Source organism: Oncorhynchus mykiss, chromosome 23 (genome assembly GCF_057628025.1).
Source record: "Oncorhynchus mykiss isolate SJ-2025 chromosome 23, ASM5762802v1, whole genome shotgun sequence".
Taxonomy (NCBI): domain Eukaryota; kingdom Metazoa; phylum Chordata; class Actinopteri; order Salmoniformes; family Salmonidae; genus Oncorhynchus; species Oncorhynchus mykiss.
Genome location: NC_143044.1, coordinates 54,658,032 through 54,730,120, shown reverse-complemented (window position 1 = coordinate 54,730,120; position 72,089 = coordinate 54,658,032). Strand labels below are relative to the sequence as shown.

Sequence of the window (72,089 nt, the reverse complement as noted above, 5' to 3'; positions counted from 1 at the left end):
CATTGTATATTGTTATCTCCTGACAGTAATGAACGCTGCATTGTATATTGTTATCCTGACAGTAATGAACGCTGCATTGTATATTGTTATCTCCTGACAGTAATGAACACTACATTGTATAGTGTTATCTCCTGACAGTAGAGAGGCCCTGGTCTGTCATGTTACATCTCTGAGAGGCCCTGGTCTGTCATGTTACATCTCTGAGAGGCCCTGGTCTGTCATGTTCCTGCTCTAAGAGGCCCAGTCCGATCAGAAATAATTATTGCTGCTATCAACCAGATGTCAGATTATCATCTATGTCTGACTCCTGGAAATCTAAATAAACCAAACACACACAATGACTCGATACACACCACACACACAGATTCACGCACAACCCCCCCCCCCCCCACACACACACACACACACAATGACTCTATACACACACACTTGTGATTGCCCAACCTGACTTAATCTCCCTCTCAGATCTCCAAACAAAAACCCCTTGATAAGCCCCTGACACGATCTACACACACACACACAGATACACATACGATTTTCACACACAGACACACAATCTACACACTCACAATCTTCACAGACCTTTAATCTGGAGACATAAAGGCAAAGAGGCAACAAGGGTCTGAAGTTTATCAGATTAGATGTTCAGCATGAGCTATCAAAGACCAGACAGATCTCTCTTTAATACATCTGTGCACACACACTGACACAGGCCACACACACACACACACAACACAGACACGAGAGCCTTTTAAACAAGCCAAGCAGCACTTTGTCATGGTAACGCTTCAGGAGAACATGGGCTTCATAGGGTTCAGATCGATGTCTGGATTACATCACGCCTCCGTGATCAAGTACTTAAACACTAGATAAAACACACAACACACACGCTGGATAAAACACACAACGAACACACTGGATGAAAACACACAACATACACAACACACACACACTGGAAAAAAACCCACAACAACCTTTAATGGTGGTGAACCCCACTCTGAACAGGATAGGGGGAGTTGGAGTCTTTAATGGTGGTGAACCCCACTCTGAACAGGATTGGGGGAGTTGGAGTCTTTAATGGTGGTGAACCCCACTCTGAACAGGATTGGGGGAGTTGGAGTCTTTAATGGTGGTGAACCCCACTCTGAACAGGATAGGGGGAGTTGGAGTCTTTAATGGTGGTGAACCCCACTCTGAACAGGATTGGGGGAGTTGGAGTCTTTAATGGTGGTGAACCCCACTCTGAACAGGATTGGGGGAGTTGGAGTCTTTAATGGTGGTGAACCCCACTCTGAACAGGATAGGGGGAGTTGGAGTCTTTAATGGTGGTGAACCCCACTCTGAACAGGATTGGGGGAGTTGGAATCTTTAATGGTGGTGAACCCCACTCTGAACAGGATTGGGGGAGTTGGAATCTTTAATGGTGGTGAACCCCACTCTGAACAGGATAGGGGGAGTTGGAGTCTTTAATGGTGGTGAACCCCACTCTGAACAGGATTGGGGGAGTTGGAATCTTTAATGGTGGTGAACCCCACTCTGAACAGGATAGGGGGAGTTGGAGTCTTTAATGGTGGTGAACCGCACTCTGAACAGGATTGGGGGAGTTGGAGTCTTTAATGGTGGTGAACCCCACTCTGAACAGGATAAGGGGAGTTGGAGTCTTTAATGGTGGTGAACCCCACTCTGAACAGGATTGGGGGAGTTGGAGTCTTTAATGGTGGTGAACCCCACTCTGAACAGGATAGGGGGAGTTGGAGTCTTTAATGGTGGTGAACCGCACTCTGAACAGGATTGGGGGAGTTGGAGTCTTTAATGGTGGTGAACCCCACTCTGAACAGGATTGGGGGAGTTGGAGAGCTCATGCTATTGTAGTTTGGACTTTTGCTACAATTAGGGCCTTTTACACTAACAAACAGGATGTGAAGTAGTCGTTTACACTAACAAACAGGATGTGAAGTAGTCGTTTACACTAACAAACAGGATGTGAAGTAGGCCTTTACACTAACAAACAGGGTGTGAAGTAGGCCTTTACACTAACAAACAGGATGTGAAGTAGGTCTTTACACTAACAAACAGGATGTAAAGTAGGCGTTTACACTAACAAACAGGATGTGAAGTAGGTCTTTACACTAACAAACAGGATGTGAAGTAGGCCTTTACACTAACAAACAGGATGTGAAGTAGGCCTTTACACTAACAAACAGGATGTGAAGTAGGCCTTTACACTAACAAACAGGATGTGAAGTAGGCCATTACACTAACGAACAGGATGTGAAGTAGGCGTTTACACTAACAAACAGGATGTGAAGTAGGTCTTTACACTAACAAACAGGATGTGAAGTAGGTTCTGCCTTTCTTAGAAATCAGATTTGATTGGGTGGGTTTAGAGTCATTGGATGTGGATGTGGGGGGTATGGGGTGTTTAAAGTCATTGGATCTGGATGTGGGGGGTATGGGGGGTGGGTTTAAAGTCATTGGATGTGGATGTGGGGGGTATGGGGGGGTTTAAAGTCATTGGATGTGGATGTGGGGGGAATGGGGGGGTTTAAAGTCATTGGATGTGGATGTGGGGGGAATGGGTGTGTTTAAAGTCATTGGATGTGGATGTGGGGGGTATGGGAGGGACACTTTGGAAACAACTGTTTAAAAATGAATACTGAAGTGTTGTCTTCTGGGAATACAGTCCATATGTTGTTGTGTTTGTTTTTTCCTGAATAAAGTTATTTTAATTAAAGTGCAGCGTGTCCTTGTGCGTAAAATAACTACAGCTCACTTCACCAATGGACAGATGTCACCTAGCCTGGTGGGACAGCTGTCACCTAGCCTGGTGGAACAGATGTCACCTAGCCTGGTGGGACAGCTGTCACCTAGCCTGGTGGGACAGCTGTCACCTAGCCTGGTGGAACAGATGTCACCTAGCCTGGTGGGACAGATAGCCTGGTGGAACAGATGTCACCTAGCCTGGTGGAACAGATGTCACCTAGCCTGGTGGGACAGATGTCACCTAGCCTGGTGGGACAGATGTCACCCAGCCTGGTGGGACAGATGTCACCCAGCCTGGTGGGACAGATGTCACCTAGCCTGGTGGAACAGATGTCACCCAGCCTGGTGGGACAGATGTCACCTAGCCTGGTGGGACAGATGTCACCTAGCCTGGTGGAACAGATGTCACCCAGCCTGGTGGGACAGATGTCACCTAGCCTGGTGGAACAGATGTCACCCAGCCTGGTGGGACAGATAGCCTGGTGGAACAGATGTCACCTAGCCTGGTGGGACAGATAGCCTGGTGGAACAGATGTCACCTAGCCTGGTGGAACAGATGTCACCCAGCCTGGTGGGACAGATGTCGCCTAGCCTGGTGGAACAGATGTCACCTAGCCTGGTGGAACAGATGTCACCTAGCCTGGTGGGACAGATGTCACCTAGCCTGGTGGAACAGATGTCACCTAGCCTGGTGGAACAGATGTCACCTAGCCTGGTGGGACAGATAGCCTGGTGGAACAGATGTCACCTAGCCTGGTGGAACAGATGTCACCTAGCCTGGTGGAACAGATGTCACCTAGCCTGGTGGGACAGATGTCACCTAGCCTGGTGGGACAGATGTCACCTAGCCTGGTGGGACAGATGTCACCTAGCCTGGTGGGACAAATGTCACCTAGCCTGGTGGGACAGATGTCACCTAGCCTGGTGGAACAGATGTCACCTAGCCTGGTGGAACAGATGTCACCTAGCCTGGTGGGACAGATGTCACCTAGCCTGGTGGAACAGATGTCACCTAGCCTGGTGGGACAGATGTCACCTAGCCTGGTGGGACAGATGTCACCTAGCCTGGTGGGACAGATGTCACCTAGCCTGGTGGAACAGATGTCACCTAGCCTGGTGGGACAGATGTCACCTAGCCTGGTGGGACAAATATAACCTAGCCTGGTGGAACAGATGTCACCTAGCCTGGTGACAGACTCAATCTAATTCTCTTCAAAACAAACAACAGTTGCTATGGAGACAGAGGGATACTTGAAGAATCCATAATTGGGACAAGGAAGGAGCCTGAAGCCAATCTATCTCCTGGCCAAGGTACTCTAGTCTCCTGGCCAAGGTACTCTAGTCTCCTGGCCAAGGTACTCTAGTCTCCTGGCCAAGGTACTCTAGTCTCCTGGCCAAGGTACTCTAGTCTCCTGGCCAAGGTACCCTAATAGTTATGGGCCCTATTCAAAAGTAGTCAGTGCCAGGCTTTCTTCTGTGTGTGTGTGTGTGTGTGTGTCTCCATTTTTTCTTTCTCTTATGAATGAAGTCTCATTCATATCATTTGAAGAAGGAGGAATGGATTATAGCCTATCCCTCCCTGTCTCAAGGTTGCATATGACTCTATATAACAGATTGATCACGATGCCACAAAACAGAAATATATTCATATTGTCCAACAGTTGAATGTTTGGTAACATTGTAATACAACCAAATGATTGTCTTGTTTTATGTATCATGATGTGGTGTTTCATCTTTCCAGTTTATTCAGAGGAATAAAACAATGGCAGTGCACACACACACACACACACACACACACACACACACACACACACAAAACCTTAGCCATAAAGGGGAGACTCCTCCCACAACCCCCACCAACACAGACACTGCTGTCCTGGGAAAACCTTAGCCATGAAGGGGAGACTGCTCCCTGTACATCACCCCTCCCTCCCTTTTTGTTCTGACTTCATCCTGTGGTCACTTCTGGAGCACAAGTCCAAGAGGCTGGTCACGGAGGCATCACGGCCTGGAAAGACCCCCAGCCCCCAGGGGAGCCCCGACAGCATCGCCCCTGGGCATAAACACAACACATGAAGGATGGAGGATGTGTGTGTGTGTGTGGCATGAGTGTGCGTTTGTGGCGTGCGTGTGTGTGTGGCGTGCGTGTGTGTGTGGCGTGCGTGTGTGTGCGTGCGTGTGCGTTTGTGGCGTGCGTGTGTGTGTGGCGTGCGTGTGCGTGTGCGTTTGTGGCGTGCGTGTGTGTTCGTGCGTGTGCGTGCTCTGAGAGCCAGCTTTGAACTTCACCAGCCTGCAGTGGGACAGTGAACTGTGGGGTGGGACAGTGAACTGTGGAGTGGGACAGTGAACTGTGGGGTGGGACAGTGAACTGTGGGGTGGGACAGTGAACTGTGGGGTGGGACAGTGAACTGTGGGTCTGTGTAGAAGAGGTCCTATGTAGACAACTCAGACATCTTTTGAATCATTGAACATCCTTTTCTAAATGAGTTTAAACCCCGTTTCTGTCATCAACTAAGACCTCTTTATTTTTCTTCAAGGAGAATGATGATTGATGGGTTGAATAGTATTTGTCTCCCTCTGTTGTCCAAATGAGTTATAACAGAAAGAACAGACTAGTAAAGGACGAAGGGTCAGGGTTAAGGTTAGCACCACCAGGTAGCAGTAGGGTTAGGGTCAGGGTTAAGGTTAGCACCACCAGGTAGCAGTAGGGTTAGGGTCAGGGTTAAGGTTAGCACAACCAGGTAGCAGTAGGGTTAGGGTTAAGGTTAGCACCACCAGGCAACAGTAGAGTTAGGGTCAGGGTCAGGGTTAAGGTTAGCACCACCAGGTAGCAGTAGGGTTAGGGTCAGGGTCAAGGTTAGCACCACCAAGTAGCAGTAGGGTTAGGGTTAGGGTCAGGGTTAGGGTTAAGGTTAGCACCACCAGGTAGCAGTAGGGTTAGGGTCAGGGTTAAGGTTAGCACCACCAGGTAGCAGTAGGGTTAGGGTCAGGGTTAAGGTTAGCACCACCAGGAAGCAGTAGGGTTAGGGTCAGGGTTAAGGTTAGCACCACCAGGTAGCAGTAGGGTTAGGACTAAGGTTAGCACCACCAGGCAACAGTAGAGTTAGGGTCAGGGTCAGGGTCAGGGTTAAGGTTAGCACCATCAGGTAGCAGTAGGGTTAGGGTCAGGGTCAGGGTTAAGGTTAGCACCACCAAGTAGCAGTAGGGTTAGGGTTAGGGTCAGGGTTAGGGTTAAGGTTAGCACCACCAGGTAGCAGTAGGGTTAGGGTCAGGGTTAAGGTTAGCACCACCAGGTAGCAGTACGGTTAGGGTCAGGGTTAAGGTTAACCCTAATGCTACCTGGTGGTGCTAACCTTAACCCCAACCCTGAACTTAACCCTACTGCTACCTGGTGGTGCTAAGTTCAGGGTTGGGGTTAAGGTTAGTACCACCAGGCAACAGTAGGGTTAGGGTTAGGGTTAGCACCACCAGGTAGCAGTAGGGTTAGGGTTAGGGTTAAGGTTAGCACCACCAGGTAGCAGTAGGGTCAGAGTTAGGGTTAAGGTTAGCACCACCAGGTAGTAGTAGGGTTATGGTTAAGTTTAAGGTTAAGGGTTAGGGTAGAGCCAGTGTGTGGACATGAAGCTAGGGTTAGGGACAGGATTAGGGTAGAGCCAGTGTGTGGACATGAAGCTAGGGTTAGGGACAGGATTAGGGTAGAGCCAGTGTGTGGACATGAAGCTAGGGTTAGGGACAGGATTAGGGTAGAGCCAGTGTGTGGACATGAAGCTAGGGTTAGGGACAGGATTAGGGTAGAGCCAGTGTGTGGACATGAAGCTAGGGTTAGGGACAGGATTAGGGTAGAGCCGGTGTGTGGACATGAAGCTAGGGTTAGGGACAGGATTAGGGTAGAGCCGGTGTGTGGCCATGAAGCTAGGGTTATGGACAGGATTAGGGTAGAGCCGGTGTGTGGACATGAAGCTAGGGTTAGGGACAGGATTAGGGTAGAGCCGGTGTGTGGACATGAAGCTAGGGTTATGGACAGGATTAGGGTAGAGCCGGTGTGTGGACATGAAGCTAGGGTTAGGGACAGGGTTAGGGACAGGATTAGGGTAGAGCCGGTGTGTGGCCATGAAGCTAGGGTTAGGGACAGGATTAGAGTAGAGCCGGTGTGTGGACATGAAGCTAGGGTTAGGGACAGGATTAGGGTAGAGCCGGTGTGTGGCCATGAAGCTAGGGTTAGGGACAGGATTAGGGTAGAGCCGGTGTGTGGCCATGAAGCTAGGGTTAGGGACAGGATTAGGGTAGAGCCGGTGTGTGGACATGAAGCTAGGGTTAGGGACAGGATTAGGGTAGAGCCGGTGTGTGGCCATGAAGCTAGGGTTAGGGACAGGATTAGAGTAGAGCCGGTGTGTGGACATGAAGCTAGGGTTAGGGACAGGATTAGGGTAGAGCCGGTGTGTGGACATGAAGCTAGGGTTATGGACAGGATTAGGGTAGAGCCGGTGTGTGGACATGAAGCTAGGGTTAGGGACAGGATTAGGGTAGAGCCGGTGTGTGGACATGAAGCTAGGGTTAGGGACAGGATTAGGGTAGAGCCGGTGTGTGGACATGAAGCTAGGGTTGGGGACAGGATTAGGGTAGAGCCGGTGTGTGGACATGAAGCTAGGGTTAGGATCAGGGTTGAGACAACAAACGCACTGAAAAACAACATGGTGGATAATTAAGATGTTTACAATTTACAAAAATGTTGAAGGTTCCTGTCTGTGTAAGTGGGCGTTCCCGCTCACGCCTATGAGATGTCTCACTTTCTCTACCATCTCTGCTGTTACCACGGGACCGGTCCGTCAACATATTTCCTCTCTCCTGGAACACAAGCCCTATGGACGGAAGGCCTGCAGATTCATTAGATAGTCATCAAACACATGTACATTTGAGACAGAAATACCGTTGACACTACATTATATTGGAACCACAGTCTTCCATTCGCCACATGACTGCGTTAGCCTGCTTGAGCTTAAAGATCAAATCCACATTAGGGGAGAGAAAGTCACTGTTTGCCCTCCCGTTGTTATGGTTTTGGTTGATGAAATGGAGGAGAGGAGCGTCCAGCAGCGTAGTAAAAATAAATGACATCACATATTGTGCTGTTCTATTGCAGGTGTGATGATGTCGGATGTTTACAGTGTCTTCTTTGTCGTTGTAGTATCCCAAAACGGACGGGGCAGTTTCACCATGAAGGACTCCAGCTTTAAACCTGACAACAGCTATTCTACTGAGCCTAAACTAATGACAGCTTTGGGATGATATCGTGTGACGGTCTGAGGTTGGAACCCGGGTCTCCTGTTTACCATGAGACTGTGTTAGCCCTCTGAGCTTCAACCTAGACATTATCTTGGGCAGCCAACACAAGTCTTCAGGTCTCAGGTAAAGGTGTCTCATCACAGAAGCGTGATACGTCCAAACCACCTCTGTTATACTTCACTTTCTAATGAAATCAATACAGCCGGTTAGAGAGGTGATGATGTGTAACCTGACGACCTTGTCTTATCTCTGCCCTGAATTATCCTACAGGAGTCCTGGAATTACCAGGAATAACATGGACCAATTCTAGACTGTTGTGGGAGTTGATTTGATGAAGAAAATCCTTTGCTGTGCAAGGATAGTGATTTGGCCAGCAGGGGAAGCTGTAATGCCATATTTTAGCTGTAGTTCAGTGAGAAAATGACCAGATTCAGTTGTGGGTGACATACTTGATATATACATTTCTGATGTCTGGTGAATTCAACAACTCAAGTAAGCCTTGAAACTAAATGTTTGTAACATATATTAATATATTCTAAACAATGTCTAAAACATCGGAACTACATACTGCACCTTTGACCCCCATCAGAGCCTGTGTTCACAATGGGTCTCAAGGTACGGCTCCCGAGTGGCGCAGCGGTCCAAGGCACTGCATCTCGGTGCTAGAGGTGTCACTACAGACCCTGGTTCGATTCCAGGCTGTATCACAACAGGCCACGATTGGGAATTCTGTTAGGGAGGCACACAATTGGCCCAGTGCTGTTAGGGTTTGGCCGGTGTAGGCCGTCATTGTAAATAAGAATTTGTTCGTAACTGGCATGCCTAGTTAAATAAAGGTTCAATTTAAAAAAATCAGTAGCCTACTGATCTTGGATTTGTATTCATTTTTTGATCATAATGAATAAGATTACATGGACAGATCCTAGATCAGCACTCCTGCTCAGATGCTTTGTGAATATGGTCCCTGAGGGATCATTGGGTGCTAAGAGGCTTTCTCCAGACATGGACAGATCCTAGATCAGCACTCCTGCTCAGAGGCTTTCTCCAGACATGTACAGATCCTAGAACAGCACTCCTGCTCAGAGGCTTTCTCCAGACATGGACAGATCCTAGATCAGCACTCCTGCTCAGAGGCTTTCTCCAGACATGTACAGATCCTAGATCAGCACTCCTGCTCAGAGACTTTCTCCAGACATGTACAGATCCTAGATCAGCACTCCTGCTCAGAGGCTTTCTCCAGACATGGACAGATCCTAGATCAGCACTCCTGCTCAGAGGCTTTCTCCAGACATGGACAGATCCTAGATCAGCACTCCTGCTCAGAGGCTTTCTCCAGACATGGACAGATCCTAGATCAGCACTACTGCTCAGAGGATTTCTCCAGATGTGGACAGATCCTAGATCAGCACTCCTGCTCATCGACTCAAGCTGTCATTCCACAGTGGCAGGAACTGGACAGCACCCCCTGCTGGCGCTGAAGTAAAGGCTTTTTCCAAGGGGATTAACTGGTTAAGATCTGAATATGATTCAACGCCTGTAGTTTGTGTTCTGTATTCTAGTTTCATTGGGCTGAAATTCTGATTCAAGCTATTTTTTCTTTAGGTTTCTCTTTTCTTTTTTTTGTGTAAAAAATAAGGGATGTAGGTAGATGTAGTCATGATTACATCTGTGATATCTGGGCTGCTTTCCCTGGTTCTGTTGTTTCTGATATCACTTTTGAAATTCGTCCCCATTTGGTAAAAAATTTAATATTCAAACATAACTAATATAGGCCCACTTAATATGGGTCAAATAGCCGGACTTCCTGACCTATACAGTTAGCTAACAGCAGTCCTGACATACTCAAACATAAACATTTATTTCACTTCAGACAGAAAAAGGGAAATGCAACATTGACCGAAGTCTAAAAATAGGCCTAGACTACCGTAGGGTGAAGAACTAGGTCTAGACTACCGTAGGGTGAAGAACTAGGCCTAGACTACCGTAGGGTGAAGAACTAGGCCTAGACTACTGTAGGGTGAAGAACTAGGCCTAGACCACCGTAGGGTGAAGAACTAGGCCTAGACTACCGTAGGGTGAAGAACTAGGCCTAGACTACCGTAGGGTGAAGAACTAGGCCTAGACTACCGTAGGGTGAAGAACTAGGCCTAGACTACCGTAGGGTGAAGAACTAGGCCTAGACTACCGTAGGGTGAAGAACTAGGCCTAGACTACCGTAGGGTGAAGAACTAGGCCTAGACTACCGTAGGGTGAAGAACTAGGCCTAGACTACCGTAGGGTGAAGAACTAGGCCTAGACTACCGTAGGGTGAAGAACTAGGCCTAGACTACCGTAGGGTGAAGAACTAGGCCTAGACTACCGTAGGGTGAAGAACTAGGCCTAGACCACCGTAGGGTGAAGAACTAGGCCTAGACCACCGTAGGGTGAAGAACTAGGCCTAGACTATCCTAGGGTGTAGAACTAGGCCTAGACTACCGTAGGGTGTAGAACTAGGCCTAGACTACCGTAGGGTGAAGAACTAGGCCTAGACCACCGTAGGGTGAAGAACTAGGCCTAGACTATCCTAGGGTGTAGAACTAGGCCTAGACTATCCTAGGGTGAAGAACTAGGCCTAGACTATCGTAGGGTGAAGAACTAGGCCTGGACTACCGTAGGGTGAAGAACTAGGCCTAGACTATCCTAGGGTGAAGAACTAGGCCTAGACTATCGTAGGGTGAAGAACTAGGCCTGGACTACCGTAGGGTGAAGAACTAGGCCTAGACCACCGTAGGGTGTAGAACTAGGCCTAGACTATCCTAGGGTGAAGAACTAGGCCTAGACTATCGTAGGGTGAAGAACTAGGCCTGGACTACCGTAGGGTGAAGAACTAGGCCTAGACTAGCCTAGGGGTCTACCAGCATGTGGGGGGGGGGGGGGATTTGAGCAACAACAGTCTCACAAACAAGTCCCTTTTAAGTACACCCCCTGATTAATGATTAATGGGTTTCCTTTTAAACACACACTAGAGAAATCAATAGGTCGAGAGAATAGTCATTTTAATCAGTTGAACGGATGTAATCAATTGAGGACTGACAGTAAAAAGGGGACAGAATGTCCGGACATTGACTGATACTTGGAAACCGGCCGGCAGGGTCCCTTTTGTAGCTTTAGTCTCTGTTAAGTTTGTGAACCTTTCGGGAAGGGGGAGGCTCTTTTGAGTGGTCTAAGTTCGATTGGAGCGTTCATTGCACAGAAATGTAAGAAAACCGCTCTGAGTTGGTAAAAATGAGCTGAAAGGGATGGAGTAGCTAGGCTTCTGTCCACAAGGACCAAACATTTGGCCTGTAGTGGTAATGGTTAGAAGGAAACCGCTCTGAGTTGGTAAAAATGAGCTGAAAGGGATGGAGCTAGGCTACTGTCCACAAGGACCAAACATTTGGCCTGTAGTGGTAATGGTTAGAAGGATTTTGTCAACTTAAAATCAAATGTTTTAATTGTTTATGTTTTGGATAACCCCCACCCTAACTAACAATTTTCCTAACCTTAAATTAATTATCCTAACCTGCTATGTTAATTCTCCTAATCTGCTACGTTAATTCTCCTAACCTGCTATGTTAATTATCCTAACCTGCTATGTTAATTCTCCTAACCTGCTATGTTAATTATCCTAACCTGCTATGTTAATTATCCTAACCTGCTATGTTAATTATCCTAACCTGCTATGTTAATTATCCTAACCTGCTATGTTAATTATCCTAACCTGCTATGTTAATTATCCTAACCTGCTATGTTAATTCTCCTAACCTGCTATGTTAATTCTCCTAACCTGCTATGTTAATTATCCTAACCTGCTATGTTAATTCTCCTAACCTGCTATGTTAATTCTCCTAACCTGCTACGTTAATTCTCCTAACCTGCTATGTTAATTCTCCTAATCTGCTATGTTAATTATCCTAACCTGCTACGTTAATTCTCCTAACCTGCTATGTTAATTCTCCTAATCTGCTATGAAAAGTCAAATCTGATAAAAGCTGTTGGTGCTTTTAAGACAACTGGGAACTTGGAAAAATACGAGCTCAAATCATGACTTCTGTGATCTTCATGTCGGAATGTTGGCGCTCTAGAAAGAGGCCCGAGTTGGATGACTGTTCAAAATGATTTTTCCCAGTGGGAGCTAATTTTTCTTTTTTTTTAGTTCCCAGTTGTCCTGCACTGAAGTCAGAAGTCTGAGATTAATTAGTTCCTAGATGTTTTGAACACGGCATGTACCCCATCTAGTCAAAACCGCCTGTAGCCCATTCAACCAAATGTGTAGCATGCGAGGAGAACGTCGTCGCTTCCTCCCAGCTCTGTTATTGCTTTCAAGACACCTGGGAAATCAGATCAAAACACAATCAAATCATGATCTTCAGGTCGGAAAGTCAGAGCTCTATAAAAATGCCATCATCTTCTTTGGTGTCATGGCATCCTCACACTTAGTTTGTGTATGCCAACACCTACTGTGCGGTTGTGTATGGTCAATCACATTACAATTTGTGACATACCACCAACTAACACCTATATATCAATATTACACACCACCGTCTATATACCACTATTACATACCACCATCTATATACCACTATTACATACCACCGCCTATATACCACTATTACATACCACCATCTATATACCACTATTACATACCACCGCCTATATACCACTATTACATACCACCATCTATATACCACTATTACATACCACCATCTATATACCACCACCTATATATCAATATTACACACCACCATCTATATACCACTATTACATACCACCATCTATATACCACTATTACATACCACCATCTATATACCACTATTACACACCACCATCTATATACCACTATTACATACTACCATCTATATACCACTATTACATACCACCATCTATATACCACTATTACACACAACCATCTATATACCACCATCTATATACCACTATTACATACCACCATCTATATACCACCATCTATATACCACTATTACATACCACCATCTATATACCACCATCTATATACCACTATTACATACCACCATCTATATACCACTATTACATACTACCATCTATATACCACTATTACATACCACCATCTATATACCACTATTACATACCACCATCTATATACCACTACTACATACTACCATCTATATACCACTATTACACACCACCATCTATATACCACTATTACATACTACCATCTATATACCACTATTACACACCACCATCTATATACCACTATTACATACTACCATCTATATACCACTATTACATACCACCATCTATATACCACTATTACACACCACCAACTACCATCTATATACCACTATTACATACCACCATCTATATACCACTATTACATACTACCATCTATATACTACTATTACATACTACCATCTATATACCACTATTACATACCACCATCTATATACCACTATTACATACTACCATCTATATACCACTATTACATACTACCATCTATATACCACTATTACATACTACCATCTATATACCACTATTACACACCACCATCTATATACCACTATTACATACTACCATCTATATACCACTATTACATACTACCATCTATATACCACTATTACATACCACCATCTATATACCACTATTACACACCACCAACTACCATCTATATACCACTATTACACACCACCATCTATATACCACCATCTATATACCACTATTACATACCACCATCTATATACCACTATTACACACCACCAACTACCATCTATATACCACTATTACATACCACCATCTATATACCACTATTACATACCACTATCTATATACCACTATTACACACTACCATCTATATACCACTATTACATACCACCATCTATATACCACTATTACATACCACCATCTATATACCACTATTACACACCACCATCTATATACCACCATCTATGTACCACTATTACATACCACCATGTATATACCACCATCTATATACCACTATTACACACCACCATCTATATACCACCATCTATATACCACTATTACATACCACCATGTATATACCACCATCTATATACCACTATTACATACCACCACCTATATACCACTATTACATACCACCATCTATATACCACTATTACATACCACCATCTATATACCACTATTACACACCACCATCTATATACCACTATTACACACCACCATCTATATACCACTATTACACACCACCATCTATATACCACCATCTATATACCACTATTACATACCACCATCTATATACCACTATTACACACCACCATCTATATACCACTATTATATACCACCATCTATATACCAATATTACACACCACCAACTACCATCTATATACCACTATTACATACCACCATCTATATACCACTATTACATACCACTATCTATATACCACTATTACACACTACCATCTATATACCACTATTACATACCACCATCTATATACCACTATTACACACTACCATCTATCTATATACCACTATTACATACCACCATCTATATACCACTATTACATACCACCATATATATACCACTATTACATACCACCATCTATATACCACTATTACACACCACCATCTATATACCACTATTACATACTACCATCTATATACCACTATTACATACTACTAAGGGTTAGGGTTAGGGTTAGGGTTAGACACTATTACACACTACCATCTATCTATATACCACTATTACATACCACCATCTATATACCACTATTACACACTACCATCTATATACCACTATTACATACCACCATCTATATACCACTATTACATACCACCATCTATATACCACTATTACATACCACCATCTATATACCACTATTACACACTACCATCTATATACCACTATTACATACCACCATCTATATACCACTATTACACACTACCATCTATATACCACTATTACATACCACCATCTAAATACCACTATTACATACCACCAACTATATACCACTATTACATACCACCATCTATATACCACTATTACATACCACCATCTATATACCACTATTACATACCACCATCTATATACCACTATTACACACCACCATCTATATACCACTATTACACACCACTATTACATACCATCTATCTATATACCACTATTACATACCACCATCTATATACCACTATTACACACCACCATCTATATACCACTATTACACACCACCATCTATATACCACTATTACATACAACCATCTATATACCACTATTACATACCACCATCTATATACCACCATCTATATACCACTATTACATACCACCATCTATATACCACTATTACATACCACCATCTATCTATATACCACCATCTATATACCACTATTACACACTACCAATTAACATCTATATACCACTATTACACACCACCATCTATCTATATACCACTATTACACACCACCATCTATATACCACTATTACATACCACCATCTATATACCACTATTACATACCACCCACCTATATACCACTATTACATACCACCCACTATATACCACTATTACATACCACCATCTATATACCACTATTACATACCACCATCTATATACCACTATTACATACAACCCACTATATACCACTATTACACACCACCATCTATATACCACTATTACATACCACCATCTATATACCACTATTACATACCACCATCTATATACCACTATTACATACCACCCACTATATACCACTATTACATACCACCATCTATATACCACTATTACATACCACCATCTATATACCACTATTACATACCACCATCTATATACCACTATTACATACCACCATCTATATACCACTATTACATACCACCATCTATATACCACTATTACATACCACCATCTATATACCACTATTACATACCACCATCTATATACCACTATTACATACCGCCATCTATATACCACTATTACATACCACCATCTATATACCACTATTACATACCACCATCTATATACCACCATCTATATACCACTATTACATACCACCATCTATATACCACTATTACATACCACCATCTATATACCACTATTACATACCACCATCTATATACCACCATCTATATACCACGATTACATACCACCATCTATATACCACTATTACATACCACCCACTATATACCACTATTACATACCACCATCTATATACCACTATTACATACCACCATCTATATACCACTATTACATACCACCATCTATATACCACTATTACATACCACCATCTATATACCACTATTAATACCACCATCTATATACCACTATTACATACCACCATCTATATACCACCATCTATATACCACTATTACATACCACCATCTATATACCACTATTACATACCACTATCTATATACCACTATTATATACCGCCATCTATATACCACCATCTATATACCACTATTATATACCACCATCTATATACCACTATTACACACAACCATCTATATACCACTATTACATACCACCATCTATATACCACTATTACATACCACCATCTATATACCACTATTACATACCACCATCTATATACCACTATTACATACCACCATATATATACCACTATTACATACTACCATCTATATACCACCATCTATATACCACTATTTCATACCACCCACTAATACATACCACCATCTATATACCACTATTACATACCACCATCTATATACCACTATTACATACTACCATCTATATACCACTATTACATACCACCCACTATATACCACTATTACATACCACCCACTATTACATACCACCCACTATATACCACTATTACATACCACCATCTATATACCACTATTACATACCACCCACTATATACCACTATTACATACCACCCACTATTACATACCACCCACTATATACCACTATTACATACCACCATCTATATACCACTATTACGTACTACCATCTATATACCACTATTACATACCACCCACTATTACATACCACCCACTATATACCACTATTACACACTACCATCTATATACCACTACTACACACCACCATCTATATACCACTATCACGTACAACCAACTACCCTCTATATACCACTATTACATACCACCAACTAACACCTATATACCACAATTACATACCACCAACTAACACCTACAGTGGGCTCCAAAATGACTATCACCTCTGACTTACAATGCACAAACAATACGTAAAACAATATAAACAATATTATTATAGAGATAAACTTAAAATACCAACGTGTGAAAATACTATACTTTTGTAACGGTTTCCGTTGTTCTCTTCTGAGGAGGAAGGATCGGACCAATGAGCAGCGTGGTAAGTGTCCATAATATAATTTTAATGAAATATAACTGAACACAGAAAACAAAAGAATAAGAGATTAAATGGAAACCGACACAGTCCCGTATGGAGCAAACACAGACAGGGAAAATAATCACCCACAACAAACATGGGGAAAACAGGCTACCTAAGTATGATTCTCAATCAGAGACAACGATCGACAGCTGCCTCTGATTGAGAACCATACCAGGCCAAACACAGAAATACAACATAGAAAAAGGAACATAGACTACCCACCCCAACTCACGCCCTGACCAAACTAACACAAAGACATAATAAAAGGAACTAAGGTCAGAACGTAACAACTTTATTAGTGTTTCAATGGAACCCAACAAAATCCAAAATCAATGTCCTCCAAATCAAGGTTTCACAATTAATGGCACCCTTAAATATTATTGTAAATAACATCTACCAAAATTAAACCAGGAATTAAGTTCCACTTATTTAAGGTTATCTAAGTGTTAAGGGACCATTACATTACCATTGAGCCATTACATCACTTCCTGTTTCACTAGGGTATAAAAATGAGGTAACACGCATGCAATATCCCTTTGTCATCCAACACCGTGAAGAAACGAACAGAACTGGCTGTTCAAAAGGGGACAGATGGTCGTAGACCTTCATAAATCTGGAAATGGCTACAAGAAGATCCACAAACGATTAAATATACCACTGAGCACTGTCAGGGCAATTATTTAAAAAATCAAAAGACAGTTGAAAACCTCACGGGTAGAGGACGCAAATGCATTTTGTCCCCCAGGATAGAGAGGAGGATCGTCTCTCTCACACCGGACACTTCTGATCCCCAGCAATATGCACACACCCCCACAATTGCAGTAGTGAAAAATGTATACAATTCTCATACTTGAGTAAAAGTAAAGATACCCTAATAGAAAATGATTCAAGCAAAAGTGAATGTCACCCAGTAAAATACTACTTGAATAAAAGTCTAGAAGTATATGGTTTTAAATATACTTAAGTATCAAAAGTAAAAGTATAAATTGTTTCACATTCTGTCACGTTCTGACCTTAGTTCCTTTGTTTTGTCTTTTGTTTTAGTATGGTCAGGGCGTGAGTGGGTTGGGTGGGTTGTCTATGTTAGTTTTTCTATGATTTTCTATTTCTGTGTTTGGCCTGGTATGGTTCTCAATCAGAGGCAGCTGTCAATCGTTGTCCCTGATTGAGAACCATATTTAGGTAGCCTGTTTTCCATTGTGTTTCGTGGGTGGTTATTTTCAGTCGTTGTGTGTCTGCACCAGACAGAACTGTTTCGGTTGTCACTTTGTTTTGTATTTTTGAAGTGTTCAGTTACTTATTAAATAAGATGAACACTAACCACGCTGCGCTTTGGTCCTCTCCTTCTTCCACCCAAGACAACCCTTACACATTCCTTATATTAAGCAAACCAGACAGCATGATTTTCTTGTTTTTTTTATTTATTTATTTATGGCTAGCCAGGGGCACACTCCAACACTCAGACATAATTTAGAAATAAAGGATGTGTGTTTAGTCAGTCTGCCAGATCAGAGGCAGTAGGGATGACCAGGGATGTTCTCTGTTTAGTGAATCCTCCAGATCAGAGGCAGTAGGGATGACCAGGGATGTTCTCTGTTTAGTGAGTCCTCCAGATCAGAGGCTGTAGAATTGACCAGGGATGTTCTCTGTTTAGTGAATCCTCCAGATCAGAGGCAGTAGGGATGACCAGGGATGTTCTCTGTTTAGTGAGTCCTCCAGATCAGAGGCTGTAGGGATGACCAGGGATATTCTCTGTTTAGTGAGTCCTCCAGATCAGAGGCTGTAGGGACGACCAGGGATGTTCTCTGTTTAGTGAGTCCACCAGATCAGAGGCAGTAGGGATGACCAGGGATGTTCTCTGTTTAGTGACTCCTCCAGATCAGAGGCTGTAGGGACGACCAGGGATGTTCTGTTCAGTGAATCCTCCAGATCAGAGGCAGTAGGGATGACCAGGGATGTTCTCTGTTTAGTGAGTCCACCAGATCAGAGGCAGTAGGGATGACCAGGGATGTTCTCTGTTTAGTGAGTCCTCCAGATCAGAGGCTGTAGGGATGACCAGGGATATTCTCTGTTTAGTGAGTCCTCCAGATCAGAGGCTGTAGGGACGACCAGGGATGTTCTCTGTTTAGTGAGTCCACCAGATCAGAGGCAGTAGGGATGACCAGGGATGTTCTCTGTTTAGTGACTCCTCCAGATCAGAGGCTGTAGGGACGACCAGGGATGTTCTGTTCAGTGAATCCTCCAGATCAGAGGCAGTAGGGATGACCAGGGATGTTCTCTGTTTAGTGAGTCCACCAGATCAGAGGCAGTAGGGATGACCAGGGATGTTCTCTGTTTAGTGAGTCCTCCAGATCAGAGGCAGTAGGGATGACCAGGGATGTTCTCTGTTTAGTGAGTCCTCCAGATCAGAGGCTGTAGGGACGACCAGGGATGTTCTGTTCAGTGAATCCTTCAGATCAGAGGCAGTAGGGATGACCAGGGATGTTCTCTGTTTAGTGAGTCCTCCAGATCAGAGGCTGTAGGGACGACCAGGGATGTTCTGTTCAGTGAATCCTCCAGATCAGAGGCAGTAGGGATGACCAGGGATGTTCTCTGTTTAGTGAGTCCTCCAGATCAGAGGCAGTAGGGACGACCAGGGATATTCTCTGTTTAGTGAATCCTCCAGATCAGAGGCAGTAGGGATGACCAAGGATGGTCTCTGTTTAGTGAGTCCTCCAGATCAGAGGCAGTAGGGACGACCAGGGATGTTCTCTGTTTAGTGAGTCCTCCAGATCAGAGGCAGTAGGGATGACCAAGGATGGTCTCTGTTTAGTAAGTCCTCCAGATCAGAGGCAGTAGGGACGACCAGGGATGTTCTCTGTTTAGTGAGTCCTCCAGATCAGAGGCAGTAGGGACGACCAGGGATGTTCTCTGTTTAGTGAGTCCTCCAGATCAGAGGCAGTAGGGATGACCATGGAGGTTCTCTGTTTAGTGAATCCTCCAGATCAGAGGCAGTAGGGATGACCAGGGATATTCTCTGTTTAGTGAATCCTCCAGATCAGACGCAGTAGGGATGACCAGGGATGTTCTCTGTTTAGTGAATCCTCCAGATCAGAGGCAGTAGGGATGACCAGGGATGTTCTCTGTTTAGTGAGTCCTCCAGATCAGAGGCAATAGGGATGACCAGGGATGTTCTCTGTTTAGTGAGTCCTCCAGATCAGAGGCAATAGGGATGACCAGGGATGTTCTCTGTTTAGTGAGTCCTCCAGATCAGAGGCAATAGGGATGACCAGTGATGTTCTCTGTTTAGTGAGTCCTCCAGATCAGAGGCAGTAGGTATGCCCAGGGATGTTCTCTGTTTAGTGAGTCCTCCAGATCAGAGGCAGTAGGGATGACCAGGGATATTCTCTGTTTAGTGAATCCTCCAGATCAGAGGCAGTAGGGATGACCAGGGATGTTCTCTGTTTAGTGAGTCCTCCAGATCAGAGGCAGTAGGGACGACCAGGGATGTTCTCTGTTTAGTGAGTCCTCCAGATCAGAGGCAGTAGGGACGACCAGGGATGTTCTCTGTTTAGTCAGTCCTCCAGATCAGAGGCAGCAGAGATGACCAGGGATGTTCTCTTGATAAGTGCGTGCATTGGACCATTTTCCTGTCCTGCTAAGCATTCAAAAATGTAACAAGTAATTGTGGGTGTCAGGGAAAAAGTATGAAGTAAAAAGTACATAACTTTCTTTAGAAATGTAGTTAAGTAAAAGTCCAAGTTGTAAAAAATATATATAAATTTTAAAGTAAAGTACAGCTACCCTCAAAAACTACTTAAGTAGTACTTTAAAGTATTTCTACTTAAGTACTTTACACCACTGCACAATTGACACAGTTTTTACACCAATTCTACACATTCCTTTGTCCCATGTCCTCCGGCACACTTCTCACATGTCTGGAATCTCCCTCCGACACACTGCTGCAACATGACCATAAGCTTGGCATCTGAACCTCCCTCCGACACACTGCTGCAACATGACCATAAGCTTGGCATCTGAACCATAACGCTCCCATTGGACAACTGACATATCCTAACATGACTTCATCAGGTAAAGTCTCCTTCAAAACTCAAAAAGGACAGACACAGTCTTCTCAGTTACACCCCCCGCTCACCACCGGGTCTGCTTCTCACCAAACGCCAGCCGTCACAGACAGCCCAGGATTCACTCCATTCAAAGGCACCCTGCTCCAGAGAACAAAGACAGCCACAGGTCTTGTCCCTGGTGGCGTGAGGCCAAGTGCCTGCTCCCTCTGGACCGAAGAAACACAGACAGCCCAGGATTCACTCCATTCAAAGGCACCCTGCTCCAGAGAACAAAGACAGCCACAGGTCTTGTCCCTGGTGGCGTGAGGCCAAGTGCCTGCTCCCTCTGGACCGAAGAAACACAGACAGTTATTACAAGTCCAATTCCAGTTACCTTTACCAATCGCTTATTTCCATTGACTTTCAATATGTACCAATCGCTTATTTCCATTGACTTTCAATATGTACCAATCGCTTATTTCCATTGACTTTCAATATGTACCAATCACTTATTTCCATTGACTTTCAATATGTACCAATCACTTATTTCCATTGACTTTCAATATGTACCAATCGCTTATTTCCATTGACTTTCAATATGTACCAATCGCTTATTTCCATTGACTTTCAATATGTACCAATCGCTTATTTCCATTGACTTTCAATATGTACCAATCGCTTATTTCCATTGACTTTCAATATGTACCAATCGCTTATTTCCATTGACTTTCAATATGTACCAATCTCTTGGTAAAGGTATTCCATAACATGGGGCTTGTTAAAACAGCCTTTATCTACACGAGAGGATCCAGACAAGAACATCGTCACAATGGTCTGTAAAACGTGAACTACAAACTTAAACATGTTACCAATATGGAATAGAGTTGGGCGGTGTCCAGACGTATGGTGTCGCATTAACACATAGTTCTTCATAAGAAATCAGAAGAAATATCTAGCTGTGTTTTGTACTCAGATGTAAAATGCTTCTTATTGTTCATCTCTGGTTCGGCATCAGACGAATTTTGTGCTTCAGTTGAACTTCTCTACTTGGATGAAATTTCTTGAATGGGCATTCTATCAGCAGACAGCGCTCCGAAATATGAAATATGATGGCCATGCAAACCTAGCTTTTTCCTTACATGTTCCTTGTCACTCTATTGAAGCAACAAAAAAACACTTGACTGGGTTACCTATATATATATATATATATACATACAGTTGAAGTCGGAAGTTTACATACACTTAGGTTGGAGTCATTAAAACTCGTTTTTCAACCACTCAACAAATTTCTTGTTAAATCATGGAGTATAACACACAATGAAGTCTGGGTCTTATTTCCATTGTTAAATCATGGAGGATAAAACAACAATGAAGTCTGGGACTTATTTCCATTGTTAAATCATGGAGGATAACACACAATACAGTCTGGGACTTATTTCCATTGTTTCCGGCTAGTGACAGTGACTAAGTTCAGGGCAAGGTACTGGGTGGAGGCCAGTTAGTGATGGCTATTTAACAGTCTGATGGCCTTGAGATAGAAGCTGTTTTTCAGTCTCTCGGTCCAAGCTTTGACGCAACTGTACTGACCTCCCTTTCTGGGTGATAGTGGGGTTGAACAGAGCCTGTACTGACCTCGCTTTCTGGGTGATAGTGGGGTTGAACAGAGCCTGTACTGACCTCGCTTTCTGGGTGATAGTGGGGTTGAACAGAGCCTGTACTGACCTCGCTTTCTGGGTGATAGTGGGGTTGAACAGAGCCTGTACTGACCTCGCTTTCTGGGTGATAGTGGGGTTGAACAGAGCCTGTACTGACCTCGCTTTCTGGGTGATAGTGGGGTGAACAGGCCGTGGCTCGGTTGGCTGAGGTCCTTGATGATCTTCTTGGCCTTCCTGTGACACCGGGTGTTGTAGATGTCCTGAAGGGCAGGCAGTGTGCTCCCGGTGATGTGTCGGGCTAACCCGCACCACCCTCTGGAGAGCCCTGCGGCACACTGTACCAGGCGGTGACACAGCCTGACAGGATGCTCTCAATGGTGCAATCTGTAAAAATGTGCGAGGGTGTCAAATCTGGGACAAATGCGCCACACATATTTTTATCCCCTAAGTGTTGTTATATCTGACAGATACAAGACAGACACTTCATAACTTGTTTCCTTATTATTGATTTTAGGTACCTTTTTTTTGTAGCTGTTTATGAATGTGTTATTCAACGTGTTTCTGTGGGCTATAGCAGTGAATGTGTTATTCAACGTGTTTCTGTGGGCTATAGCAGTGAATGTGTTATTCAACATGTTTCTGTGGGCTATAGCAGTGAATGTGTTATTCAACATGTTTCTGTGGGCTATAGCAGTGAATGTGTTATTCAACATGTTTCTGTGGGCTATAGCAGTGAATGTGTTATTCAACATGTTTCTGTGGGCTATAGCAGTGAATGTGTTATTCAACATGTTTCTGTGGGCTATAGCAGTGAATGTGTGATTCAACGTGTTTCTGTGGGCTATAGCAGTGAATGTGTTATTCAACATGTTTCTGTGGGCTATAGCAGTGAATGTGTTATTCAACATGTTTCTGTGGGCTATAGCAGTGAATGTGTTATTCAACGTGTTTCTGTGGGCTATAGCAGTGAATGTGTTATTCAACGTGTTTCTGTGGGCTATAGCAGTGAATGTCACGTTCGTCGTATGGGAGGAGACCAAGGAGCAGCGTGATATGAATACATACTCTTCAATAAGACGAAGAACACTTAAACACACTATACAAAACGAACGTGAAGCTACACTATAAATGTGCATAAACAGGCAACTAGACAATAACCCACAAAATACCCAAAGAAGATGGCTGCCTAAATATGGTTCCCAATCAGAGACAACGATAAACACCTGCCTCTAATTGAAAACCAATCTAGGCAACCATAGACATATATAAACACCTAGATGATAAACAACCCCATAAACCTACAAAACCCCTAGACAGTACAAAAACACATACATCACCCATGTCTCACCCTGACCTAACCAAAATATATAAAGAAAACAAAGAATACTCAGGTCAGGGTGTGACAGTGAAGGCCAAAGTCAATGTTTCATCAAATATCTATACACTACAGGTCAAGAGTTTTAGAACACCTTCTCATTCAAGGGTTTTTCTTTATTTTTTACTATTTTCTACATTGTAGAATAATAGTAAAGACATCAACACTATGAAATAACACATATAGAATCATGTAGTAAATCAAATCAAATCAAATGTATTTATATAGCCCTTCGTACATCAGCTGATATCTCAAAGTGCTGTACAGAAACCCAGCCTAAAACCCCAAACAGCAAGCAATGCAGGTGTAGAAGCACGGTGGCTAGGAAAAGCTCCCTAGAAAGGCCAAAACCTAGGAAGAAACCTAGAGAGGAACCAGGCTATGTGGGGTGGCCAGTCCTCTTCTGGCTGTGCCGGGTGGAGATTATAAACCTAGAGAGGAACCAGGCTATGTGGGGTGGCCAGTCCTCTTCTGGCTGTGCCGGGTGGAGATTATAAACCTAGAGAGGAACCAGGCTATGTGGGGTGGCCAGTCTTCTTCTGGGTGTGCCGGGTGGAGATTATAAACCTAGAGAGGAACCAGGCTATGTGGGGTGACCAGTCCTCTTCTGGCTGTGCCGGGTGGAGATTATAAACCTAGAGAGGAACCAGGCTATGTGGGGTGGCCAGTCCTCTTCTGGCTGTGCCGGGTGGAGATTATAAACCTAGAGAGGAACCAGGCTATGTGGGGTGGCCAGTCCTCTTCTGGCTGTGCCGGGTGGAGATTATAAACCTAGAGAGGAACCAGGCTATGTGGGGTGGCCAGTCCTCTTCTGGCTGTGCCGGGTGGAGATTATAAACCTAGAGAGGAACCAGGCTATGTGGGGTGGCCAGTCCTCTTCTGGCTGTGCCGGGTGGAGATTATAAACCTAGAGAGGAACCAGGCTATGTGGGGTGGCCAGTCCTCTTCTGGCTGTGCCGGGTGGAGATTATAAACCTAGAGAGGAACCAGGCTATGTGGGGTGGCCAGTCCTCTTCTGGCTGTGCCGGGTGGAGATTATAAACCTAGAGAGGAACCAGGCTATGTGGGGTGGCCAGTCCTCTTCTGGCTGTGCCGGGTGGATATTATAAACCTAGAGAGGAACCAGGCTATGTGGGGTGGCCAGTCCTCTTCTGGCTGTGCCGGGTGGAGATTATAAACCTAGAGAGGAACCAGGCTATGTGGGGTGGCCAGTCCTCTTCTGGCTGTGCCGGGTGGAGATTATAAACCTAGAGAGGAACCAGGCTATGTGGGGTGGCCAGTCCTCTTCTGGCTGTGCCGGGTGGAGATTATAAACCTAGAGAGGAACCAGGCTATGTGGGGTGGCCAGTCCTCTTCTGGGTGTGCCGGGTGGAGATTATAACAGAACCACTAAAACCAATAAAAGTGTTAAACAAATCAAAATGAATTTTATATTTGAGATTCTTCAAAGTAGCCACCCTTTGCCTTGATGACAGCTTTGCACTCTCATGGCATTCTCTCAACCAGCTTCATGAGGTAGTCAGTCACCTGGTGACGACCTTCTGCTCCTTAGCCCAATTTACTGGCCCTCTCTGGCCTCTCCATGCTTCTCTTCTGTCGTTACCCACGAGACGCAACGCCGAACATTCTCTTTCCTTCGCTGTTTGTCTGAAATGACGCACACAGACTTACAATTAAGAGTTGGATGGATGACCGTTCAAAACTATTTTTTTCCCCAGTCGGAGCTCGTTTTTTTCTGAGTTCCCAGTTGTTTTCAACGCACTGAAGTCGGAAGTTGGAGAATTTCCCGAGTTCCCAGTCATTTTGAACGTGGCGTCACTCTCTGGGTTTCCACTGGTTACCACAGCCACAAAGTCAGAATATCATACAAATGTGGCTATATCATAATAATTCATGAAAACTAACATTTGCTTGGTAGTATCAATTTAAGGTTAGGTTTAGTCATGAGTTTAGCAGTGTGTTAAGGTTAGGGTTAAGGTTAGGTTTAAAATTACATTTTAAGAAGATAAATTGTAGAAATAGGCGGGGTTTATAACGTTTTGTTTGCGGTAACCAGTGAGGACACTGCTCTGGCGCTTTCAAGACAACTGTGAACTTGGAAAATATGAGGTCAGATCATGACTTCAGTGATTTTCAGGAACGGAAAGTCGGAGCTCTAGAAAGAGGCCCGACTTGGAATTCCAGAAGTCTTGCACGTACTAAGGTCGGAAGTCGGAGATTTCCGAGTTCCCAGTTCCCAGTTGTTTTGAACGCGGCATCTCCTATCTCCCTTCGCGGTGACGTAGGGGTGCCTGCACAATCCAACATGGAGTAGCGAGCGATGGGGCTCTAGCGGGGCCACCCCTCGGCAACGCCAGTGCCCATTCAGCAACGCTGAACGGGCCGTCGAAAAACGGGCCCCCAGAATTTAGGAGGCACATGTTTTACTTCACCGTATTACCCGGAGGATTATAAACTTTCGGAGAGTCTTTATTTTACACAAGCAACTGGTTGGCATGACAAGAAAATGACAGCAGAGAGAGAGAGAGACCTACTGTAGTCTCAGACTGAAGCAAAGAGCGCTGTGTATTCACACAAAGGCAGCGGAGAGATAGGCTTCTACGCGGAATAGAAGGGAAAGGACTGAGGATAGGTGTTGAAAAAAATGACGAGCAAAAAGCATGCACCCGCATTGGGATATCATTTCAGGTGAAACGAGAAAATGATAGAAGAAACACACCCAAGCGAGTAAGTATTATAATAACAATGTATTAAACTTCATTAGCGCTTTTCATTTGGCAGAAAGGATCGCAAAGCGTTGAAAGCAAATCAAACAAGAAGACAATAACACGGCTATATGACACAGTATGTCTGGACTAAACTATGATTATCGGGCAGAGTTTAACATGTTGAGTGTTTCAAAAAACGGTTCAAAATTAAGATAGCCGGAGGCAAGTAGGTAACTTTTTTAGACCGGGCTAGTAGAAAATATGCCCATAATATCACATGGCACAGATTTTGGACCCGGACTAGTAAGAACTTGCGTTCTACTAACGTTAACCTGGCTGGCCAGACAGCTTGCAACAGATGGAGCGATTGTCAAATTGGAACCGCACATCCTAGACTAGTAAATATCGACTCCAATATATATATTTCCCTTTGAGAAATGCTCAACTAAGTTACTTTTTTTTTGGAAACGAATGTCTTGTGGATCTGTTTTAGTTTCAGTCTTTTAAAAAAAAAAGTATTTTTACAAAGTTTGAAAATGGTCTGTGGCATGGGGGATTAGGCTATAATATATTGACAGTGAAAGCAGAAGAGGACTGGGGGGGTTTTAGGGCCCCCGCCTTGTTCTAGTCTACTGATTCTGTCTTGCGGAGGGGGAAGGTGTGGTGGTGGTTGCAGCGTGGGTGGATCGGAAACATGCTGTAAAGAAATCAGCAGTAGGGCCTTTTAAAATGTAACCAAGTTCGAAACTCTAGCGTTGTAAAAGTTATTCTGTCGACGGATGGGAACTGAGCCTGTCGCTTCTCGTTACTTTGCGGTTGCTATTGTCTCGTAGCCTATGCAACATTCGTTTAGGCCATCGTTCTGTGTTTGTTTGTTCAAGCTGTGGCTGGGGGAACTCTTTTCGGAAGGAGGATATGAGATATCCGATATGCCCCATCCACCATCTCTTTTCACAATCGCTCTCATTTACATAAGCGTTAAAGGGGGTGGGGGTTGCAGCGTGGGTGGATCGGAAACATGTTGTGAAGCGATTAGCAGCGGTAGGGCCTTTTAAAAATGTAACCAAGTTTGAAACAAGTTACAATCTATCGACTGATGGAACAGAGACTGTCGTCTGTTATCTCTTTGTAGCTATTCGTTTGCTTATTTGTGTTTAGGTCATCGTTTGAAAGTATGTTTGCTTCAAACTGTGACTAGGGGAAGAAGTCTTCCCGGGAGCACGTTTCATTCATAAAAACACCAATCGAGGACGACAGGGCTTGTCTTGCAAAGTTTACCTGACAACATCAACCCGTTTTTTAAAATATATGTTTAGATGTTTAAAATCTATGTTCTGTAGAATTGCGGGACGTTATTGCGTGTCATTATTGTAACGTTGGATCGTTATTCCAGTTTCTTTGTAGCCTGTTCTAACCCCAGGCTATTCATAAAGTCTGAATCATTGTGCCGTGCCTTCCTTTATCGTGCTCAAATCGAAAGCATTTGAAATGTAAACAGAGGCTCGTCAATAGTCTTGGCATGTATAGCTTTCTGAGTTTTGTCTTTGGGTCGTTTTAATGTTGTTTAGGCCAGGGATTCCCAAACGGTTTCACTCAGTCTCCCCTTACAGCATTGGGGTACATTTATGATACAAACGGTTCACACCCTTCTTGTTGGTGGAGAGAGAATTGTGCAGGTCACGCTTTTCCCGCAATTCTACACATTTTTGGCATGAGTTGTATTGATTAGATTGTTTTTGTATTGAACATTTAGACGTTTTAAAACAAAATTTCTTCCAGTTCTATATATTTTGGCAAGTCTGTGTATTCATGTGATATTTGGGCTAAAAGGCCTCGCAAAATGTCTCTAAGGTCTGCAATGACAAGAGGACAACTAGTTTCACCTCGTGCATTCTGCTTTTACAGCATCAAGAGTAAGATGAAAGCCTGACTGAGTTCCTTATAAAACACACACACACACACACACACACTGGGAGAACCACTGTGATGCAGTTCGATTAGATTTCTAGTAGACTAACATATAGCATAATGTTTGATGCATTGGCCTACTTGTAATTTGTATTTGTAGGCAAGATCTTTCTTGTTGGCAACACCTATTTTGGTTTATTCAAGCCTATTATTAATGGCATGGTCTCCTTTATTTGTCGATATTCAATAGGCTATTCCCCCTTTATAATGCTGCGTGTGCGTGCTGAATCATAGGTAGGCCTATTGCTTTGAAAGCAGAGAGGCTCTGAAGAATGTCGGTCATGCAGATCCTGATAGATAGCTGTCGGAAGGGCGAAGGGCACAGGAGGGGATGTTTACGTGGCAGTCGCGTGACGCTTGCCCATTCATAAAAACGGTAACCTTCAGCGCGCCCCATTCACAGTGCATAGCTACAGCCAGGGGCCTTGCTACCTTGACATGAGGGCCATTAGTGCGGCAACCAAACAATAAAGACAGGAACCTGTTGTCCTTACACACAGCAGGCCAGGCCAAATGCCCAGTTTGTAAAAAGTTATCTGATTGCATATAAATATAATGATTAGTAAGGGCAAAAGCTGCTGTTTATTAAAATAAATATTTGATATTCTACTCAATACACATTTGAAGGCTTTATTTTTTTAAATCCGTAATGACACATTGAATACGTTTACAGGCACACTTATAACGCGATATTAAACTGATTATGGTAGTAGGCAGATTATCCAATAGTCATGTAAACACCTTACTCTGCTTCTCTTAATAGGCTTAAAGTCAAAATCGACTGAAGCATACGGCGATTAAAACACCCCGTTTTCTGAACACTTTGACAAACGATTAGGACACGTAAACACATTAATCTGCGCATATGATCTGCGCATGTTCTAGCACCAGCGGAGCGAACCCCTCTTTAGCGCGAGTGAAGTGAGTTAGAAACTACAATGTGTGGATCTTTAGAAGTAGTTTTCACAAACTTATAGAACCCAGAATCAAATATGCTTCCCTAAAAGAACATGGACGCTAGGGTAGAACGTTTACATTGGCTAACCGGGCTCTATCTGGGCTATCTGCCTTGTGTCCCGCCACCCACCTCTTTTACGCTGCTGCTACTCTCTGTTCATCATATAGTCACTTTAACCATACCTACATGTACATACTACCTTTTTTGCACGATTGGTTAGAGCCTGTAAGTAAGCTTTTCACTGCAAGGTCTACTACACCTGTTGTATTCAGCGCACGTGACAAATAAACTTGGATTTGATTGGCAATTTTCTGCATTTATCAGAGTGACGTCGGGTAGCCTGATTTCAGATGTGTTCGTGTAAACAGGATTATTACGGGAAATCGTTATTCTTGCAAAGCATGTAAACGTTTTAATCAAACTATTATATTCATCTGACTTTACACAATAATCACATTATTGTAACTGCACTCATTGTCTGCAAAATTAAGGATCCAAATATAAAACGAGTTCTCTGTTGACTTTCTCTCTTTGACACACAAACACACTCACACAGAGAGGACAGACACACATACACACTCACACAGAGAGGACAGAGATACACACTCACACAGAGAGGACGGACACACATACACACTCACACAGAGAGGACAGACACACATACATACTCACACAGAGAGGACAGACACACATACACACTCATACAGAGAGGACAGACACACATACACACAGAGAGGACAGACACACATACACACTCACACAGAGAGGACAGAGACACATACACACTCACACAGAGAGGACAGACACACATACACACTCACACAGAGAGGACAGACACACATACACACTCATACAGAGAGGACAGACACACATACACACTCACACAGAGAGGACGGAGACACACACTCACACAGAGAGGACAGAGACACACACTCACACAGAGAGGACAGAGACACACACTCACACAGAGAGGACGGAGACACACACTCACACAGAGAGGACAGACACACAAACACACTCACACAGAGAGGACAGACACACATACACACTCACACAGAGAGGACAGAGACACATACACACTCACACAGAGAGGACAGACACGCATACACACTCACACAGAGAGGACAGACACACATACAAACTCATACAGAGAGGACAGACACACATACACACTCACACAGAGAGGACAGACACACATACACACTCACACAGAGAGGACAGACACACATACACACTCACACAGAGAGGACAGACACACATACAAACTCATACAGAGAGGACAGACACACTCACACAGAGAGGACTGAGTCGCACATACACACTCACACAGAGAGGACAGACACACATACACACTCACACAGAGAGGACAGACACACAAACACACTCACACAGAGAGGACAGACACACATACACACTCACACAGAGAGGACAGACACACATACACACTCACACAGAGAGGACAGACACACATACACACTCACACAGAGAGGACAGACACATATACACACTCACACAGAGAGGACATACACACTCATACAGAGAGGACAGAGATACACACTCACACAGAGAGGATGGACACACATACACACTCACACAGAGAGGACAGAGATACACACTCACACAGAGAGGACAGAGATACACACTCACACAGAGAGGACGGACACACATACACACTCACACAGAGAGGACAGAGATACACACTCACACAGAGGGGACGGACACACATACACACTCACACAGAGAGGACAGAGATACACACTCACACAGAGAGGACAGAGATACACACTCACACAGAGAGGACAGAGATACACGCTCACACAGAGAGGACAGAGATACACACTCACACAGAGAGGACAGAGATACACACAAACACATTCACACAGAGAGGACAGACACACATACACACTCACACAGATAGGACGGAGGCACACATACACACTCACACAGATAGGACGGAGGCACACATACACACTCACACAGAGAGGATGGAGGCACACATACACACTCACACAGAGAGGACGGAGGCACACATACACACTCACACAGAGAGGACAGACACACATACACACTCACACAGAGAGGACTGAGTCGCACATACACACTCACACAGAGAGGACAGACACACATACACACTCACACAGAGAGGACAGACACACAAACACACTCACACAGAGAGGACAGACACACATACACACTCACACAGAGAGGACAGACACACATACACACTCACACAGAGAGGACAGACACACATACACACTCACACAGAGAGGACAGACACATATACACACTCACACAGAGAGGACATACACACTCATATAGAGAGGACAGAGATACACACTCACACAGAGAGGATGGACACACATACACACTCACACAGAGAGGACAGAGATACACACTCACACAGAGATGACAGAGATACACACTCACACAGAGAGGACGGACACACATACACACTCACACAGAGAGGACAGAGATACACACTCACACAGAGAGGACAGACACACATACACACTCATACAGAGAGGACAGAGATACACACTCACACAGAGAGGACGGACACACATACACACTCACACAGAGAGGACAGAGATACACACTCACACAGAGAGGACAGAGATACACACTCACACAGAGAGGACAGAGATACACACAAACACACTCACACAGAGAGGACAGACACACATACACACTCACACAGATAGGACGGAGGCACACATACACACTCACACAGATAGGACGGAGGCACACATACACACTCACACAGAGAGGATGGAGGCACACATACACACTCACACAGAGAGGATGGAGGCACACATACACACTCACACAGAGAGGACGGAGGCACACATACACACTCACACAGAGAGGACAGACGCACATACACACTCACACAGAGAGGACGAAGACGCACATACACACTCACACAGAGAGGACGAAGACGCACATACACACTCACACAGAGAGGACAGACGCACATATACACTCACACAGAGATGACAGATGCACATACACACTCACACAGAGAGGATGGAGGCACACATACACACTCACACAGAGAGGACAGAGACATTAGTGGAAGATGTATTGATCTCTAGGTTACTGACATGTGCACTGTCCGTATTTCAGAATTTGACTCTGATGCCCAATGACATTCAGCTAAGGTCGCTGCTCTGCAACGTAACCCAGAGCTGACCACCACGCATTGATTCAACTGCTATACTCACTCAGTCACAAAAAAAAAAAAACTTGGTCACTAACTCACTGTCTGTCTGTCTCTGTCTGTCTGTCTGTCTGTGAGTGAGTGAGTGAGTGAGTGTCCGTCACTCACTCACTCACTCACTCAGTCCGTCACTCACTGTCTCACTCACTCACTGTCTCACTCACTCACTGTCTCACTTTCTCACTCACTCACTTTCTCACTCACTCACTCACGCACTTTCTCACTCTCTCACTCACTCACTCACTCACTCACTGTCACTCACTCACTGTCTCACTCACTCACACTCACTCTGTCTCACTTACTCACTGTCACTCACTCACTCACTCAGTCAATCTCACTGTCACTCACTCACTGTCTCACTTACTCACTGTCACTCACTCACTCAGTCAGTCTCACTGTCACTCACTCACTGTCTCACTTACTCACTGTCCGTCACTCACTCACTGTCTCACTCACTCACTGTCTCACTGACTCACTCACTCACTTTCTCACTCACTCACTCACTCACCCACTCACTCACTGACTCACTGACTCACTCACTCACTGTCTCACTCACTGTCACACACTCACTCACTCACTGTCACACACTCACTCACTCACTGTCTCTCACTCACTCACTCACTCACTCACTCACTCACTCACTCACTCACTCACTCACTCTCTCACTCACTGTCTGTGTAGGAATGAGTTGGACCATGTCTTCATAACAGCAGAATGATTAGAAAGGGGAAAGCCTCTCACAACACAGTTGATGCTCTTTCTATGCGTGTCTTTCTAGCATTCGGGGAAAAGTCTATTATTTTCTCAGCTCATTCAGCTCCAGTCAACATATCTACATGTCATAGAGCATCAGAGACAACACAAAACAGAAAACACAACATAGCAAGGGGTAGGGTGCCTGTGCACACCACCTGGAAAATAATCTAGGGGAAACACTGGCTCCTGAAACAGAGGATAATAGAGGAAGGGAGACAGACACAAAGACTGAGAGAGAAAGACACAGAGTGAGAGAGACAGACACAAAGAGTGAGAGACAGACACAAAGAGTGAGAGACAGACACAAAGAGTGAGAGACAGACACAAAGAGTGAGAGACAGACACAGAGTGAGAGACAGACACAGAAAGAGCGAGAAAGACAGACAGAAAGAGCGAGACAGAAAGACACAAAGAGCGAGAGAGACAGACACAGAAAGAGCAAGAAAGACACAGAAAGAGAAAGACAGACACAGAAAGAGAAAGACAGACACAGAAAGAGACAGACAGACACAGAAAGAGAAAGACAGACACAGAAAGAGCAAGACAGACACAGAAAGAGCAAGACAGACACAGAAAGAGCAAGACAGACACAGAAAGAGCAAGACAGACACAGAAAGAGCAAGACAGACAGAGTGAGAGAGACAGACACAGAAAGGGGAATATCTAGTCAGTTGTACAACTGAATGCCTTCAACTGAAATGTGTCTTCTGCATTTAACCCTCTGAATCAGAGAGGAGAAGGAGTCATTTAACCCTCTGAATCAGAGAGGTGAAGGAGTCATTTAACCCTCTGAATCAGAGAGGTGAAGGAGTCATTTAACCCTCTGAATCAGAGAGGTGAAGGAGTCATTTAACCCTCTGAATCAGAGAGGAGAAGGAGTCATTTAACCCTCTGAATCAGAGAGGTGAAGGAGTCATTTAACCCTCTGAATCAGAGAGGTGAAGGAGTCATTTAACCCTCTGAATCAGAGAGGTGAAGGAGTCATTTAACCCTCTGAATCAGAGAGGTGAAGGAGTCATTTAACCCTCTGAATCAGAGAGGTGAAGGAGTCATTTAACCCTCTGAATCAGAGAGGAGAAGGAGTCATTTAACCCTCTGAATCAGAGAGGTGAAGGAGTCATTTAACCCTCTGAATCAGAGAGGTGAAGGAGTCATTTAACCCTCTGAATCAGAGAGGTGAAGGGGTCATTTAACCCTCTGAATCAGAGAGGTGAAGGAGTCATTTAACCCAACCCCTCTGAATCAGAGAGGTGCAGGGTCTGCCTTAATCGACATCCACAGCGTCCGGAGAACAGTGGGTTAACTGCCTTGCTCAGGGGCAGGTCAACAGAATTTTACCTTGTCAGCTCGGGGATTCTATCCATAACCTCTCGGTTACTGGCCCAACACTCTAACCACTAGACCTACCTGCCACCCACCACACACAGAAAGAGACTGACAGACGTAGAAAGAGAGAGAGAGAGAGAGAGAGCCAGATGGGGAGAGCGAGAACGAGAGAGAGTCCGATTTACCATTGGTCTTGGATGAGGTGAGGTCATTGGAGATTATTGACACTCCAGGCCCCCGAGGGAAAGTTGCATCTAGTAACTGTCAGCTGTAGTTATTGATAACCCTCACATGTCCAGGCAGACACTGTTTTTCTTCACCTGTACAGAGGTAATAACTGGACTGTGTGTGTGTGTGTGTGTGCTCGGGAAACACACATGTAAGAGTGGTCAGACAAGTGCAACAGCTGGAAGAGAATCCCCAGTCAATAGCAAACCAAGCTTCCAACCCCCTAAAACCCTTCTGGTCTGAGCCAGCAGGACAGAACTGCTCTGTATAATCCCATTCCATATAACACAGAATGTTTGTTCTACATCATGTATTTCTATCTGATCGTTCTATGACATAGTACCTCCGTGTCCATAAGCCCCAGCTTTCAGTCATTCAATGTCCGCCCTTCCCTGTCAGCTGTGTGACATCAACAACCCTCACTAAATTCCCATTTGGAAAAAGCGTTTTTCCCTGTTACCTTATTCCGGACTGAACCTGACGTTACCAAGGTGACTCCCTGGCCTTTTCTCATTTGGGAAAAAGTCCATCCTCCACCCTTTGTCCTCGCTCCTCCGTGACCCGGAAACCGATAAGTGGCCGAGTGGTGGAGGAGATGTCAATTGAGTTAGTAGGCGAACGGAAGAGAGTCCTCCCGTCCTCAATAGCCACCTTTCATGGAGGACAGTCATGTGTATCCTACCCGAGTCCTTCACGGAAGACTTTTGAAATGTGTCACGCCCCCTTTGATTCAGCTGTTGTTTCGTTAGAGGAGAAAAGCATGCCAAACATTTTAAGAACAATATGCTGCTTATCGTTTTATCTACTAAATGTCTTGCACAACTATCTTCATTTGTTTTGATCACTATATACATTTATTCCACCCCTGTGAACTTCATTTACATAATGACACACAAGTGGAGGAGAGTCTAATTTCATAAAGGCGCGTTTTCATCCACTTCCCCTCTCCTCCATTACCTCTGACCTTTTCAAAAGGATATACAAGAGAGGACTCAGGAGCGAGGACGCAGGAGTTGAGCAAATCCATGACAAGAACAAACATGAGAACCCATATAGAAAATAAATCCATGACAAGAACAAACATGATAACTTGTATTGAAAATGAATCCATGACAAGAACAAACATGAGAACCCATATAGAAAATAAATCCATGACAAGAACAAACATGAGAACCCATAAAGAAAATAAATCCATGACAAGAACAAACATGAGAACCTGTATTGAAAATAAATCCATGACAAAAACAAACATGAGAACCTGTATTGAAAATAAGCAGATGTTTAAAACCTCTTCGTGGAGCCAAAGCTATATCACATATTTGCCAAGTTAGAAAGTTTTGATCCAATTGAAATGGTAGTTGTTCAAGGCCCTTTACATAGAATAGATGTCATGACGCATGTCAACACAGCAAGCTGAAGCCTGGATAAAAACTGCTATTCACACCATTAGCCCCGTAGAAAGTGAATAGAAAACTTTGCAGGCGAGCCACTTAGGGTAAACAACATTTCCCAAGGCAGTCAGGACAGATCTAGGGCCTGAGGTTATCCATACCTCAATCAAACCAATAGGATAGGCTATACTTTCATTATCAGTAATAGTCAAACAATGAAAAGCCGTTGTTTGGGGCCCTGATAGAGAACCTTACAGAAATACAATGAAAAGCCGTTGTTTGGGGCCCTGATAGAGAACCTTACAGAAATACAATGAAAAGCCGTTGTTTGGGGCCCTGATAGAGAACCTTACAGAAATACAATGAAAAGCCGTTGTTTGGGGCCCTGTCATGATAGGGTTATTGTATGTCATATGCAAACTAGGAATATGAGTAGATCAGCCAACCTCTATGTCCATAACTGACCCCAGTCTGTCTGTAGGTAGTTTACCAGTCCCTTGGTGCAGCAACTGACCTCACTGCCTCTATCACACAGAATGGGTCTGCCCCTCAGGTCTGCAACTGGCCTCACTGCCTCTATCTCTATCACACAGAATGGGTCTGCCCCTCAGGTCTGCAACTGGCCTCACTGCCTCTATCTCCTGAAGCAGGCCTTGGTAACAGATTAGATTCCCATCACACAGTCTACCTGAAGCAGGCCTTGGTAACAGATTAGAATCCCATCACACAGTCTACCTGAAACAGGTCTAGGTAACAGATTAGAATCCCATCACACAGTCTACCTGAAGCAGGCCTAGGTAACAGATTAGAATCCCATCACACAGTCTACCTGAAGCAGGCCTAGGTAACAGATTAGAATCCCATCACACAGTCTACCTGAAGCAGGCCTAGGTAACAGATTAGAATCCCATCACACAGTCTACCTGAAGCAGGCCTAGGTAACAGATTAGAATCCCATCACACACAGTCTACCTGAAGCAGGTCTAGGTAACAGATTAGAATCCCATCACACAGTCTACCTGAAGCAGGCCTAGGTAACAGATTAGACTCCCATCACACAGTCTACCTGAAGCAGGCCTAGGTAACAGATTAGAATCCCATCACACACAGTCTACCTGAAGCAGGCCTAGGTAACAGATTAGACTCCCATCACACAGTCTACCTGAAGCAGGTCTAGGTAACAGATTAGAATCCCATCACGCAGTCTACCTGAAGCAGGCCTAGGTAACAGATTAGAACCCCATCACACAGTCTACCTGAAGCAGGCCTAGGTAACAGATTAGAATCGCATCACACAGTCTGCTAGGAAGGAGTGGTGGAGGGATGGACGCCACTCAGACAGACAGACTCTACGTCTCTGTCTTTTAATGACCTGTGTGTTTGATGAGGTGTGACCACGAGGGAGGGTTTGGAAGGAGCCAGGATAGACAGAAGTTAGTAGCTGTCGTGTGTGTGTGTGCGCGTGTGTGTGTGTTCTTTCTCCAGTGTGTGGTTATGTGCACACCCTTCTCTTGCCCGGTGCAGTAGGTCTGTGTTGTGGCCTGACCTCAGATTATAGGGTCTGTCTGTCTGTCTGTCTGCTGTGTTTCACCCTGCTGTCGTCACAGGGTGGATATGTTACTACCCTCTCATATGAATTCCTCTCCGTTCAGACCAGATCTACAGCCTATCTTTATCACAGTGAGACAGACCAGCTAGACAGTCTTATGTCATTGTGGATGAGAGCTACTCTCCATGTTTTTATTTGGCCAGTTTCAACAACAATACATACGCCTGTCATATATTTAGAGTAGTCTGGTGGCTGTATGCAGACTGAAGGCAGAGACGCTGTCTGCTGGTGACTCATGCAGCGCGCGCGTGTGTGTGTGTTCGTGTGTGTGTGTGTGAGGCAGACGCAATCCAACCTACTAGTGGGATGTGTGTGTGTGTAGATTCTGAGCTCTCCTAGAAATCCAGACAGTATTGGAGCAGAGCTGCCTGCATAACGCTGGTCATAACACTTTGGCTGGCTGGCTCTGGTAGTGTGTGTGTGTGTGTCTGTCTCTGGTAGTGTGTGTGTGTGTGTGTGTGTGTGTGTGTAGGTGAACGAGGTTAGCCACCTGTGTGTGTCCCCTGATGGTTCTGTTCTGACTTACATGATGTTGTGTTGTTGGTACCCTGATGGTTCTGTTCTGACTTACATGATGTTGTGTCGTTGGTACCCTGATGGTTCTATTCTGTCTTACATGATGTTGTGTTGTTGGTACCCTGATGGTTCTGTTCTGTCTTACATGATGTTGTGTTGTTGGTACCCTGATGGTTCTGTTCTGTCTTACATGATGTTGTGTTGTTGGTACCCTGATGGTTCTGTTCTGACTTACATGGTGTTGTGTTGTTGGTACCCTGATGGTTCTGTTCTGTCTTACATGATGTTGTGTTGTTGGTACCCTGATGGTTCTGTTCTGACTTACATGATGTTGTGTTGTTGGTACCCTGATGGTTCTGTTCTGACTTACATGATGTTGTGTTGTTGGTACCCTGATGGTTCTGTTCTGACTTACATGATGTTGTGTTGTTGGTACCCTGATGGTTCTGTTCTGACTTACATGATGTTGTGTTGTTGGTACCCTGATGGTTCTGTTCTGACTTACATGATGTTGTGTTGTTGGTACCCTGATGGTTCTGTTCTGACTTACATGATGTTGTGTTGTTGGTACCCTGATGGTTCTGTTCTGACTTACATGATGTTGTGTTGTTGGTACCCTGATGGTTCTGTTCTGTCTTACATGGTGTTACGGATACAGGTATCCTGTGTCTGTGTATCCTGTGTGTTTCTTTTCTCTCCTTCTCCCCTCACAGGTGAAAATCATCACTCCCCAATCAGTCAACAATCAACCCATCAATCAGAAGACACACCTCCTCCTCCTTCCTACCCTATCACAGTTCCTTCCCCATGGTTTAAAAACCCCATCATTTGTTTGCTCAGGAGCTCAATCTTTGTAATGCCATGTGGGTAGATCTCTGTTCTTCATAGATTTCGGTAGCTCAATCTTTGTAATGCCATGTTGGTAGATCTCTATTCTTCATAGATTTCGGTAGCTCAATCTTTGTAATGCCATGTGGGTAGATCTCTGTTCTTCATAGATTTCGATAGCTCAATCTTTGTAATGCCATGTTGGTAGAGCTCTGTGTTTGACTCGCTCTCTGTGTATTAATTAACCTCTTCTTTTGTTTGAGCACCTCCAAATCACTTTCATCTCCTGTGAGTATTGTTTTGGTTATGGTGTTTGTTTGTTGCTGGTGGGAAAAGGGGGAAACCAAGACAAGTCGCCCATGGGCATACACTACCCGTAGGTGAACTTTGTTAAAAACACTAGTTAGAACTGGGCGGACCACCCACTGTATTTTTTGTTAGTTAGTTAGCTGTTGTTAAAGTAGGCTAGTCTAGCTTAGGGGTGTTTTTGCATATTTGTTTCTTTCCTTGGGTCCAGCTCAGCCCCTTTTCCTGCTCCCCCCATTACCGTGTGTTTATAAATAAACCCTGAGTTTGACGGTATTATTTCGGTTGTCGTGGTTATTTCGTTCACACTTACTTTGTCACAATTATAATTTACATGAGTTATGTTACGGGTCTCACTACCATCCCCCCTAGACTGTCGGGCCAAAAGGGATTCGTAACATAAGTGGGGGCTCGTCCGGGATCTGTCTTTACTGACACCCATGCCGCTCATGTAGAATGTGATCGTGGTATAGTTCAGTGTTGAGCGTCATAGCTGAAGTAGCATTAGTGTTTGCTATTTTCTTTGGCTCTTGTGAAGTAGTGTAAGATGGCTACTTTTGATTTGAAGTCCTTTTTGGATAATCCTTCATGGGAGGTTTTTGATAAATGTCGTAGAGTTGATTTAATGACCTTGGCTGACCATTATTCAATATCGATTCCGCAGAGTGTAGTTAAGGCGGAGGTTAAACAGCTAGTGTTAAATGTCTTGTTGGAAGAGCAGGTGCTTGTGTTACCGCTGCCTGAGAATACTACTCCTGTAGGGGATGTTGCTGCTCCTGTAAGCCCATTGGTGTCTGAAAATGAGGGCGAGGCTAAAACACCAGCCACATTGTCCCATTTTGTTCCACTCTCCCCACTGTCAAACGGTGATGCCAGGAGGGATGTCCGTTTAGCACAGTTACAACTAGAGGTGGAAGAGAGAGCCCAAATTAGGCGAGAGACTCTACAGTTGGAGATGTGTAAAATTGAGGCAGAAAAAGAACGAGAACAGCGGCAGTTAGATTTGGAGATGTGTAAAATTGAGGCAGATAAAGAACAGCGGCAGATGACGTTTAAAATGCGCCAGATGGAACTGGAGGCAGAGACAGCAAGGCTAGCCTTCGTTCCTACTGTGCCTGTTAGTGAGTCGTCCTCACCTGCTGTGTCCTCAAACACGTTTGACATTAGTAGGCAGATAGCCTTAGTACCTTTGTTTAGAGAGTCAGAGGTTGACTCCTATTTTTGCGTATTTGAGCGTATAGCCGTAGCATTGAAGTGGCCTGAAGAGGTATGGTGTCTATTACTTCAGTGTAAATTAACTGGTAAAGCCCAAGAGGTTTTGTCAGCGCTACCTCTGGAGGACAGTTTGAATTATGAAGTGGTCAAAGCTACTGTTCTTCGTGCCTATGAGCTTGTGCCTGAGGCATACCGACAGAGATTTAGGTCTCATAGAAAGTCTTCTAGTAAGACTTATGTGGAATTTGCTAGAGACAAGGGAAATCTGTTTGATAAATGGCATGCTGCTAGTAAGGTAACTGATTTCAACTCTCTCCGGGAGTTAATCTTGTTGGAAGAGTTTAAAAATTGTTTACCCGAACGCATTGTAGTTTACCTAAACGAACAGAAAGTATCCTCCCTGGCAGAAGCGTCTGTGTTGGCAGACGAGTTTGTGTTGACGCACAAGAGTGTGTTTTCGGCTCAAACTGAGAGTAGAACCATTGAGTTTCCTACCTTTAGCCCTAGTCGGCCCGCAGTAGTATATCAAGCACGCCAGAAGAATGAGCGTTCCTGTTTCTATTGTCATAAAGTAGGACATATGATTAATGATTGCTTCCTGCTTAAACGCAAACAAGGGAAGCCTCTTCGTGCCAAGCCACCAACAGGTGTTGCTCTAATTCGTACGGTTGTGAGGTCTGCAACAAAACAGGTGCCTAAGGGTAACTGTAGTTTGAAAGTCTCAGTCCCCGACCGCAGTTATGAACCATTCATTTCCGATGGGTTTGTGTCCCTAACGAATGACGGAGCGTCTCAGCGTCCGGTTAAAATCCTTAGAGATACTGGTGCGGCGCAGTCGTTTATATTGTCTGATGTGTTGCCCTTATCTGACGATACATACTGTGGTTCCAGTGTGTTAGTGCAGGGTATTGAAATGGGTTTTGTCCCAGTGCCGTTGCACTTTGTGAAAGTACACTCTGAGTTAATCAGTGGAATATTCAGAGTGGGGGTACGTCCTAAGTTGCCAGTGAAAGGTGTGACCTTTATAATGGGTAACGATATTGCCGGAGGAAAGGTAGTACCCGTATTGGAAGTATTGGATAAAAGTGACCACTCTCTCTCGAATGAGTTGGCACAGAGTTATCCACATGTGTTCCCCGCTTGTGCTGTCACTCGTGCTCAGGCACTACAAGAGGGTGACGTGATAGATTTGTCGAACACTGTTCTGTTCAAAGATGATGATCAAGAGGATGGATTGTGTGATACCTCTGAGAAGTTGATCACCTCTGACAAACAGCCCAGAAAAGAATTAAAGAACGTTGAACTTATTGCTGATGCAATACAGTTACCAGTCACTCGTGAGCAGCTGATTGCTAACCAAAAGGTTGACAACAAACTTGTTAAATGTTTTTCTAGTGTTGTCTCGTTAGAAGAGGTGAAGAAGAAGAATGTGGCTTACTTCATTGATGGTAATCTCCTCATGCGTAAATGGAAATCCCATGTTGATGCGGGTGGAGATTGGAATGCTGTTTACCAAATAGTGATTCCTACAGCCTTTCGACAAAATGTGTTATCCCTTGCTCATGATCACCAGTGGTCTGGTCATTTAGGAATTACAAAGACGTATGATCGGATCCTTCGACATTTCTTTTGGCCGGGTTTAAAACAAGATGTGGCGCAGTTCTGTCGGACATGCCACACCTGTCAGATAACAGGAAAACCAAATCAGGTTATTCCTCCTGCTCCTCTTTGTCCTATACCTGTCATAGGTGAACCATTTGAGCATGTGGTGGTTGATTGTGTCGGACCGTTACCGAAGACAAAATCGGGTAACCAGTTTTTGTTAACGATAATGTGTATGGCTACAAGATACCCCGAGGCTATTCCTCTGAGAAGGATTACAGCCCCGGTAGTGAGTAAAGCCTTAATAAAATTCTTCACAACATTTGGGTTACCTAAGGTGGTACAAAGCGATCAAGGTACCAATTTTCTATCCAAGCTCTTCAAGCAGGTGTTAAAATCCTTGTCAATTACGCACCGTGTGTCAAGCGCCTATCACCCAGAGTCTCAGGGTGCGCTTGAAAGATGGCATCAGACACTAAAGTCTATGCTACGTAAATATTGTTTGGAATCTGAGAAAGATTGGGATGAGGGAGTTCCTCTAGTTTTGTTTGCTGCTCGTGAAACTGTGCAGGAGTCCCTAGGTTTCAGCCCGGCTGAACTAGTGTTTGGTCACACAGTGAGAGGACCAATGAAAGTCCTTAAAGAACAGTTCTTGTCCCAAGAGTTGTGTACCAGAGATGAGAATGTGTTGGACTATGTTAGTCGCTTTCGTGAGCACCTACACCAAGCTTGTGCTCTTGCAAAAGAAGCTCTGTCTTCCTCACAGAGGAGCATGAAAAGACACTATGATAAAGAGGCTGTTTCTCGTCCACTACAGCCAGGTGACCAAGTACTGGTGTTATTACCTGTTCCAGGATCTTCACTGTCAGCTCGTTTCTCTGGTCCTTATTTGATTGAAAAGAAAATAAGTGAAACTGACTATGTGCTTCAAACTCCTGATAGAAAACGCCAATCTCGTGTGTGTCACATTAACATGTTGAAAGCATACCACACCCGACCCATCACACAGTTAGATAGTTCAAAAACAGAGGAAGGTACTGCTGTCTCCTCTGCTACTACTGTGATGATAGTGGACTGTCAAATTGATGATGTTGATGGATTAGAGTTGCGCAATACTCAGCAGCAGTGTGTTAGATTGCCCAACTCAGAAATGCTGCTGTCTATCCAGTCAGGTCTGGTTCATTTAACGGATGGACAGGCTAATGATATTGTGAGGCTACTACACAGTTTTCCATGTCTCTTTAATGACGTTCCTACTCGCACAAATGTGTTGGAACATGACATTAATGTTGGAAATGCTACACCTATCAAGCAACACCCATATCGTATCAACGCTTCCAAGAGGAAGATAATGAGAGATGAGGTGAAATATTTGTTGGAGAATGACCTGGCTACGCCAAGTTCCAGCCCTTGGAGTTCTCCTTGCATTCTGGTTCCTAAACCTGATGGTACGTCCAGGTTATGTACGGATTATCGAAAGGTAAATTCTGTCACAATGCCAGATTCGTTCCCGTTACCCAGACTGGACGACTGTATTGACACTATTGGTGCTGCTAAATATGTAACTAAGTTGGACCTCTTAAAAGGTTACTGGCAGGTTCCGTTAACTTCACGTGCTTCTGAGATTTCTGCCTTTGTGACCCCAGACAACTTCCTTCAGTACTCAGTAATGGCTTTTGGGATGCGAAATGCACCAGCCACTTTCCAACGACTGGTTAACTCCGTATTAGCTGGCGTTCCTAATTGTAGTGCATACCTTGATGACCTAGTGATTTATTCGTCTGAGTGGTCAGATCATGTTGACTCGCTAAGGGTAGTGTGTGAACGGTTGGCAGCTGCTTCTCTAACCCTGAACTTGGCAAAGTGTGAGTTTGGGAAGGCTACTGTTACCTATCTCGGTAAAGAGGTTGGCCATGGACAGGTGCGCCCTGTTGATGCCAAGGTCTTGGCTATAACTGCATTCCCTGCACCTACCACTAGACGAGAGCTACGCCGCTTTTTAGGGATGGTTGGCTACTACCGTAGCTTCTGTAAAAATTTCTCTGCGGTAGTTGCTCCATTGACCGATTTGCTTAGTCCGGCTAGACCATTTGTGTGGTCCCCTGATTGTAAGAGAGCTTTTGAATCTGCGAAAGCACTCTTATGTAGTACCCCTGTACTTGCTGCTCCGGATTTTGAACAACCATTCAAACTTGAGGTAGATGCTAGTGCCAGAGGTGCTGGTGCTGTTCTACTGCAGCAGGACAAGAGTGGAGTGGATCATCCCGTTTGTTATTTTTCACGAAAATTTAATAAATGTCAAACAAACTATGCGACAATAGAACAAGAAGCTCTTGCTTTGTTGTTAGCTCTGCAATACTTCGAAGTATACATTGGTTCCAGTGCCCTACCAGTAATTGTGTATACTGACCATAACCCCTTAGTTTTTCTCCACCGAATGTACAACCAGAACCAGCGCCTTATGCGTTGGGCGCTGATTGTACAAAATTATAATTTGGAGATCCGCCACAAAAAGGGTTCAGATAATGTGTTGGCAGATGCTTTGTCTCGTGTGTAATGATGATTTTTGTATGTTTTGTAAGGTTGACTTTATTGTTGATCTTGTGAGTATTAATTGTAATACTGTGATCGCAATCCCCCCTAGGGTTGCTCTTTTAAGGGTGGGAGTGTTACGGATACAGGTATCCTGTGTCTGTGTATCCTGTGTGTTTCTTTTCTCTCCTTCTCCCCTCACAGGTGAAAATCATCACTCCCCAATCAGTCAACAATCAACCCATCAATCAGAAGACACACCTCCTCCTCCTTCCTACCCTATCACAGTTCCTTCCCCATGGTTTAAAAACCCCATCATTTGTTTGCTCAGGAGCTCAATCTTTGTAATGCCATGTGGGTAGATCTCTGTTCTTCATAGATTTCGGTAGCTCAATCTTTGTAATGCCATGTTGGTAGATCTCTGTTCTTCATAGATTTCGATAGCTCAATCTTTGTAATGCCATGTTGGTAGAGCTCTGTGTTTGACTCGCTCTCTGTGTATTAATTAACCTCTTCTTTTGTTTGAGCACCTCCAAATCACTTTCATCTCCTGTGAGTATTGTTTTGGTTATGGTGTTTGTTTGTTGCTGGTGGGAAAAGGGGGAAACCAAGACAAGTCGCCCATGGGCATACACTACCCGTAGGTGAACTTTGTTAAAAACACTAGTTAGAACTGGGCGGACCACCCACTGTATTTTTTGTTAGTTAGTTAGCTGTTGTTAAAGTAGGCTAGTCTAGCTTAGGGGTGTTTTTGCATATTTGTTTCTTTCCTTGGGTCCAGCTCAGCCCCTTTTCCTGCTCCCCCCATTACCGTGTGTTTATAAATAAACCCTGAGTTTGACGGTATTATTTCGGTTGTCGTGGTTATTTCGTTCACACTTACTTTGTCACAATTATAATTTACATGAGTTATGTTACGGGTCTCACTACCATCCCCCCTAGACTGTCGGGCCAAAAGGGATTCGTAACACATGGTGTTGTGTTGTTGGTACCCTGATGGTTCTGTTCTGTCTTACATGATGTTGTGTTGTTGGTACCCTGATGGTTCTGTTCTGACTTACATGATGTTGTGTTGTTGGTACCCTGATGGTTCTGTTCTGACTTACATGATGTTGTGTTGTTGGTACCCTGATGGTTCTGTTCTGACTTACATGATGTTGTGTTGTTGGTACCCTGATGGTTCTGTTCTGACTTACATGATGTTGTGTTGTTGGTACCCTGATGGTTCTGTTCTGACTTACATGATGTTGTGTTGTTGGTACCCTGATGGTTCTGTTCTGACTTACATGATGTTGTGTTGTTGGTACCCTGATGGTTCTGTTCTGACTTACATGATGTTGTGTTGTTGGTACCCTGATGGTTCTGTTCTGTCTTACATGATGTTGTGTTGTTGGTACCCTGATGGTTCTGTTCTGACTTACATGGTGTTGTGTTGTTGGTACCCTGATGGTTCTGTTCTGTCTTACATGATGTTGTGTTGTTGGTACCCTGATGGTTCTGTTCTGACTTACATGATGTTGTGTTGTTGGTACCCTGATGGTTCTGTTCTGACTTACATGATGTTGTGTTGTTGGTACCCTGATGGTTCTGTTCTGACTTACATGATGTTGTGTTGTTGGTACCCTGATGGTTCTGTTCTGACTTACATGATGTTGTGTTGTTGGTACCCTGATGGTTCTGTTCTGACTTACATGATGTTGTGTTGTTGGTACCCTGATGGTTCTGTTCTGACTTACATGATGTTGTGTTGTTGGTACCCTGATGGTTCTGTTCTGACTTACATGGTGTTGTGTTGTTGGTACCCTGATGGTAATCAGGTAGACTAAACTGTATGGAGGGCAGATAGCCTGTATTCTGTTCATTTCTACTGGCTAGTCTATATGGCCATCAGTCTATCACCCCAAATGACCTCACGACACCATTCACTTCAGTCATTCTTTACAATTTCCTCTACTCTCCCTCCCCCACCTCCTACCCGTCCTCCCCTCCTCCTCCTCCTCTGTCCTGTGTAGTTATTGAGAGGAGGCTGGGCTGGTGTTGTGTCAGGTTACCATACAGTATACGGCTGGGCCCTCAATGAAGTCTCTATTTCTATCAATGAAGTCTCTCTATTTCTATCAATGAAGTCTCTCTATTTCTCTCAATGAAGTCTCTCTATTTCTCTCAATGAAGTCTGTCTCTCCTTCTCTCTCTCACAATGAAATATCTCTATTTCTCTCATAATGAAGTCTCTCTCTCTCTCATAATGAAGTCTCTCTATTTCTCTCAATGAAGTCTCTCTATTTCTCTCATAATGAAGTCTCTCTCTCTCTCTCATAATGAAGTCTCTCTATTTCTCTCAATGAAGTCTCTTTCCCTCTCTCTCTCCCAATGACGTCTCTCTCTCTCTCAATGAAGTCTCTCTCTCTCTCAATGAAGTCTCTCTCTCTCTCAATGAAGTCTGTCTCTGTCTCCCTCTGTGTCTCTCTCTCTCTCTGAAGTCTCTCTCTCTCTCTTTCTCAATGAAGTCTGTCTCTCTCTCTCTCTCTCTCTCTCTCTCTCTCTCTCTCTCAATGAAGTCTCTCTCTCCCAATGGTCTATCTCCCAAGGGTCTCTCTCTCTCTCTCAATGAAGTCTCTCTCTCCCAATGAAGTCTCTCTCTCTCTCTCAATGAAGTCTCTCTCTCCCAATGAAGTCTCTCTCTCTCTCTCTCTCTCTCTCTCTCAATGAAGTCTCTCTCTCTCTCAATGAAGTCTCTCTCTCTCTCAATGAAGTCTCTCTCTCCCAATGAAGTCTCTCTCTCTCAATGAAGTCTCTCTCTCCCAATGAAGTTTCTCTCTCTCAATGAAGTTTCTCTCTCTCAATGAAGTCTCTCTCTCTCTCTCAATGAAGTCTCTCTCTCTCTCTCTCTCAATGAAGTCTCTCTCTCTCCCAATGAAGTCTCTCTCTCTCCCAATGAAGTCTCTCTCTCTCTCAATGAAGTCTCTCTCTCAATGAAGTCTCTCTCTCTCAATGAAGTCTCTCTCTCTTTCAATGAAGTCTCTCTCTCTCAATGAAGTCTCTCTCTCAATGAAGTCACTTTCTCTCAATGAAGTCTCTCTCCCTCTCAATGAAGTCTCTCTCTCTCTCAATGAAGTCTCTCTATTTCTCTCATAATGAAGTCTCTCTATTTCTCTCAATGAAGTCTCTTTCCCTCTCTCTCTCCCAATGACGTCTCTCTCTCTCTCAATGAAGTCTCTCTCTCTCAATGAAGTCTCTCTCTCTCAATGAAGTCTGTCTCTGTCTCCCTCTGTGTGTCTCTCTCTCTCTGAAGTCTCTCTCTCTCTCTCAAATTCAAATTCAAGCTGCTTTATTGGCATGAAAAACATTGTGTCAATATTGCCAAAGCAACAATGTATACAATATACATTGTAACAAAATTATAAATGATAAATGATAAATGATCTCTCTCTCTCTCTCTCTCTCAATGAACTCTGTGTCTCTCTCTCTCTCTCTCTCTCTCAATGAAGTCTCTCTCTCCCAATGAAGTCTATCTCCCATCTCTCTCTCTCTCTCTCAATGAAGTCTCTCTCTCCCAATGAAGTCTCTCTCTCTCAATGAAGTCTCTCTCTCCCAATGAAGTTTCTCTCTCTCAATGAAGTTTCTCTCTCTCAATGAAGTCTCTCTCTCTCTCTCAATGAAGTCTCTCTCTCTCTCTCAATGAAGTCTCTCTCTCTCCCAATGAAGTCTCTCTCTCTCTCAATGAAGTCTCTCTCTCTCAATGAAGTCTCTCTCTCTCAATGAAGTCTCTCTCTCTCAATGAAGTCTCTCTCTCAATGAAGTCTCTCTCTCTCTCTCAATGAAGTCTCTCTCTTTCAATGAAGTCTCTCTCTCTTTCAATGAAGTCTCTCTCTCTCAATGAAGTCTCTCTCTCAATGAAGTCACTTTCTCTCAATGAAGTCTCTCTCCCTCTCAATGAAGTCTCTCTCTCTCTCTCAATGAAGTCTCTCTATTTCTCTCAATGAAGTCTGTCTCTCCCTCTCTCTCTCTCACAATGAAGTATCTCTATTTCTCTCATAATGAAGTCTCTCTCTCTCTCTCTCATAATGAAGTCTCTCTATTTCTCTCAATGAAGTCTCTCTATTTCTCTCATAATGAAGTCTCTCTCTCTCTCATAATGAAGTCTCTCTATTTCTCTCAATGAAGTCTCTTTCCCTCTCTCTCTCCCAATGACGTCTCTCTCTCTCTCAATGAAGTCTCTCTCTCTCAATGAAGTCTCTCTCTCTCTCTCAATGAAGTCTGTCTCTGTCTCCCTCTGTGTGTCTCTCTCTCTCTGAAGTCTCTCTCTCTCTCTCTCTCTCTCTCTCAATGAACTCTGTGTCTCTCTCTCTCTCTCAATGAAGTCTCTCTCCCCCAATGAAGTCTATCTCCCAATGGTCTCTCTCTCTCTCTCAATGAAGTCTCTCTCTCTCTCTCAATGAAGTCTCTCTCTCCCAATTAAGCCTCTCTCTCTCTCTCTCTCAATGAAGTCTCTCTCTCTCAATGAAGTCTCTCTCTCTCTCTCTCTTTCTCTCTCTCTCTCTCTCTCTCAATGAAGTCTCTCTCTCTCTCTCTCTCTCTCTCAATGAAGTCTCTCTCTCAATGAAGTCTCTCTCTCTCAATGAAGTCTCTCTCTCTCAATGAAGTCTCTCTCTCAATGAAGTCTCTCTCTTTCTCTCAATGAAGTCTCTCTCTCTCTCTCTCTCTCTCAATGAAGTCTCTCTCTCTCTCTCTCAATGAAGTCTCTCTCTCTTTCTCTCAATGAAGTCTCTCTCTCAATGAAGTCTCTCTCTCTCAATGAAGTCTCTCTCTCTTTCTCTCAATGAAGTCTCTTTCTCTTTCTCTCAATGAAGTCTCTCTCTCAATGAAGTCTCTCTCTCTCAATGAAGTCTCTCTCTCAATGAAGTCTCTCTCTCTCAATGAAGTCTCTCTAAATGAAGTCTCTCTCTCTCTTTCTCTCAATGAAGTCTCTCTCTCTCTCTCTCTGTTGTATTTAGAAGACTAGTACTATTGATTAGTTGTATTTAGAAGCCTAGTACTATTGATTAGTTGTATTTAGAACCCTAGTACTATTGATTAGTTGTATTTAGAACCCCAGTACTATTGATTAGTTGTATTTAGAACCCTAGTACTATTGATTAGTTGTATTTAGAACCCCAGTGCTATTGATTAGTTGTATTTAGAACCCCAGTACTATTGATTAGTTGTATTTAGAACCCTAGTACTATTGATTAGTTGTATTTAGAACCCTAGTACTATTGATTAGTTGTATTTAGAAGCCCAGTACTATTGATTAGTTGTATTTAGAACCCCAGTGCTATTGATTAGTTGTATTTAGAACCCCAGTGCTATTGATTAGTTGTATTTAGAAGCCCAGTACTATTGATTGGTTGTATTTAGAAGCATAGTACTATTGATTAGTTGTATTTAGAACCCTAGTACTATTGATTAGTTGTATTTAGAAGCATAGTACTATTGATTAGTTGTATTTAGAACCCTAGTACTATTGATTAGTTGTATTTAGAAGCCTAGTACTATTGATTAGTTGTAGTTAGAAGCCTAGTACTATTGATTCGTTGTATTTAGAAGCCTAGTACTATTGATTCGTTGTATTTAGAAGCCTAGTACTATTGATTGGTTGTATTTAGAAGCCTAGTACTATTGATTAGTTGTATTTAGAAGCCTAGTACTATTGATTGGTTGTATTTAGAACCCCAGTGCTATTGATTAGTTGTATTTAGAAGCCCAGTACTATTGATTAGTTGTATTTAGAAGCCCAGTACTATTGATTAGTTGTATTTAGAACCCCAGTACTATTGATTGGTTATATTTAGAAGCCCAGTACTATTGATTAGTTGTATTTAGAAGCCCAGTACTATTGATTAGTTGTATTTAGAAGCCCAGTACTATTGATTAGTTGTATTTAGAAGCCCAGTACTATTGATTAGTTGTATTTAGAAGCCCAGTACTATTGATTAGTTGTATTTAGAAGCCCAGTACTGTTGATTAGTTGTATTTAGAAGCTCAGTACTATTGATTAGTTGTATTTAGAAGCCCAGTACTATTGATTAGTTGTATTTAGAAGCCCAGTACTATTGATTAGTTGTATGTGATGGAAGGTGATGTACAACCCTCAGGCTCAACTTGCCTTAAGAGTCGGCTGCAATGTGAAACACACCCTCCCTCAGTCTATCATCACCAGAGTGAGAATCCAGGAGCATAACATGGTTAACCTGAAGGAACTGTAATGATGAATAATTCTGACTCATAATGGTGTTGATGGTCCCTCTCCCTCCCTCTCCAGTGACAGCTACATGGTTAACCTGAAGGAACTGTGATGATGAATAATTCTGACTCATAATGGTGTTGATGGTCCCTCTCCCTCCCTCTCCAGTGACAGCTACATGGTTAACCTGAAGGAACTGTGATGATGAATAATTCTGACTCATAATGGTGTTGATGGTCCCTCTCCCTCCCTCTCCAGTGACAGCTACATGGTTAACCTGAAGGAACTGTGATGATGAATAATTCTGACTCATAATGGTGTTGATGGTCCATCCCCCTCCCTCTCCAGTGACAGCTACATGGTTAACCTGAAGGAAATGTGATGATGAATAATTCTGACTCATAATGGTGTTGATGGTCCCTCTCCCTCCCTCTCCAGTGACAGCTACATCGTGTGTGTAAAAGCTGTGGTGATGGTGAGGGATGATTCCAGTGGAGGCTGGTTGGTCCAGGACGGGGGGGCTCTGAGTAGAGTGGGAGTCTGCAGGGTCCTGCCCCCCGAGCTGGGGCTGGGACTCGCCCCCCTGGGTCGCTCCCACTTCCTCATCCATGGAGAACGTCTACGGGACAAACAGGTGAGGGACAAACAGGTGATGGACAAACAGGTGAGGGACAAACAGGTGAGGGACAAACAGGTGATGGACAAACAGGTGAGGGACAAACAGGTGAGGGACAAACAGGTGAGGGACAAACAGGTGAGGGACAAACTCATGTGAGCATCAGACACACAAACACACACCAAATATACACACACACACACACACACACACACACACACACACACACACACAATAGGTTTTATTACAAAGTCTTCTGTAGTCAACATGCTGTCACTATGACAACTAGTACAGTACAATATAGTCTAGTCTTCTGTAGTCAACATGCTGTCACTATGACAACTAGTACAGTACAATATAGTCTAGTCTTCTGTAGTCAACATGCTGTCACTATGACAACTAGTACAGTACAATATAGTCTAGTCTTCTGTAGTCAACATGCTGTCACTATGACAACCAGTACAGTACAAGGTAGTCTGGTCTTCTGTAGTCAACATGCTGTCACTATGACAACTAGTACAGTACAATATAGTCTAGTCTTCTGTAGTCAACATGCTGTCACTATGACAACTAGTACAGTACAATATAGTCTAGTCTTCTGTAGTCAACATGCTGTCACTATGACAACTAGTACAGTACAATATAGTCTAGTCTTCTGTAGTCAACATGCTGTCACTATGACAACCAGTACAGTACAAGGTAGTCTGGTCTTCTGTAGTCAACATGCTGTCACTATGACAACTAGTACAGTACAATATAGTCTAGTCTTCTGTAGTCAACATGCTGTCACTATGACAACCAGTACAGTACAAGGTAGTCTGGTCTTCTGTAGTCAACATGCTGTCACTATGACAACTAGTACAGTACAATATAGTCTAGTCTTCTGTAGTCAACATGCTGTCACTATGACAACTAGTACAGTACAATATAGTCTAGTCTTCTGTAGTCAACATGCTGTCACTATGACAACCAGTACAGTACAATATAGTCTAGTCTTCTGTAGTCAACATGCTGTCACTATGACAACTAGTACAGTACAATATAGTCTAGTCTTCTGTAGTCAACATGCTGTCACTATGACAACCAGTACAGTACAAGGTAGTCTGGTCTTCTGTAGTCAACATGCTGTCACTATGACAACTAGTACAGTACAATATAGTCTAGTCTTCTGTAGTCAACATGCTGTCACTATGACAACTAGTACAGTTCAATATAGTCTAGTCTTCTGTAGTCAACATGCTGTCACTATGACAACTAGTACAGTACAATATAGTCTAGTCTTCTGTAGTCAACATGCTGTCACTATGACAACTAGTACAGTACAATATAGTCTAGTCTTCTGTAGTCAACATGCTGTCACTATGACAACTAGTACAGTACAAGATAGTCTAGTCTTCTGTAGTCAACATGCTGTCACTATGACAACTAGTACAGTACAATATAGTCTGGTCTTCTGTAGTCAACATGCTGTCACCATGACAACTAGTATAGTACAAGATAGTGTTAAATTGGACTCATTGTTCTGGTCTCATCTCGACTGAAGTTGGTCTCCAATACAACACTGCTAAATAATTATCATGATGATTGATTGACAGGTTGATTGATTGATTGACTGACTGATTGAATGACGTGTCTGTTGTGTGATTACTCAGGTGATCCTGGAGTGTGCTCTGAGGAAGAACCTTGTGTACACCAAGGCCACGCCCACCTTCCACCATTGGATGGTGGAGGACAGGAGGTGTGGCCTGACGTTCCAGAGGCCTGCTGATGCTCGGGCCTTCGACAGGGGCGTACGGAAAGCCATGGAGGCCATGGCAGAAGGTGGGGGGAAACTCTGGAATGGTCTGACATGGGCCTTTTTAACCTTTCTGATCTCCCCATCCCGGATCCGGGATCGTGAATACAGACTCAAGCTCATTACCATAACGCAACGTTAACTATTCATGAAAATCGCAAATGAAATGAAATAAATATGCTAGCTCTCAAGCTTAGCCTTTTGTTAACAACACTGTCATCTCAGATTTTCAAAATATGCTTCTCAACCATTGCAAAACAAGCATTTGTGTAACAGTATTGATGGCTAACGTAGCATTTAGCATTAGCATTCAGCTGGCAACATTTACACAAAAAAACAGAAAAGCATTCAAATAAAATCATTTACCTTTGAAGAACTTCAGATGTTTTCAATGAGGAGACTCTCAGATAGCAAATGTTCAGTTTTTCCTGAAAGATTATTTGTTTAGGACAAATCGCTCCGTTTTCTGCGTCACGTTTAGCTATGAAAAAACCCCTGTATCCAGGATTGTGTAAATCTATCAGCAAGCTCATTAGCATAACACAACGTTAACTATTTATGAAAATCGCAAATGAAATGAAATAAATATGCCATCTCTCAAGCTTAGCCTTTTGTAAACAACACTGTCATCTCAGATTTTCAAAATATGCTTCTCAACCATAGGAAAACAATCATTTGTGTAAAAGTAGCTAGCTAGCGTTAGCATTTCGCGTTAGCATTTAGCGTTAGCATTAGCGTTAGCATCCAGCACGCAACATTAACAAAAACATAAAAGCCTTCAAATAAAATCATTTACCTTTGAAGAACTTCTGATGTTTTCAATGAGGATACTCTCAGTTAGATAGCAGATGCTCAGTTTTTCCAAAAAGATTCCTTGTGTATTAGAAATAGCTCCGTTTTATACATCACATTTGGCTACCAAAAAAAATCCCCAAATTCAGTCCTCAAAACGCGAACTTTTTTCCAAATTAACTCCATAATATCGACTGAAAACATGGCAAACGTTGTTTAGAATCAATCATCAAGGTGTTTTTCACATATCTCTTCATTGATACATCGTTCTTGGACACATGCTTTCTCCCCTGAATCAAATGGTAAAGTAGAAGCAGCTGGCAATTGCGCACCGAATTCGACGCAGGACACCAGGCGGACACTTGGAAAATGTAGTCTCTTATGGTCAATCTTCCAATGATATGCCTACAAATATGTCACAATGCTGCTAAGACCTTGGGCGAACGACAGAAAGTGTAGGCTCATTCGTTGCGCAATCACAGCCATATAAGGAGAGAATGGAAAACAGAGCTTCAGAAATTCTGCTAATTCCTGGGTGATGCATCATCTTGGTTTTGCCTGTAGAATGAGTTCTGGGGCACTTACAGACAAAATCTTTGCAGATTCTGAAACTTCAGAGTGTTTTCTTTCCAAAACTGTCAAGAATATGCATAGTCGAGCATCTTTTCGTGACAAAATATCGCGCTTAAAACGGGAACGTTTTTTATCCAAAAATGAAATAGCGCCCCTAGAGCTCTAACAGGTTAAAGGAGTAGCATGCTAGGTGCTACGATGGTAAAGTCTGCCGTTGTGCTCTAGAGCAAGTCACTTCACCATAATTGCTCCAGAGGTACTGGGCAATGGTGACTCTGGCCGTGACTCCAACCTCTGAGGAGATCTCAGGGGGAGTTGGAACATGCAAGAGACACATCTCCAATTCACACATGTTGTATATTCATATTTTTTATTTGTCTTTTTATTTAACCAGGCAAGTCAGTTAAGAACAAATTATTATTTAAAATGACGGCCTATGAACAGTGGGTTAACTGCCTTGTTCAGGGGCAGAATGACAGATTTGTACCTTGTCAGCTCGGGGATTCAATCTATCAACCTTTCAGTTACTGGTCCAACTCTCTAACCACTAGGCTACCTGCCGCCCCTAATATACATTTGTACGTGTGAAATATGACAAATATAAGCATCCGTCAAATGTTTATTATGAATTAAAGTGTAACAATGCGATTGAAAAGTCTATACCTGAAAATAGTGCACATTTAGTTAGTTAATTTTGACACTCTTTGCTCCCCGTAGGCTCCACGACGTCCTCCTCAACACTCCAGAACGAGGCAGAACTGGGCGACGATGATGTGTTCACCGTAAGCACAACCTGTCTCATTTAGATGTTTAACTGTCAGAGATGATGTGTTCACCGTAAACACGACCTGTCTCATTTAGATGTTTAACTGTCAGAGATGATGTGTTCACCGTAAACACGACCTGTCTCATTTAGATGTTTAACTGTCAGAGATGATGTGTTCACCGTAAGCACAACCTGTCTCATTTAGATGTTTAACTGTCAGAGATGATGTGTTCACCGTAAACACGACCTGTCTCATTTAGATGTTTAACTGTCAGAGATGATGTGTTCACCGTAAACACGACCTGTCTCATTTAGATGTTTTAACTGTCAGAGATGATGTGTTCACCGTAAACACGACCTGTCTCATTTAGATGTTTTAACTGTCAGAGATGATGTGTTCACCGTAAACACGACCTGTCTCATTTAGATGTTTAACTGTCAGAGATGATGTGTTCACCGTAAACACGACCTGTCTCATTTAGATGTTTTAACTGTCAGAGATGATGTGTTCACCGTAAACATGACCTGTCTCATTTAGATGTTTAACTGTCAGAGATGATGTGTTCACCGTAAACACGACCTGTCTCATTTAGATGTTTAACTGTCAGAGATGATGTGTTCACCGTAAACACGACCTGTCTCATTTAGATGTTTAACTGTCAGAGATGATGTGTTCACCGTAAACACGACCTGTCTCATTTAGATGTTTAACTGTCAGAGATGATGTGTTCACCGTAAACACGACCTGTCTCATTTAGATGTTTAACTGTCAGAGATGATGTGTTCACCGTAAACACGACCTGTCTCATTTAGATGTTTAACTGTCAGAGATGATGTGTTCACCATAAACACGACCTGTCTCATTTAGATGTTTAACTGTCAGAGATGATGTGTTCACCGTAAACACGACCTGTCTCATTTAGATGTTTAACTGTCAGAGATGATGTGTTCACCATAAACACGACCTGTCTCATTTAGATGTTTAACTGTCAGAGATGATGTGTTCACCGTAAACACGACCTGTCTCATTTAGATGTTTAACTGTCAGAGATGATGTGTTCACCGTAAACACGACCTGTCTCATTTAGATGTTTAACTGTCAGAGATGATGTGTTCACCGTAAACACGACCTGTCTCATTTAGATGTTTAACTGTCAGAGATGATGTGTTCACCGTAAACACGACCTGTCTCATTTAATGTTTAACTGTCAGAGATGATGTGTTCACCGTAAACACGACCTGTCTCATTTAGATGTTTAACTGTCAGAGATGATGTGTTCACCGTAAGCACAACCTGTCTCATTTAGATGTTTAACTGTCAGAGATGATGTGTTCACCGTAAACACGACCTGTCTCATTTAGATGTTGAACTGTCAGAGATGATGTGTTCACCGTAAACACGACCTGTCTCATTTAGATGTTTAACTGTCAGAGATGATGTGTTCACCGTAAACACGACCTGTCTCATTTAGATGTTTTAACTGTCAGAGATGATGTGTTCACCGTAAACACGACCTGTCTCATTTAGATGTTTAACTGTCAGAGATGATGTGTTCACCGTAAGCACAACCTGTCTCATTTAGATGTTTAACTGTCAGAGATGATGTGTTCACCGTAAACACGACCTGTCTCATTTAGATGTTTAACTGTCAGAGATGATGTGTTCACCGTAAACACGACCTGTCTCATTTAGATGTTTAACTGTCAGAGATGATGTGTTCACCGTAAACACGACCTGTCTCATTTAGATGTTTAACTGTCAGAGATGATGTGTTCACCGTAAACACGACCTGTCTCATTTAGATGTTTAACTGTCAGAGATGATGTGTTCACCGTAAACACGACCTGTCTCATTTAGATGTTTAACTGTCAGAGATGATGTGTTCACCGTAAACACGACCTGTCTCATTTAGATGTTTAACTGTCAGAGATGATGTGTTCACCGTAAACACGACCTGTCTCATTTAGATGTTTTAACTGTCAGAGATGATGTGTTCACCGTAAACACGACCTGTCTCATTTAGATGTTTAACTGTCAGAGATGATGTGTTCACTGTAAACACGACCTGTCTCATTTAGATGTTTAACTGTCAGAGATGATGTGTTCACCGTAAACACGACCTGTCTCATTTAGATGTTTTAACTGTCAGAGATGATGTGTTCACCGTAAACACGACCTGTCTCATTTAGATGTTTAACTGTCAGAGATGATGTGTTCACCGTAAGCACAACCTGTCTCATTTAGATGTTTAACTGTCAGAGATGATGTGTTCACCGTAAACACGACCTGTCTCATTTAGATGTTTAACTGTCAGAGATGATGTGTTCACCGTAAGCACAACCTGTCTCATTTAGATGTTTTAACTGTCAGAGATGTGGTTATAGTGATGACCATCATTACATTACATAAGCCCAGCCCAAAGCCCTGATCTATCATAGGTCACTCATTAAAGCACCACTGTTACCTGTCTACCCCCCACTGCTTCCCACTACACCCTCTGTTACGGGTCTGTGTTGTGTGTGTGTGTGTGTTACCTACACCATCCTCCTGTAGCGTGACACTGGGAGCAGCAGGCAGGGTCAAAAGGTCACTTCCTGTTAGCCCCCCCCCCCCCCCCCCCCACCACCACTCACCACAATCAAACTAACGTTGGCAGCTGCATCTAAGCTTTGTGACATTGTGATTTACCAGCAGTCAGAGAGAGAGATGGGGGGGGGGGGGGTAGAGGATGTGGCTCATCTTGACTCCAACTGTCTGTTAGAGCTAGATGAATGGTCTGAGTTTACACACACACACCTCTGCACAGGCTGAGGCTCCTGTTGACCACCTCTCCTAAAGTTATCAGCAGTGGCCCGGTGTGTTGCGAGGTGGGTGGTGGCGTGTCAGACAGGATTTACTGATTTACTACCCTGTGTACACACACACACACACACGAGAAGGGGGATTGGTTGGGGGACAGGGCTAGGAAGCACATTCTTCCTCAATTATTCCTCGTGGGCTAGCCTATACTTAACCCAACTCCCCCTCCCCTGCCTCTCGCTGAGCGGACACTATTTTTGTTGAGAGAGAGAGAGGACAGAGAGACAGAGAGACAGAGAGACAGAGAAATTCAGAAGGAGAGTGAGACACAGAGAGACAGAGGTGTATTTTGCTACCATTCTTCTAGTTTTGAGACATTTAGCTGCTGTCTTCCTCTTTCAACCCCCCTCCTTTCCCCCTCTTCTCTCCACAACATCCTCTCTCTCCCTCTCTCTCTCTCTCTCTCTCTCTCTCTATCTCTCTCTATCTCTCTCTCTCTCTCTCTCTCTCTCTCTCTCTCTCTGTCTCTGTCTCTGTCTCTCTGTCTCTCTCTGTCTCTCTCTGTCTCTCTCTGTCTCTCTCTGTCTCTCTCTGTCTCTCTCTGTCTCTCTCTGTCTCTCTCTGTCTCTCTCTGTCTCTCTCTGTCTCTCTCTGTCTCTCTCTGTCTCTCTCTCTCTCTCTCTCTCTGTCCTCTCTCAGTCTGTCTCCCCTGTGTGGTGGGCTTCAGTAGAAACAGAGGAGAGGTGGTCTGTGTAGTGAATGATCAGCAGTAATGAGAGCAGGGTTGTATTCACTAGACACCAAATGGAAGAAAACACCGAAACAGGGAGGGACTACCTCAACTTGGCCAATAAGAAACACTTGTATTTTTGTTTTCTGTTGCAAAAATGTTTTCCTACGATGTGCACTAATGAATATGACCCAGAGCTGGTGGCAGGGGTAGCCAGAACCAATTGACAGACAGGAGTACCCCAAGATCCACCCACTTGCAGCCCAAGAGAGAGAGGGGAGGAGGGGGTGGTACAGGGGGTTTGGGTTGGGGGTGTTGTTATTTTTGGGCCAGCCATTCTGAAGGGCTTTGTAACAACCAATCAACATTACAGTCCACTCTGTGGGTAGATCTCAACGCTGGCCATGGAGGGAGGGAGGGGTTAAGTTTAGTCCAACACGGACCCCCATAAAGCAAACCAGTCGGGGGGGGGGGGGGGGGGGGGGGGTCGGTTGAAAAAGCTAAATAAAGTGGCTCTACACACTTCCCCCTGGCCTGCCTGTGTGGGCAGCGACAGACAGACAGACAGACAGACAGACAGACAGACAGACAGACAGACAGACAGACAGACAGACAGACAGACAGACAGACAGACAGACAGACAGACAGACAGACAGACAGACAGACAGACAGACAGACAGACAGACAGACAGACAGGACAGACAGACAGACAGACAGACAGACAGACAGACAGACAGACAGACAGACAGACAGACAGACAGACAGACAGACAGACAGACAGACAGACAGACAGACAGACAGACAGACAGACAGACAGACAGACAGACAGACAGACAGACAGACAGAAAGGTCAGAGGGAGTGCCTTTGCGTCCTAAATAACACCCTATTTCCTGGGTATAAAGTAGTGCACTATATAGGGAATAGGGCTCTGATCTAAAGTAGTGCACTATATAGGGAATAGTGTCCTGGTATAAAGTAGTGCACTATATAGGGAATAGGACTCTGGTCTAAAGTAGTGCACTATATAGGGAATAGGGCTCTGGTCTAAAGTATTGCACTATATAGGGAATAGGGCTCTGGTCTAAAGTATTGCACTATATAGGGCACCATTTGGAACACAGAGGGCAAAAATCATGTTCAGCCTGTCAGTCAGTACTCTGCTGCCTGCAATGCCCCCAGAGGCTGTCCACCTGCCTGCCTGTCCAAATATCTGTCTGGGCGCTCAGCAATGTGGAGTCACACAGACACCCACAATGTGTAGAGTCAGCTGGCTGCTGGTCGGCTAGCCGGCGGCCTGGGTGTGTTTTGTGTCTGGCCAAGGTTTGACTTGGACCAAAGCCTGAGGAGGAAAGGGGCCAGGATAATGCTACTCACACAGGCTGGAAGTAGACCTGGAGAGAGAGAGGGTAGGGGGGGGGGGGGGGGGTAGGGGGGGAGCAGGGGGGGGTAGGGGGGGGAGCAGAGAGGGGGTAGGGGGGGGAGCAGAGAGGGTAGAGGGGAGGGAAGCAGAGAGGGTAGAGGGGAGGGAAGCAGAGAGGGTGGAGGGGAGGGAAGCAGAGAGGGTGGAGGGGAGGGAAGCAGACAGGGTAGAGGGGAGGGAAGCAGAGAGGGTAGAGGGGAGGGAAGCAGAGAGGGTGGAGGGGAGGGAAGCAGAGAGGGTGGAGGGAGGGAAGCAGAGAGGGTGGAGGGGAGGGAAGCAGACAGGGTCGAGGGGAGGGGAGCAGACAGGGTCGAGGGAGGGGAGCAGAGAGGGTCGAGGGGAGGGGAGCAGACAGGGTAGAGGGGAGGGGAGCAGACAGGGTAGAGGGGAGGGAAGCAGAGAGGGTAGAGGGGAGGGAAGCAGAGAGGGTCGAGGGGAGCAGAGAGGGTAGAGGGGAGGGAAGCAGAGAGGGTAGAGGGGAGGGAAGCAGAGAGGGTCGAGGGGAGGGAAGCAGAGAGGGTCGAGGGGAGGGAAGCAGAGAGGGTCGAGGGGAGGGAAGCAGAGAGGGTAGAGGGGAGGGAAGCAGAGAGGGTCGAGGGGAGGGAAGCAGAGAGGGTAGAGGGGAGGGAAGCAGAGAGGGTAGAGGGGAGGGGAGCAGACAGGGTAGAGGGGAGGGGAGCAGAGAGGGTAGAGGGGAGGGAAGCAGACAGGGTCGAGGGGAGGGAAGCAGAGAGGGTCGAGGGGAGGGAAGCAGAGAGGGTCGAGGGGAGGGAAGCAGAGATGGTGGAGCAGAGAGGGTAGAGGGGAGGGTAGAGGGGAGGGAAGCAGAGAGGGTAGAGGGGAGGGAAGCAGAGAGGGTGGAGGGGAGGGAAGCAGACAGGGTAGAGGGGAGGGAAGCAGAGAGGGTGGAGGGGAGGGAAGCAGACAGGGTCGAGGGGAGGGGAGCAGACAGGGTCGAGGGGAGGGGAGCAGACAGGGTAGAGGGGAGGGGAGCAGACAGGGTAGAGGGGAGGGAAGCAGAGAGGGTAGAGGGGAGGGAAGCAGAGAGGGTAGAGGGGAGGGAAGCAGAGAGGGTAGAGGGGAGGGAAGCAGAGAGGGTGGAGGGGAGGGAAGCAGAGAGGGTGGAGGGGAGGGAAGCAGACAGGGTAGAGGGGAGGGAAGCAGACAGGGTAGAGGGGAGGGAAGCAGAGAGGGTAGAGGGGAGGGAAGCAGAGAGGGTAGAGGGGAGGGAAGCAGAGAGGGTGGAGGGGAGGGAAGCAGAGAGGGTGGAGGGGAGGGAAGCAGACAGGGTCGAGGGAGGGAAGCAGAGAGGGTCGAGGGGAGGGGAGCAGACAGGGTAGAGGGGAGGGGAGCAGACAGGGTAGAGGGGAGGGAAGCAGAGAGGGTAGAGGGGAGGGAAGCAGAGAGGGTAGAACAGAGAGGAGAGGGAGGGAAGCAAGAGGGTCGAGGGAGCAGAGGGAGAGGGGAGGGAAGCAGAGAGGGTAGAGGGGAGGGAAGCAGAGAGGGTCCAGGGTAGGAAGCAGAGAGGGTCGAGGGAGGGAAGCAGAGAGGGTCTAGGGGAGGGAAGCAGAGAGGGGGAGAGGGAGGGAAGCAGAGAGGGTCGAGGGAGGGAAGCAGAGAGGGAGAGGGGAGGGAAGCAGAGAGGGTAGAGGGAGGGAGGCAGACAGGGAGAGGGGAGGGGAGCAGAGAGGGTAGAGGGGAGGGAAGCAGACAGGGTCGAGGGGAGGGAAGCAGAAGAGGGTCGAGGGGAGGGAAGCAGAGAGGGTCGAGGGGAGGGAAAAAGCAGAGATGGTGGAGCAGAGAGGGTAGAGGGAGGGTAGAGGGAGGGAAGCAGAGAGGGAGCAGGGGAGGGAGCACAGGGAGAGGGGAGGGAGCAGAGCAGGGGTACAGGGGTAGGGCAGCATAGAGGGAGAGGGCAGGGGAGGCACAGAGGGTAGAGGGCAGGGGAGCAGAGAGGGAGAGGGGAGGAGCAGAGACAGAGGGGCAGCAGAGACAGAGGGGGGAGATTTGGGAGAGAAGAGACACCAAGCCGGTCCTGGGAATCTGCAGAGGTAGATCTGTGTAAGAGAGGCACAGACAATATCAGAGAGAGACATTTTGGGGTGACTGATGGCCAGTGAAACAACTCAAACAACAATATAGAAAGATTTGCTCAAACCAAAAATGTGATTCAGCTGCTTGTCCAATCAGAGCTTTACGGACTCTTCTGTGGTTTTGTCTTTTGTCCAATCAGAATGCCACAGACAGCTCGTCTCTACCCTCCGAGACTGGGAGCCCTGTCTCAGCCACTGGACCTGCCACTCATCCCACTTACACAACAACTGCATCCTGGGAAAACTACCTTACGAACCCTATAGGTTGTCAGACCACTACTTCCTAGATCTGGTAAGCCAATGGCAGGGAGAGTAAGGGATGGATCATGTTGACACTGGATGTGTCTCCCTGACCCAGTATGTAATACCAAGATGTTCAGCAGACCACCATAGTCCCTGTGCCCAGAACGCCATGGAAACATGTCTGAATTACTACCGACCCGTAACACTCACGTCTGTAGCCATGAAGTGCTTTGAAAGGCTGGTCATGGCTCACATCAACACCATCATCCCAGAACACCTAGACCCACTCCAATTTGCATACCGCCCCAACAGATCCACAGATGACGCAATTCAGGTTGCTTTCCACACTTCCCTTTCCCATTGTTTACCACTTCATCACTGCATATTACTAATAGTAATGCATAGATTAGAAATACTGTGTAGTAAAATGTACACAGTGGAACTATAAATAGGAAAGTTACACAGCACCATCCGCACCATAAATCTTAGTGTAAGTTATCCAATGACATTTGTTCAATTCTAGGCATTTGTTCATCCCCCTCTCTCTCCCTCCTTTCCTCCCTCTCCTCTCTCTCTTCTCTCTCCCTCTCTCTCTCTCTCCCCTCCCTCTCCTCTCTCTCTCTCTCTCTCTCTCTCTCTCTGTCCTTCCTCCGTCTCTCCCTCTCCTCTCTCTCTCTCCTCTCTCTCTCCCTTTCCTCTCTCGTCTCTCCCTCTCCTCTCTCTCTCTCCCTCTCCTCTCCCTCTCCCTCTCTCTCTCCCTCTCCTCTCTCTCTCTCCCTCTCCTCTCTCGCTCTCCCTCTCCTCTCTCTCTCCCTTCCCCTCTCTCTCCCTCTCCTCCTCCCTTCCCCCCTCTCTCTCTCCCTTCCTCTCTCCCTCCCCTCTCTCTCCCTCTCCTCTCTCTCCCTCTCTCTCCTCTCCCTCTCTCCCTCACTCCTTCTCTCCCTCTTCTCTCTCTCTCCCTCTCCCTCCCCCTCTCTCTCTCCCTCTCCTCTTCCCTCCCTCTCTCTCCTTCCTCTCTCTCCCTCCCCTCTCTCCCTCTCTCTCCCCCTCCCTCTCCTCTCTCTCCCTCTCTCTCTCCCTCTCTCTCTCTCTCTCCCTCTCTCTCTCCCTCTCTCTCTCTCTCCTCTCTCTCCTCTCCTTCCTTCCTTCCCTCTCTCCCTCTCCTCTCCCTCTCCTCTCTCTCTCCCTCTCCTCTTCCTTCTCCTCTCTTTCTCTCCCCCTCCCTTCCCCCTCCTGTCTCTCTCTCTCTTCCTCTCTCCCTCTCTCCTCTCTCTCTCTCTCCCTCTCCTCTCTGTCCCTCTCTCTCTCCCTCTCCTCTCTCCCTCTCTCCTCTCTCTCTCTCCCTCTCCCTTCCTTCCTTCCTCCATCCCTTCTCCCTCTCTCCCTCTCTCTCTCCCTTCCCTCTCCCCCTCACCTCTCTCTCCCTCTCCTCTCCCTCTCCTCTCTCCCTCTCCTCTCCCTCTCCTCTCTCCCTCTCCTCTCTTTCCCTCCCTCTCCCTCTCTCTCTCTCCCCCTCCCTCTCCTCTCTCTCTCCCTCTCTCTCTCCCTCTCTCTCTCTCTCTCCTCTCCTCTCTCTCTCTCCCTCTCCTCTCTCTCTCCCTCTCTCTCTCTCCCTCTCTCTCTCCCTCTCCTCTCTCTCTCTCTCCCTCTCCTCTCTCTCTCCCTTCTCTCTCCCTCTCTCTCTCTCCCTCTCCTCTCTCTCTCTCTCCCTCTCCTCTCTCTCCTCTCGCTCCTTCCTGCAGCCTCTGCCCCGCATCCCTCGCCACGTCTCCTTCCAGGACGACGAGGAGATCGTCAGGATCAACCCTCGGGAACGTTCCTGGGAGCTCCCCTCGGAATCCTCCTCCCGCTCGGAACTCCACATGGACCAACTAGAACGCTCCTGGCTCACGGGCTATGAGGACTACCGCCACGCCACCGTGCGCCACAAATACATCCGCCCGCCAGACTACTCTGAGTCCTATGTCCACTTCGCTAAGAGCGAGCCACACAAACACCACTATAGTTATCCCCTGGTTTCCACACCGGTAGATTCCTCCGACCCCAAACCTACCTTCAGACCTTTACCCAAGAGGCACCACTACGCCGGCTTGGGTTCGCAACACCGCCGTCCAGGGGATCAGGGCTTCGGTGGGGGCGTGGTCTCTACCCAGCCCCAGCCCCTCCTCCCTGGCTCGTCTGATGGACAGGACAAGAAGTCTGAGGAGGGCGGGGTTGGCGAGCGCCTGCAGTGCCAATACTGCGGCGAAACGTTCTACGGCGGTAACAACCGACGGGGGCGCTGCCAGGACGCGCCGGACCCGATCAGGGCGTGCGTCCGGCGGGTCAGCTGCATGTGGCTGGCCGACACACTGCTGTACCACTGCATGTCTGACCCGGAGGGGGACTACTCAGACCCCTGCTCCTGTGAGGGGGGTGGCGAGGGGAGGCTGGGCACACGCTGGGCAGCTCTGCTGGGGTTGTCCCTAGTGGCGCCGTGTCTCTGTCTGTACCCGCCCCTTCACGCCTGCCACCGGGCCGGGGTGGCGTGCGGGAGCTGCGGGGGCAGGCATGAAGCCTCAATGACATAAACCCCAAAAACACATGGAGGGGAGAGGGGAAGGAGGGGGAGAGGGAGAAGAAGAGCGGTCCTATGCCCCATTTTGGTTTTGTGGTTTTGTTACTCTACAGACGGATGTGTATATACAGCGGTGGTGTGTTGTGGCTGCCATTTTGAAATGGTGTAAAGATTCATAAAGCTCCTTCTTGTGTACTGTCCTTCTCTCTCTCCTCTTTCCACGTGACTGTCTTGTCTGTCCTTCTCTCTCTCCTCTTTCCACGTGACTGTCTTGTCTGTCCTTCTCTCTCTCCTCTTTCCACGTGACTGTCTTGTCTGTCCTTCTCTCTCTCCTCTTTCCACGTGACTGTCTTGTCTGTCCTTCTCTCTCTCCTCTTTCCACGTGACTGTCTTGTCTGTCCTTCTCTCTCTCCTCTTTCCACGTGACTGTCTTGTCTGTCCTTCTCTCTCTCCTCTTTCCACGTGACTGTCTTGTCTGTCCTTCTCTCTCTCCTCTTTCCACGTGACTGTCTTGTCTGTCCTTCTCTCTCTCCTCTTTCCACGTGACTGTCTTGTCTGTCCTTCTCTCTCTCCTCTTTCCACGTGACTGTCTTGTCTGTCCTTCTCTCTCTCCTCTTTCCACGTGACTGTCTTGTCTGTCCTTCTCTCTCCTCTTTCCACGTGACTGTCTTGTCTGTCCTTCTCTCTCTCCTCTTTCCACGTGACTGTCTTGTCTGTCCTTCTCTCTCTCCTCTTTCCACGTGACTGTCTTGTCTGTCCTTCTCTCTCTCCTCTTTCCACGTGACTGTCTTGTCTGTCCTTCTCTCTCTCCTCTTTCCACGTGACTGTCTTGTCTGTCCTTCTCTCTCTCCTCTTTCCACGTGACTGTCTTGTTCCCTCCATTCCTGTTTGAGGGAGGGGCTCTTTTTATTTTTTATAGCTGACTAATATGTCATGTATCACATACAACCAGGTACTTTCTACTATTTACACCGACTTGGTGTTGAACAACTTGAATTGTTTAGTTTGCGTACGTTGTTGTCCTGTGTGGTTGTTTGCTAGGAGAGCCTGTTTGATATTAGACCTGGGTTCATATAGTATTTGACATTTTATAAAAAATAATTTCAGTGTTTGTTCTAGCCGGCCTGAAGTGCCAGATGGGCGGGGTTTGCAGCGTTTAGACTCCAATTGGTTCATTAATCCAGGCAAGATCAATCAAGCACAGTTTTAAGTCTTTGAAATGATTTCAAATAGCATTTGAACCCAGGTCCTTTTCTTTTAGATAGTTCTGTTTATATGCCACCAGGGCCGATCCCAGCCCCCTCTAAACTGAACTGGCCTTCTGTCCCAAGTCCTTAGAGCAACAACTAGGAGATAAGCCTAAAGCTGCTGTAGTAGTGTGTGTGTGTGTGTGTGTGTGTGTGTGTGTGTGTGTGTGTGTGTGTGTGTGTGTGCGTGTGCGTGTGCATGCGTGCACGTGTGTGTGTGTTGACTAAAGCCTCCTTTGGTGTTAGTAACAAATGTTACCTCTTCACTACCCCAGTACATTTCATTTACACCATCTTTACATAAACTGCAATATCAGCATTTATAAAGGTTTGAGTTGGACCCTACAATCAACCAGGAAACCTTCCCACTGATTAAGTCTAGTCCTGGACTTAAAAACATACTCAATGGAGAATCCATATTGAAATAGCTTCTTAGTCCAGCACTATCTTTCATTTGTGTCCAGGAAGTTGGTGTGGAGCCTACTACACCGAGGTTCAACTCTAACCTCTCCGGTGAGAATCAACAGGGACACATCGAGTTTTAACGTTTTGAATCCAAAGATCATTTTTAATTGTATTTATTTTCTCTCTGAATTGCCCCACCAGCCACAGGGTGGACAGACAGACAGACAGTTGGTAGGAGATAGTGTCTAGATACCGCAGGGCCACAGGGTGGACAGACAGACAGACAGTTGGTAGGGGATAGTGTCTAGATACCGCATGGGTGGACAGACATACAGACAGACAGTTGGTAGGAGATAGTGTCTAGATACCACAAGGCCACAGGGTGGACAGGCAGACAGACAGACAGTTGGTAGGAGATAGTGTCTAGATACCGCATGGGTGGACAGACATACAGACAGACAGTTGGTAGGAGATAGTGTCTAGATACCACAAGGCCACAGGGTGCACAGACAGACAGTTGGTAGGAGATAGTGTCTAGATACCACAAGGCCACAAGGTGGACAGACAGACAGACAGTTGGTAGGAGATAGTGTCTAGATACCGCATGGGTGGACAGACATACAGACAGACAGTTGGTAGGAGATAGTGTCTAGATACCACAAGGCCACAGGGTGCACAGACAGACAGTTGGTAGGAGATAGTGTCTAGATACCGCATGGGTGGACAGACATACAGACAGACAGTTGGTAGGAGATAGTGTCTAGATACCACAAGGCCACAGGGTGGACAGGCAGACAGACAGACAGTTGGTAGGAGATAGTGTCTAGATACCGCATGGGTGGACAGACATACAGACAGACAGTTGGTAGGAGATAGTGTCTAGATACCACAAGGCCACAGGGTGCACAGACAGACAGTTGGTAGGAAATAAATAGACAGTGCCAGACAGACAGTTGGTAGGAAATAGATAGACAGTGCCTAGATACCTTCCTCTAAAGCCAGGAACACATTTAGAATGAGTCCCAAACGGCACCCTATTCTCATAGGGTCCTGGTCAAAGTAGTGCACTATAAACTGAATAGGGTGCCATTTGGGATGCATACTTAGCCTTTTTTTTTTTTTTAGTTTCTGTCAAATCTGAGGTGTGTCAATTTGGGTTTTATCTCACCACTTGAGGTTTGAAAACGTCTGACAATCGTAGATGTTTGTGAAGCACTACTTTGAGGTGTTACTAACATTTGATACAGGATCAAAGTTGAAATGTACCTGCAGGAAATCAACTGTATATGTTTCTAATATATGAGAAAGGAAGTCAAACTCAATAGGACTTTTCTATTGAGAGAATGAGTCGATAGATTATTATTATTATTAGCTTATCAGCACCGTGTACTCTCACTGAGGACCTATAAGAAGCAGTTTCACCTTTGTCCCGCCCCCTTCTCACCAGTCACACACCTTTTCTCGTATGATTGACACTGCAGCTATCCACTCCCAACACTCCATCCACAACGTTAAAGCCCAACACTAATTACAAGAGGACCGGGGTCCGTTCAAGAGGGGGCGATGTTCTGACAAAATGTTTCTGATTTAGAAATGAGACGAGTGGACATGATTCTGTCCCAGAGGCCAGTCTATTCTACACAAGGTAGAAGTATTCATTAGGTACTGAACGGAAGAACAACAGACTGCAACGGGAAGAGACTACCTGGACTCCAATAAGAAGCGTTTTTTTGAACGTTTTTGAAAACGTTTTCAGTTGCATGCCCTAATGAGTGCAACCCTGTCAACTAACGTGTCCATTTGTTACAATGCTGCGTTGTCAGGTATGTCATGTCAATGCTCCTATCAAACCTAAAGGGTTGAATGAATGTGTTGTCAGGTATGTCATGTCAATGCTCCTATCAAACCTAAAGGGTTGAATGAATGTGTTGTCAGGTATGTCATGTCAATGCTCCTCTCAAACCTAAAGGGTTGAATGAATGTGTTGTCAGGTATGTAATGTCAATGCTGTGTTGTCAGGTATGCAATGTCAATGCTCCTATCAAACCTAAAGGGTTGAATGAATGTGTTGTCAGGTATGTCATGTCAATGCTCCTATCAAACCTAAAGGGTTGAATGAATGTGTTGTCCCATAGCGTGTTGCTGTAGAAGGTGATTTGACCCATCTGTTGTTGTCTGAAAGCTTCTAATGGGGAAGGTTATTTGGTAACACGTTACGTAAGAGCCAACTGGTATAATGCCTTATAACTTGTTATAAGCATGTATGCACCTTTTATAAAAGTGTCACAGGCACTACATGTTCATTCACTTTCTATGGAGTGATTGTCACTGCTCCAATTCCAGACATATAGTACTCCTTCATCATGGGGAACACTCCTTCATCATGGGGAACACTCCATCATCATGGGTAACACGCCATCATGGGTAACACTCCTTCATCATGGGGAACACTCCTTCATCGTGGGGAACACTCCATCATGGGTAACACTCCTTCATCATGGGTAACACTCCATCATGGGTAACACTCCTTCATCATGGGTAACACTCCTTCATCATGGGGAACACTCCTTCATCATGGGGAACACTCCTTCATCATGGGGAACACTCCTTCATCATGGGTAACACTCCTTCATCATGGGGAACACTCCATCATGGGGAACACTCCTTCATCATGGGGAACACTCCTTCATCATGGGGAACACTCCTTCATCGTGGGTAACACTCCTTCATCATGGGTAACACTCCATCATGGGTAACACTCCTTCATCATGGGTAACACTCCATCATGGGTAACACTCCTTCATCATGGGTAACACTCCTTCATCATGGGGAACACTCCATCATGGGGAACACTCCTTCATCATGGGGAACACTCCTTCATCATGGGTAACACTCCTTCATCATGGGGAACACGCCATCATGGGTAACACTCCTTCATCATGGGGAACACTCCTTCATCGTGGGGAACACTCCTTCATCATGGGTAACACTCCTTCATCATGGGTAACACTCCATCATGGGTAACACTCCTTCATCATGGGTAACACTCCTTCATCATGGGGAACACTCCTTCATCATGGGGAACACTCCTTCATCATGGGGAACACTCCTTCATCATAGGTAACACTCCTTCATCATGGGGAACACTCCATCATGGGGAACACTCCATCATGGGGAACACTCCTTCATCATGGGGAACACTCCTTCATCATGGGTAACACTCCTTCATCGTGGGGAACACTCCTTCATCATGGGGAACACTCCTTCATCATGGGGAACACTCCATCATGGGGAACACTCCTTCATCATGGGTAACACTCCTTCATCATGGGGAACACTCCTTCATCGTGGGGAACACTCCATCATGGGGAACACTCCATCATGGGGAACGCTCCTTCATCATGGGGAACACTCCTTCATCATGGGGAACACTCCTTCATCGTGGGTAACACTCCATCGTGGGTAACACTCCTTCATCGTGGGTAACACTCCTTCATCATGGGGAACACTCCTTCATCATGGGGAACACTCCTTCATCATGGGGAACACTCCATCATGGGTAACACTCCATCATGGGTAACACTCCTTCATCATGGGTAACACTCCTTCATCATGGGTAACACTCCATCATGGGGAACACTCCTTCATCATGGGGAACACTCCTTCATCATGGGGAACACTCCTTCATCATGGGTAACACTCCTTCATCATGGGTAACACTCCTTCATCATGGGTAACACTCCTTCATCATGGGTAACACTCCTTCATCATGGGTAACACTCCTTCATCATGGGTAACACTCCTTCATCATGGGGAACACTCCTTCATCATGGGGAACACTCCTTCATCATGGGGAACACTCCTTCATCATGGGGAACACTCCTTCATCATGGGGAACACTCCTTCATCATGGGTAACACTCCATCATGGGTAACACTCCATCATGGGTAACACTCCTTCATCATGGGTAACACTCCATCATGGGGAACACTCCTTCATCATGGGGAACACTCCTTCATCATGGGTAACACTCCTTCATCATGGGTAACACTCCTTCATCATGGGTAACACTCCTTCATCATGGGTAACACTCCTTCATCATGGGGAACACTCCTTCATCATGGGTAACACTCCTTCATCATGGGTAACACTCCTTCATCATGGGTAACACTCCTTCATCATGGGTAACA

The 72,089-nt window shown here is 45.1% G+C and overlaps 1 protein-coding gene across 1 annotated transcript; it reads left to right on the top strand.

The window, feature by feature from the left end:
- Positions 1 to 26,578: 26,578 nt before the first annotated feature.
- On the top strand, positions 26,579 to 66,442 carry LOC118936686 (sprouty-related, EVH1 domain-containing protein 2). The gene is given in 7 exon segments (XM_090217712.1): positions 26,579 to 27,202; positions 52,300 to 52,495; positions 54,130 to 54,298; positions 56,355 to 56,419; positions 63,588 to 63,666; positions 63,669 to 63,739; positions 65,433 to 66,442. Coding segments are annotated over 7 exon segments (1,434 nt in total). The 5' UTR covers positions 26,579 to 27,176; the 3' UTR covers positions 66,261 to 66,442.
- The last annotated feature ends 5,647 nt before the right edge of the window (positions 66,443 to 72,089 follow it).